Source organism: Vulpes vulpes, chromosome X (genome assembly GCF_048418805.1).
Source record: "Vulpes vulpes isolate BD-2025 chromosome X, VulVul3, whole genome shotgun sequence".
In the NCBI taxonomy this organism is placed as follows: Eukaryota; Metazoa; Chordata; class Mammalia; order Carnivora; family Canidae; genus Vulpes; species Vulpes vulpes.
This window is the reverse complement of record NC_132796.1, coordinates 68,113,354-68,185,442: the sequence shown is the minus strand read 5'-3', so window position 1 is coordinate 68,185,442 and position 72,089 is coordinate 68,113,354. Positions and strand designations below refer to the sequence as shown.

Below are 72,089 nucleotides of genomic sequence, written 5' to 3'. Positions count from 1 at the left end.
TTGCAGATGACATGATACTCTACCTAGAAAACCCAAAGGCCTCCACCCCAAGATTGGTAGTACTCATACAGCAATTTGTCAGTGTGGCAGGATACAAAATCAATGCCTAGAAATCAATGGCATTTCTATACACTAACAATGAGATGGAAAAAAGAGAATCTAAGAAGTCAATCCCATTGACTATTGCACCCAAAAGCAGAAGATACCTAGGAATAAACCTAACGAAAAGGTAAAGGTCTATACCCTTAAAACTACAGAACACTCCTGAAAGAAATTGAGGAGTACACAAATAGATGGAAAAATATTCCATGCTCATGAATTGGAAGAATGAATACTGCGAAAATGTCAATGCTACCTAGGGCAATTTATGCAATTAATGCAATCCCTATCAAAATACCATGGACTTTCTTCAGAGAGTTGGAACAAATCATCTTAAGATTTGTGTGGAATCAGAAAAGACCCTGAATAGCCAGGGGAATTTTAAAAAAGAAACCATAGCTGGGGGCATCACAATGCCAGATTTCAGGTTGTACTACAAAGCTGTGGTCATCAAGACAGTGTGGTACTGGCACAGAAACAGACGCCTAGATATATGGAACAGAATAGAGAAACCAGAAGTGGACTCTTAACTTTATTATAATCTAATATTCAACAAAGGAGGAAAGACTATCCACTGGAAGAAAGACAGTCTCTTCAATAAATGGTGCTGGGAAAATTGGACATTCACATGCAGAAGAATTGATCTAGAGCACTCTTTTCCACCATACACAAAGATAAACTCAAAATGGATGAAAGGGGATCCCTGAGTTGCGGAGCTGTTTGGCGCCTGCCTTTGGCCCAGGGTGCAATCCTGGAGACCTGGGATCGAATCCCACGTCAGACCCCTGGTGCCTGGAGCCTGCTTCTCCCTCTGCCTGTGTCTCTGCCTCTCTCTCTCACTGTGTGCCTATCATAAAGAATTAAAAAAAATGGATGAAATATCTAACTGTGAGACAAGATTCCATCAAAATCCTAGAGGAGAACACAGGCAACACCATTTTTGAACCAAGCCATAGTAACTTCTTGCAAGATGCATCCAAGAAGGCAAGAGACTCAAAAGCAAAAATGACCTATGGGGACTTCATCAAGATAAGAATCTTTTGCACACCAAAGGATACAGTCAACAAAACTAAAAGACAACCTACAGAATGGGAGAAGATATTTGCAAATGACGTATCAGATAAAGGGCTAGTTTCCAAGATCTATAAAGAACTTAATAAACTCAACACCAAAGAAACAAACAATCCAATCATGAAATGGGCAAAATACATGAACAGACATCTCCCAGAGGAAGACATAGACATGGCCAACATGCACATGAGAAAATGCTCTGCATCACTTGCCATCAGGGAAATACAAATCAAAACCACAATGAGATACCACCTCACACCAGTGAGAATGGGGAAAATTAACAAGGCAGGAAACAACAAATGTTGGAGAGGATGCAGAGAAAAGGGAACCCTCTTGCACTGTTGGTGGGAATGTGAACTGGTGCAGCCACTCTGGAAAACTGTGTGGCGGTTCCTCAAATAGTTAAAAATAGATCTGCCCTACGACCCAGCAATTGCACTGCTGGGGATTTACCCCAAAGATACAGATGCAGTGAAACGCTGGGACACCTGGACCCCAATGTTTATAGCAGCAATGTCCACAATATTCAAACTGTGGAAGTTGTCTCGGTGTCCTTCGAATGATGAAAGGATAAAAAAGATGTGGTATATATTTACAATGGAATATTACTCAGACATTAGGAAGAACAAATACCCACCATTTGCTTCAACGTGGATAGAACTGGAGGGTATTTTCCTGAGTGACGTAAGTCAGTTGGAGAATGACAAACAGTATATGGTCTCATTCATTTGGGGAACATAAAATATATTGAAAGGGACTAAAGGGGGAAAGGAGAGAAAATTAGTGGCAAATATCAGTGAGGATGACAGAACATGAGAGACACCTAATTCCGGGAAATGAACAAGGAGTAGTGGAAAGGGAGGTGGGTGAGGGGCTGGGGTGACTGGGTGATGGGTACTGAGGGGAGCACTTGATGGGATGAGCACTGAGTGTTATGCTATATGCTGGCAAATCTAACTCCAGTAATAAAATATGCAAAAAACAATAAATTCCTTTTGAAAATCAAAGTTAATTGGACAGCAATTTAGAAGCATAAAGAAACAAATTGCATATTTGCAATTTTACAATAATATGTTTAAACATATGCATAGGGGGTTAAGATTAACAAACTATAGAACAGAAAACATCTTCCAAAGCTTCAAATGAAGATAAATGAACTTAAAAATAATGGCATTATAATTTGTTGATTTCAGGGACTCTCCGGGAATCAGGACCAAGGGGAGTATCTCTTTAAAATATTGTCTGAAGGGATCCCTGGGTGGCGCAGCGGTTTAGCGTCTGCCTTTGGCCCAGGGCGCGATTCTGGAGACCCAGGATCGAATCCCATGTCGGACTCGCGGTGCATGGAGCCTGCTTCTCCCTCTGCCTATGTCTCTGCCTCTCTCTCTCTTTCTCTCTCTCTCTCTCTCTGTGACTATCATAAATAAATGAAAATTTAAAAAAATTAAAATATTGTCTGAAACATGAGAGACACCTAACTCTGGGAAATGAACAAGGGGCAGTGTAAGGGGAGGTGGGTGCGGGGTTGGGGTGACTGGGTGATGGGCACTGAGGGGGGCACTTGGTGGGATGAGTATTGGGTGTTATGCTATATGTTGGCAAACTGAACTCCAATAAAAAAAAATCTTAAGAAATATTGTCTGAAAAAGATCTTAGCGTTTTCCAAAAAGAGCTTTTCCAATAGCAACTTAGTGCAATTTCAAATTATACATATATATAGTTATCAGGAAAGATAACTATGTTTTTCATATTTTAAAGATTGAAGAATCAAAGCACTGTATTATTATGTAGCATTATGCATGTCACTCTTAACACAACTTGAAATAGAACTTGTTTCTTGATAATTAATCATGGAGGGCAGCCCGGGTGGCTCAGCAGTTTAGCGCTGCCTTCAGCCCAAGGCCTGATCCTGGAGACTCGGGATTGAGTCCCACATCGGGCTCCCTGCATGGAGCTTGCTTCTCCCCCTGCCTGTCTCTGCCTCTCTTTCTCTCTCCCTCTCTGTTATTCTCATAAATAAATAAAATCTTAAGAAAAAGATAATTAATCATGGAAAATTCCTTGAGGGCAGGGGTCCTATCCCATTGCAATTAGTACCGCAGACCTTGCCACAGAGTATCTGCTCAATAAATATTTGTTAAATGTCTGAGATAACCACTCTTTATCAGGCTCAAAAGAGCCATTTTCCTTTCACTCACTGCCTAGAGTTTTTTTCCAAATACCAATAGAGAGTAATATAGAACTTGTCAATATCAGTATCTTGGAAACTGAATATATAGCAGTTGGGTGGGTTGTATTGTCCCAGTTAAACTTTAGAAAATAAGTGTCGTTTTAGACATCTGTTTGCTCAAAATTCTTGGGTTTTGGGTTTTGTTAATGATCGTATTTAAAGATAGTTATTTTTAGTTGATATTTCCATTTTAACAAGGAATGAACAAAACATGTGTTGTTGCACTATGGTCTTTGCACTCATATAAAGAAGTTCCTGGGCTCTAGTGTCTGTCGGTGGAGTGTCTAGATTAATCTGATCTTGGCTGGTCATGCCCTTCCAAGTCTTTACATATTCTACCAGCCTTTCAAACAACAGTGTAAGAGTGGTTTCATTATATCCTGTGCTGGAAACTACCTTGTTTATTTTTAAGGAGTAGATTTCTCTGTTAAATGGTATATTCTAGCATATCTTCTAGTCTATTAATTCCCATATAAAATACAGATTATTGACCTATCATTCAGATGCAGTTTCAGTATATATTGATCTCCTATCAATGTGCTGAACTTGGCATCAGGTACTTTTTCCACACTTTGCCTTACATAATCCTCTCAACAACTTTGTGAAATAAGGGCTATTATTACATTTCACAGATGAGTTAACTGAGGCGCAAATGAAGTATGATACTTTCATATTGTCATACAAAGGGGCATTCCAAGCCTCTGGAATTATTGTTGCCATGACAACTACATTATTCTTCTAAAATGAAGTTTGTTGTATTAATTTTATATTATTACAGAAGCAATGCATTTTCATGACAGAAGTATCTTAACATAGGAACAAGTAAAAGGGAAAAGGGAAAAAAATAAATATCAATCATAATAAAAAACATTTAGAGATAATTACTGGTAATACCTTGCTATATGTCTTGCAGGATTTTCCTATCTGTATTTTAAGGATCATACTATGGTAGTTCTATAATTATTTTTTCAATTAATAACTATGACCAAATTTTAGCCAATAAAAAAATGACTAGGAAGACAGTGCAAGATGGTGGCATAGAAAGACTCTGATCTCACCAAATCCAGAGCTACATAGAGAATAATTCTCTCTTAAAAAGACTTGAAATCTAGCTGAACAACTCCTTCACAACAAAGGATTAAAAGGCCACATCAAGGCGAGTAGAGAGGCAGTAACGTGATCTCACCAAAAACTCCACTTCCAGTGTGGTGACCCATAACCAAGAGGGATATCATAAATATGGAGGGTATCCATGAGGAACAAGGAATTTGAATCCCATATCAAGCACTTCACCCTTTGGGAACTGCAGTGGAAAGAAGATTCCCCAAAATGTTTGGCTTTAGAAACCAATGGTGCTTACATCCAGGGGACTGAAAGGACTGTAGGAAACAGAGACTCTGCTTTTAAAGGGATCATGCACAGACTCACTTACCCAAGGACACAGAACAAAAGCAGCACGTTGAAAAGTACTTAAATCATATGTGAAGGAGATTTGTTGGCTAATCCTAAAGCATCTGTCAGAGGGGCAGAGTTCTGTTGGAGCTCTCTCTAGGAATAGAGGTGCCATTTTTGCACTCTTGTTTAATCTTGTTAACACTGGTGCTGGTGGGTGCCATTTTTGCACTGTCCCTCTATCCTATTAGCAGCACTTGCTGTGCCCTTGTGCTCCCCCTGGTTCTGCCCTGCTAAAACCAGCAGGCAGGTGTGTTTCCAGCCTGGTGCTCTCTCATGATTCTACCAAAGCTACCTGATGCACAGTTTAAACAAGGAATGCCCCTTCAGTGCCTGGTTCTGGTGGCCAGGGACACTAGTGTTTCTGGGACACAAGGAACTGAAGCAATCTGAGAGATAATTTTTGTCAGGCTACCACTCAGGGCACTGCACAGATAACAGACTGAAACTCCCCCAGTCTTCTATCAAGACTGGGAAAAAGAGATGCCTGGGTGGCTGAGCAGTTAAGTATCTGCCTTCTGGCTCAGGGAGGGATCCCGGAATCCCAGGATCAAATCCCACATCGGGTTTCCTGCGTGGAGCCTGCTTCTTCCTCTGCCTATGTCTCTGCCTCTCTCTCTGTGTGTCCCTCATGAATAAATCTTAAAAAAAAAAAAAAGACTGGGAAAAATAGCTGTTCAGCCCAGTATGTTGAAACAAACATAGACAATCCACAAAATGAGGAAACAAAGGAATATGTTCCAAAGGAAAGAACAAGATAACATCCCAACACACACACACACACACACACACACACACACATTTAATGAAATAGAGAAAACTGATTTATCTGATAGAATCCAAAGTAATGATCATAAAAACGTTTGCTGGAGAATGGATATACACAGAACGAACCTCAACAAAGAAATAGAAAATATTTAAAAATACCAGACAGCTGAATAAGACAATAACAAAACTGAAAAAAATATATACTAGAGGGATTCAACAGCAGCCTAGATGAAGCCGAGGAAAAGATCAGTGACCAAAAAGACAGGTAGTGGAACTCACACAAACAGAGCATCAAAAAGAAAGATGAATTTTAAAAAGCCAAGATAGCTTCACTATGGGACCTATGGGACCTATAGGACAACACCAAACAGAACAACATTCACAGTCTAGGAGTCCCAGAAGGAGAGAAGAGAGACAGAAAGAGACAGAAAACCTATTTGAAGAAAAATGGCTCAAAACTTTTCCAACCTGGGGAAGGGCATAGACATCCAGATATAGGAAGCTCAGAGAATTACAAATAAGATTAACCCAAAGAAATCCATACTAGGGCACATAAAGATAGTTTTCCAGATAACCAAAAAGTAAGAACTCACCACCACTAAACTTCTTACTTCTTGTAAGAAATGTTAAAAAGAATTCTTTAAGCTGAAAAAGGGGCATTAATTAGTAACAAGAAAACAAATGAAAGTAAAAATCTCACTAGTAAAGGTAAATATACAGTAAAAGTAGTAAACTAGACTCATAATTAACATGAAGTTAAAAGACAAAAGTGGTAATAATAACTACAGCTACAACAATTTGTTAAGGAATATACAAAATAAAAAGTGTAAAATGTGGCATCAAAAACATAAAACATAGGAGAGGGAAGCAAAAAATGTTAGAATATGTTCAAATTTTCTATAGAGTTAAATATATATAAATACTTATATATTTATATATATCAGTTTCTATCTTTCTATTGCTATCTATCTATGTGGAGAGAGAAAGAGAGACTGATATCTGTAAGCTTCATGGCAATTGGAAAGCAAAAACCTATAGTAGATATACAAAAGATAATGAGAATGGAATCTAAATGTAGCATTAAAGAAAGGCATCAAACCAAAAGAGAAATAAGCAAGAGAATAAGAAAAGAACAGCCAGAAAACAATTAATAAAATGACAATAAGTACATATCTATCTTATAATTACTTTAAATGTAAACAGACTAAATGCTTAAACCAAAAGACATAGAATGGCTGAATGGATTAAAAGACACATGTATATATTACCTATGAGAGACTAGTCTCATATGTAAGGCACACAAAGACTGAAAGTGTTGGAAAGGAAAATTATGTTTCATGGAAATCAAAACCAAAAAAGCAAGCTGAGGTAGCTATACTTAGAGAGAATAGGACTTTAAATAGGACTTAGAAAAATAGACTTTATTTATTTATTTATTTATTTATTAAATAGACTTAAAAAAAACTGTAATATAAGACAAAGATGGGCATTATATAATGATAAGCAGTCAATCTAGCAAGCAAATATAACATCTGCAAATATTTTTGCATCCAACATAGGAACACCTAAATATATAAAGAAAATATTAACAGACATAAAGAGGGGAAGTAACATCAATGCAATAATAGTAGTGGACTTTAATATTCTACTTACATTAATAGTTATATAGACAGAAAGTCAGTAAGTAAATATGGCCTTCAAAGATACATCAGACCAGATGGATTGAATAGATATACACAGAACTTTTTATCCTAAAACAGCAGAATTCATATTCTCCTTAAGTTCACATGGAACATTCTCCAGGATAGATTATATATTGGGTCACAAAACAAGCTTCAATAGATTCAAGAAAATTGAAATCACATCAGCCATCTTTTAAGACAACAGAGGTATGAAACTGGAAATCAAACACAAAAGAAAAAATGGAAAAATCATGAATAGGTGATTAAGCAACATGCAATATAGGAATCAAAGGAGAAATAAAGAAATACCCTGAGACAAAGGAAAATAAAACCACAACATATGAAAATCTATGAGATGCATCAAATGGCTTCTAAGAGGCAAGTTTATAGTGATACAGGCCTGTTTCAAGAAACAGAAAAACAAATAAACAATCTAACTTTATACCTAAAGGAACTAGAAGAGAAGCAAAGCCCAAAGTTAGAAGAAGAAAAGAAATAATAAAGATCATAGTGTAAATAAATGGAAGAGAAACTTAAAAGATGATAGAAAAGATCAACGGAACTAAAATATGGTTATTTATTTTTAATATTTTATTAATTTACTCTAAAAAGAGAAAGCACAAATGTTGTGAAGGGGCAGAGGGAGAGGGAGAAGCAGACCCCCCACTGAGCAGGGAGACCAACATGGGGCTGAGATCATGACCTGAGCTGAAAGCAGACACTTAACCAGCTGAACCACTCAGGCATGCTTTGGTTATTTATTTAAAAGATAAAATTGACAAACCTTTAGGTAGATTCACTAAGAAAAAAAGTGAAAATGGGAAATAAAAGCAGGGAAGTTACAACTGATACCAAAAAAAAAAAAAATACAAAGGATCATAAGAGACTTCTATGAACAATTATCAATTATACACCAGTTCTTCTAGGACAGCCTAGAAGAAATAGATAAACTTCTAGAAACATACAATCTTTTTAAACTGAATCATGAAGAAATAGAAAATCTGAATAGACTGATAACCAACAAGGAGATTGAATCAGTCATCCAAAACCTCTTAACAAACAAAAGTCCAGGACCAGATAGACGGCTTTACTGAATTCTAGCAAATATTCTAAGAAGATTTACCACCTATGCTTCTCAAAATTTTCCAAAAAAGTGAAGAAGAGGGAATTCTTCCAAAATCATTTTTTGAAGCTAGCATTACCCTGATACCAGAAACAAAAAAGGACACCAAACAGACACAACACACACACACACACACACACACACACACACACATTTATAGGCCAATATCTCTGATGAACATAGGTGAGAATATCCTCAACAACTAGCAAACAAGATTCAACAATATATTAAAAAGATCATACACCATGATTAAGTGGGATTTATTCCAGCAATGCAAGGACCGTTCAATATCAATATTTGACAAAATTCTACATTCATCTATGATAAAAACTCTCAACAGAGCAGTATAAAAGAAGTATGCCTCAACATAATAAAGGCCATATATGACAAGTCCACAGCTAATATCATACTCAATGGTTAAAAGCTGAAAACCTTTTCTCTAAGATTAGGAACAAGACAAGAATTCCCACTTTCACTACTTTCATTCAACATAGTAACAGAAGTCCTAGCCATAGTAATAAGCAAGAAAAAGATATAAAAGATATCCATATTGGAAAAGGAGAAGTAAAACTATCACTATTTGTAAACAAAATTATTTTATATATATATATAAATGCTAAAGAATCCATCAAAAATTGTTATAACCAATAAATGTAGTAGAGTTGCAGAATACAGAATCATTACACAAAAACCTGTTGTATTTTTATACACTAACCACAAACTATCAGAAGGAGAAATTAAGAAAACCATTTCATTCACAACTGCATCAAAATAATAAAATAGGGATGCCTGGGTGGCTCAGCAGTTGAGCGTTTGCCTTTGGCCAAGGGCCTGATCCTGGAGACCCAGGATCAAGTCACACGTCAGGCTCCCTCCTCCCTCCAAATATTCTCCCTCTGTTGGTGTCTCTGCCTCTCTCTCTCTCTCTCATGAATAAATAAATAAATAATTTTTAAAAGGAATAAACTATCTATCAACAAATTTAACCAAGGTGGTAAAAGAACTGTACAATGAAACCTACAAGGTGCTGATGAAAGAAACTGAAGACACAAATAAATGACAAAATATTCTGTGCTCATGGATGGGAGGAATTAATATTGTTAAAATGTCTATATTACCCAAAGCCATCTATAAATTGAATGCAATTGTTATCACAATTTCAATGGAATTTTTACAGAAATAGAACAGGCAATCCTAAAATTGGTATGGAACGACAAAGGATCATGAATAGCCAAAGCACCTTGAGAAAGGAGAACAAAGGTAAAAGCATCATGCTCCTCTGTTTCAAAGTACAAAGTTACACTCATCAAAACAATATAATATTGGCATAAAAACAAACATGTACATCAATAGAACAGAATACAGAACTCAGAAAAAAACCCATGCACATATGGTCAATTAGTGTATGACAAAAAAGGAAGGAATATACACAATAAGGAAAAGACAGTATGGTTTATAAATAGTGTTGAGAAAACTGACTAGCCTTATGTAAAAGAATGAAACTGAATCACTATATTACATTTACCATTATATTAAATCATACACAAAAATCAACTCAAAATTACTAAAGACTTGAATATAAGACCAGAAACCATAAAACTACTGGAAGAAAATATAGACAGTAAGTTCTTTGAGATCACTCTTGGTAATTTTTTTTAAAAATCTGACTCTAAAGGCAATGGCAATCAAAGCAAAAATGAATAAATCAGACTACATTAAACTAAAACGTTTCTGCACAACAACAGAAACCATCAATAAAATAAAGTGGCAACTGAACGGGAGAAGATATTTGCAAATCGTAAATCTAGAAAGTGGTTAGTATCCAAAATATATAGTGAACTCATAAAACATAATAACAGAAAAAAATATGATTATTAAATGGGCAGAGGATCTGCATTGATACTTCCAAAGACATACAGATGGCCAACAGGCACATGAACAGATTCTCAACATCACTAATCATCAAGGAAAGGCAAATCAAAATCCCAATGAAATATCTCCTTATACCTGTTGGAATGGCTATGACCAAAAAGACAAGAAATAAGTGTTGGTGAGGATGTAGAGAAAAGGGACCCCTATGACTTGTTGGTAGCAATGTAAATCAGGGATCCCTGGGTGGCTCAGTGGCTTAGCGCCTGCCTTTGGCCCAGGGTGTGATCCTGGGGACCCTGGATCAAGTCCCACATCGGGCTCCCTGCATGGAGCCCGCTTCTCCCTCTGCATGTGTCGCTGCCTCTCTCTCTCTCTCTCTCTCTCTCTCTCTCTCTCATTAATAAATAAAATCTTTAAAAAATAAAAGAAATGTAAATCATTGCATACACTATGGGAAACAGTATGGAGATTGTTCAGAAAACTAAAAAAAGAACTACTATATGACCAAGCAAATACACAACTAGGTATTTACCCCAAGAAAACAAAAACACTAATTAAAAAAATACATGCACTCCTATGTTCACTGAAGCATTATTCACAAACACTAAGTTGTGGAAACAACCAGAGACCATCAATGGATAAGTGGATAAAGAAGATGTCATATATATATAGAAAGGAATACTACTCAGCCATAAAAAATAATATCTTGCCATTTGTGACAAAGGAGATGGAACTTGAGGTTATTATGTTATGTGAAATAAGTCAGACAGAGAAAATCAAATACCATATGATTTCACTTCTATGTAGAATCTAAAAAACAAAACAAAATAATAGATACAGAGAACAGAATGGTGGTTGTCAGAGGGTTGGGGATTTGGGACATGGGCAAAATGGGAGAAGGGGTCAAGGGGTGCAATCTTCTAGTGATAAAATAAATATTTCATAGGGATGCAATGTACATCCTGGTAATCATAATCAATAATATATTGCATATTACATAAGTTTATATGGTGACAAGGGAAATTAGACTTATTGTGGTAATTATTTCACAGTGTATACAAATATCAAATCAATGTGTTGTACACCTGAAACTAATATAATGTTATATATCAATTATACTTCAATTTAAAAACACTAGCATAATCATTTTAGTGATTGCCTAATAAACCATTTTATGCCTATGCCATGTTACTTCATTGAAACTCTTTTCTTATACTTTTAAGCTATTTCCAATGTCTTTCTATAACAAATCATCCTGTGATAACTTGATCACAACTCTGTTTCTGCACACACTTTTATTAATATACTTGAGAAAAATTCCTAAAATGGAATTTCCAGATCAAAGAGCACAAACATTTTGACGTCATTTACAGACATATATACTGTGCCTCTTAATTTGAGCCTAGTGACAAGAGAAACAAAAGCAAAAATGAACTATTGGGATTTCATCAAGATAAAAAGCTTCTGCACAGCAAAAGAAACAGTCAACAAAACTAAAAGACCTACAGAATGGGAGAAGATATTTGCAAATGACGTATCAGATAGAGGGCTAGTTTCCAAGATCTATAAAGAACTTTTTAAACACAACACCAAAGAAACAAACAATCCAATCATGAAATGGGCAAAAGAAATGAACAGAAATCTCACAGAGGAAGACATGGACATGGTCAACAAGCACATGAGAAAATGCTCTGCATACCTGGTCATCAGGAAAATACAAATCAAACCCACAATGATATACCACCTCACACCAATGAGAATGGGGAAAATTAACAAGGCAGGAGACAACAAATGTTGGAGAGGATGCAGAGAAAGGTAAACCCTCTTGCAATATTGGTGGGAATGTGAACTGGTACAGCCACTCTGGAAAACTCTGTGGAGGTTCCTCAAAGAGTTAAAAATAGATCTGCCCTACAACCCAGCAATTGCAGTGCTGGGGATTTACCCCAAAGATACAGATGCAATGAAACGCCAGGACACCTGCACCCTGATGTTTATAGCAGCAATGTCAACAATAGCCAAACTGTGGAAGGAGCCTCGGTGTCCATGGAAAAATGAATGGATAAAGAAAATGTGGTTTATGTATACAATGGATTATTACTCAGCCATTGGAAACGACAAATACCCACCATTTGCTTCGACACGGATGGAACTGGAGGGTATTATGCAGAGTGAAATAAGTCAATTGGAGAAAGACAAACATTATATGGTCTCATTCATTTGGGGAATATAAAAAATGGTGAAAGAGAATAAAGGGGAAAGGAGAAAAAAACTGAGTGGGAAATATCAGAAAAGGAGACAGAACATGAGCGACTCCTAACTCTGGGAAATGAACTAGGGGTGATGGAAGGGGGAGTGGGCGGGTGTGGATGGGGTGACTGGGTGATGGGCACTGAGGGGGGCACTTGGGATGAGCACTGGGTTTTATTATATATGTTGGCAAATTGAACACTAATAAAAAATAAATTTATAAAAAAAAATAGAACTACCCTATGACCCAGGAATTGCACTGCAGGGGATTTACCCCAAAGATACAGATGCAGTGAAACGCCAGGACACCTGCACCCCAATGTTTATAGGAGCAATGTCCACAATAGCCAAACTGTGGAAGGAGCCTCGGTGCCCATCGAAAGATGAATGAATAAAGAAGATGTGGTTTATTTTTTTTTTAATTTTTAATTTTTATTTATTTATGATAGTCACAGAGAGAGAGAGAGAGAGGCAGAGACACAGGCGGAGGGAGAAGCAGGCTCCATGCACCGGGAGCCCGATGTGGGATTCGATCCCGGGTCTCCAGGATCGCGCCCTGGGCCAAAGGCAGGCGCCAAACCGCTGTGCCACCCAGGGATCCCAGAAGATGTGGTTTATGTATACAATGGAATATTTCTCAGCCGTTAGAAACAATGAATACCCACCATTTGCTTCAATATGGATGGAACTGGAGGGTATTATGCTGAGTGAAGCAAGTCAATCAGAGAAAGACAAACATTATATGGTTTCACTCATTTGGGGAATATAAAAAATAGTGAAAGGGAATAAAGGGGAAAGGAGAGAAAATGAGTGGGAAATATCAGAGAAGGGGACAGAACATGAGAGACTCCTAACTCTGGGAAATGAACAAGGGGTGGTGGAAAGGGAGATGGGCAGGGTGGATGGGGTGACTGGGTGATGGGCACTGAGAGGGGCACCTGATGGGATGAGCACTGGGTGTTATGATATATGTTGACAAATCAAACTCCAATAAAATATATACAATTAATTAATTAATTAATTAATTAACATTCTTAACAAAAAGAAGATGTGGTATGTATACAATGGAATATTACTCAGCCATTAGAAACAACATATACCCACCATTTGCTTCCACGTGGATGGATCTGGAGGGTAATTATCCTGAGTGAAATAAGTCAATTGGAGAAGGACAAACAGTATATGTTCTCATTCATTTGGGGAATATAAAAACTAGCGGAAGGGAATAAAGGGAAAGGAGTGAAAATATCAGTGAGGGTGACAAAACATGAGAGACACCCAGCTCTGGGAAACTATCAAGGTGTAGTGGAAGGGGAGGTGGGCAGGAGGTTGGGTTGACTGGGTGATGGGCTCTGAGGGGGGCACTTGCCTGGATGAGCACTGGGTGTTATGCTAAATGTTGGCAAATTGAACTCCAATAAAAAATTTTTTTTAAATAAAAAAATAAAACAAAATAAAAATAAAAATTGAGCCTAGTGATAAACTCTAATGAAGACATTTTTTAAAAGAAGAAATACTGCCATGTTTCTTCTTTCTTAATGAGTATCCTACCCCTATCTGACTTATCATTCCTCAGTCATCCCTTCTTCCAGTCATTTGCCACCTCAGCATTCATACTTTGCCAGTAAGTTTACTAAAGACTGCCAAGAGGGCAAAGCTAGAATCTTAACTTATATCTTTTTATGAATGATGACTGGCCAAAGGTAGTCACAGAACCATGAACAGGCAGATATATAATTATTAGCATTTGGTATTTGAGTGGATCTTTCTAAATTAGGGACTTCTGGTCCAATAATTCAGATATTTAATATTCAATTATATCTTTCCATTTCTTTAGATTGATCTTTCTGATTCTGATCTTGCTTTCAGTCTAGTTCCCAACACATTAAAAAAATATTAGACATATTTTTCATTCTACATTTTTAAGGAGGAAGTGTGTTTGTACATTGCCTACAAATAACAGTTCAGGTTAAAGATTTCATTCCAGTGTTTAAATGCAATTAGGGCTTAAAATGACCTGTAAGAAATACCATATTTCAGTAGCTGCGAATAGAGACAAGAAGCATGTATTTGAAAATGAGTTCATCTGTAACATATGAAAGGAGTTTATTTATGCTTTTACATCTCCATTAAAGGCATGATGGCTCAATGTCACAACTCTTCTTGATCATTTTCTTCTGTTAATGGCAAATACTTCCCTCTTTAGCACATTAATTAGTGAATGATCATAATGAAGGCATAGACTATAAGAAACAAACCTAGGAATGCCAGATATATTTTGACTGGCTCAGGGCAATTCTTGCTATAATTAATACTATTAAAATATTACTTCTATAGGGAGCCAGACACAAAGCCAGTCTGCAGCTGAGATCCCCTATCAAGCTGGATTCACTTACTGCTGGTGTCTAATACAACAGGATGCTTAGCATCATCTGTTGCAATAGGATTTTATGTGCATCCAGATTTTCTTCTCAGTGGTCTGAATAGCAATTCTTTCTCAATTAAGGTCATTTTAGTTTTAAACTGTGATAGCATATAAAAAAATAGTATAGAATACATGAGCAAGAATTCCAGAAAATGCTCTTTGCTGCTTTTTATCCCTTTTTTATCCTGTCCTTTTCCGGAATCAAATCTTTATTTTGAATTCTGGTCACCTCCCTCCTGGGTGACTACAATCATCTTGCAATCCTCCTTATATCCAAATGCATTCCACTACAATAAATCTTGTAGCTCAAGCCATGGCATAAATAATCTTTGGTATATTACTGACATACGAAAGTGAGAAATCATAAAGGAAAGTGGAAAATTAAAACAGTCAAGGAAGACGGGAATTGAATACGAAGGAGGAAGTGTAATTTCAGTGGGTAAGAGGGAATTATATTTGTGCCCACCCTCACACACAACAGCACCCCATCTACCTTGATTAGATGGCAGATGCTGGGAATATCAAAGAGATAGAGAATGAGAGACAGACAGAGACAGAGATAAAGGAAGACAGAGACAGAGAGAGAGAGAAGGAGACTGCATGTGACTACCGATTCCCTGCCAGGTTTCTTTCTCTCTCTCTTTTTTAAAGATTTATTTATTTATTCATGACAGACACACACAGAGAGAGGCAAAGACACAAGCAGAATGAGAAGCAGGCTCCCTATGGGGAGCCCGATGTGGGACTTGATCACAGGACCCCAGGATTATGACCTGAGCCAAAGGCAGACACTCTACCACTGAGCCACCCAGGCGCCCCACTGCCAGGTTTCTAAGCCAATACTTTTTAAAGAGCAGACAGAACACTCACTTTGAAGAAAGAGCTTAATACTCTGAACTTCCTCCTCATCCTTGCTTCTCTCATCTGTGTCTGGGGCTCAACCCCTTGGGGATTTAGACAAGCTCCCTCATCTCTATAGCCAGTGCTTCTCCTACATGCTTTGCCACAAGAGCCTACAGTTGATGTTACAAAATATATAAAAACACCTAAAAGGAAATAGCTCAGCAAAATTTCAGTGTCTCAAATGTTAGAAAAGAAACTACACCTTGACCATTCTAGTTTCTCTCTTTAGAGGTTTCTTTCATTCCAACTTAAAGGAAGGAGCAGGAAGGAGACTAGTGGAGAAAGTTAAACTATGGATTACCCTTACAGCATCATCAGCAGTGGTGTGTATCTAGGTCTAGGTGCCTATGTGTCTGCTTTTGTGCTTAAAGTTCAACACTTTTCTAGAAAATGTAGAGTAGCAACTAAGAACCTGGGATTGTGTATGTGTGCTGTGGTTTTTCTTGGTGTAAGCATAACTATTTTTTAACAGTGTTATTAGTCTCAAGTGTACAATATAGTGATTCAACAATTCCATGAATCACCCAGTGCTCATCACAAGTGCACTCCTTAATCCTCATCACCTATTTCACTCATCCCCCCAACTTCCCTCCTGAAAACCATCAGTTTATTCTAATTAAAAATCTGTTTTTGTCTTCTCTCTCTTGCTCTCTCTCAGTCTCTCTCTCCTTTTTTTCCTTTTCTCATTTTTTTTGTTTCTTAAATTCCATGTATGAGTGAAATCATATGGTATTTTTCTCTGATGGGCTTATTTCCCTTACCATTATACTCTCTAGATCCATCCAGGTTGTTGCAAATGGTAAGATTTCATTCTTTTTTATGACTGAAAAATACTCTATTAATATTCCGTATAAAAGAATGAAATTTTGTCATACACACACACAAACACATCTTCCTTATCCATTCAATTGATGAACACTTGGGCTGGTTTCATATCTTGGCTAGTATAAATAATGCAGCTATAAACACAGGATTGTGTGTATCTCTTTGAATTAGTGCTTTTTGTATTCGTTGGGTAAATACCCAGGAATTTAATTGCTGGATCATAGGGTAGTTCTATTTTTAACTTCTAGAGGAGCGTCCATACTATTTTCCAGAATGGCTATACCAGTTTGCATTCCCACCAAGAGTGTAAGAGGGTTCCCCGTTCTCCACATTCTCGCCAACACCTGTCTCTTGTGTTATTGATTTTAGCCATTCTGACAGACATAAGGTGATATTTCATTTTAGCTTTGAATTGCATTTCCCTCATGGTAAACGATGATTAACATATTTTATGTGTCTGTTGGCCATTTGGATGTCTTCTTTAGAGAAATGTCTGTTCATGTCTTATGCCCATTTTTTAATTGGATTATTTGTTTTTTGGGTATTGAGTTTTATCAGTTATTTAGATAGATTGGATACTAATACTTTAGCAAATATGTCATTTGCAAGTATCCTCTCCCATTCGTTATGTTCCCTGTTTTTTTTCTTTAAATTCATTAGCTGACATATAGTGTATCATTACTCCCAGATGTTCAACAATTTTTTAAAAGATTTTATTTATTCATTCATGAGAGACACAAACAGAGAGAGAGAGAGAGAGGCAGAGACACAGGCAGAGGGAGAACCAGGCTCCATGCAGGGAACCCGATGTGGGACTCGATCCTGGATCTCCAGGATCACGCCCTGGGATGAAGGCCACTCTAAACCATTCAGCCACCCGGGCTGCCCAGTGTTCAACAATTTATCAGTTGCATATAATATCCAGTACTCATCACATTATGTGCCCTCCTTAATGCCCATCATCCAATTACCCCATCCTCCTCCCATCCACCTCCTCTTCAGCAACCTTGTTTGTTTCTCTCATAGTTTATCTCCCTCTCTGATGACTTCCCATTCAGTTTTCCCTCCCTTCTCCTATGATCCTCCATGCTGTTTCCAATAGTCCACATATGTGTGGAACCATATGATAATTGGATTTCTCTGATTGACTTTATTCACTCAGCATAATGCCCTCCAGTTCCATTTATATTAATGCATATGGTTAGTATTCATTCTTTCTGATTACTACTAATAATTATATGTCATATATATATATGACATCTTTTTTATCCATTCACCTGCCAATGGTCATCTTGGCTCAATCCACAGTTTGACTATTGTGGACATTGCTGCTATAAACACTCAGGTATGGGTGCCCCTTCAAATCACTAAATTTGTATCATTCAGGTAAATACAGAGTAATGAAATTGCTGGGTCATAGGGTAGCTCTATTTTTAAATCCTTAAGGAACCTTCATAGTTTTTCCAGAATGGCTGTACCAGCTTGCATTCCCACCAACAGTGTAAGAGTATTCCCATTTCTCCACATCCTCACCAACATCTGTTGTTTCTAGTCTTGTTAATTTTAGTCATCATGACTGGTGTGAGGTAGTATCTCATGGTGGTTTTGATTGTATTTCCCTGATGCCAAGTGATGTGAAGCATTTTTTTTCATGTGTCTGTTGGTCATTTGGATGTCTTCTTTGAAGAAATGTCTGTGCATGTTTCCTGACTATTTCTTGCCTGGGTTATTTGGTTTTGTGTGTTGAGTTTGATAAGTTCTTTATAGATTTTGGATACCCTTTATCAGATAAGACATTTGCAAATAACTTCTCCCATTCCATAGGTTATCTTTTAGTATTGTTGACTATTTCCTTTGGTGTAGAGAAGACATTTATCTTGAAGTTTGTCTCAATAGATCATTTTTGCTTTTGTTCCCCTTGCCTTTGAAGACATGCTACACCGAGGTTAAAGAGGTTGCTGCCTGTGTTCTCCTCTAGGATTTTGATAGATTCCTGTTTCACATTTAGGTCTTTCATACTTTCTGATTTTATCTTTATGCATGGTGTAAGAAAATGGTCCAGATTCATTCTTCTGCATGTGGCTGTCCAATTTACCCATAAACATTTATTGAAGAGACTATCCTTTTTCCATTGGATATTCTTTCCTGCTTCGTCAAAGATTAGTTGACTATAGAGTTGAGGGTCCATTTCCAGGTTCTCTATTCTGTCCCATTGATCTATGTGTCTGATTTGTGCCACTACCATACTGTCTTGATGATTACAGTTTTGTAATATAGCTTGAAGTCAGGCATTCTGATGTCACTGGCTGTGAATTATTTTTCATCATTCCTCTGGTGATTCAGGGTCTTTAATGGTTCCATAAAATTTTAGGATATTTGTCCCAACTCTGTGAAAAATCTGGATGGTATTTTGATAAAGGTTACACTAAATGTGTAGATCACTCTGGGTAGCATAGAGATTTTAAACAATATTTAGTCTTCCAATCAATGAGTGTGGTATGTTTTTCCATTTCTTTGTGTCTTCCTCAATTTGTTTTGTAAGTGTTCTGTAGTTTTTAGAGTACAAATCCTTTAATTCTTTGTTTAGGTTTATTCCTAGGTATCTTATGATTTTTGGTGCAATTTTTACTGGGATTGATTCCTTAATTTATCTTTTCCAGTATCATTGTTAGTGTATAAAAGTGCAACTGATTTCTGTGCATTGATTTTATATCCTTCCATGTTGGTGAATTCCTGTATGAGTTCTAGAAATTGTAGGGTGGAGTCTTTTGGATTTTCCACAAAAAGTATCATGCCATCTGTGAAGAGTTAGAGTTTGAATTCTTTTACAATTTAATGCCCTTAATTTCTCTTTGTTGTTTGATTGCTGAGTCTTGGACTTCTATTACTATGTTGAACAACAGTGGTAAGAGTGGGCATCCCTGTCCTGTTCCTGACCTTAAGGAAAAGCTCTCCATTTTCCCCATTGAGAATGATATTCACTGTGGGCTTTTCATAGATGGCTTTTATGATATTGAGGAATGTTCACTCTATCACAACACTGTGTAAGGTTTTAATCAAGAAAAGGTTCTGTATTTTGTCAAATGCTTTTTCTGAATCAATTGAGAGGATTATATGGTTCCTATCCTTTATTTTATGCCACAGAGCCAGGATAGTCGGAGGTGACGATATGAAGAAAGACTCAAAGTCTCACTGAATTTTAATCTGGGGCACGTGAAGACCAAGATTCAGACTCAGACACAGATTCAGACTCAGACCCCAAGAATTTGTCTCCTCCAGCTTTTATTAAGAGGGCTAGCATATTGTCTATAGGAATGATCAACTTTGGGAAGCAGAGAAAAATGTTTACTTCAAAGAGTAAAGAATAGGCTATTGACTAAAGGAGAGTGAGTGGGGGAGCTCTGTCTGGAGAACAATGTGGTCAGGACTCAGTGTGCCAACTCAGGACCTCACCTATCGCCAGTGTGCTGAGGACTATGAGATTCAATTCTCAGTTAAGCTCTGCAGCTGGTTTCCCACACTTTCATTAATGTGATCTATCACATTGGTTGATTTGCAAATGTTGAACCACCCTTGCAGCCCAGGAATAAGTCCTAATTTGTCCTAGCGAATAATTCTTTTAATGTACTGTTGAATCCTATTGGCTATTATCTTGGTGGGAATTTTAGCATCCACATTCATCAGGAATATTGGTCTGTAATTCTTTTTTGGTGGTCTTTGTCTGGCTTTGGGATCAAGGTAATGCTGACCTCAAAGAATGAGTTTGGAAGTTTTCCTTCCATTTCCATTTTTTTAAACAGCTGCAGAAGAATAGGTATTAGTACTTCCTTAAGTGTTCAGAGGAATTCCCCTGGGAAGCCATCTGTCCCTAGACTCTTGTTTGTTGGGATATTTTTGATTCCTGATTCAATTAACTTGCTTGTTATGGGTCTGTTCAGGTTTTCTATTTCTTCCTGTTTTAGTTTTGGCAATTTATAAGTTTCTATAAATGCATCCACTTCTTCCAGATTGCTTGATCTGTTTCCATACAGTTGCTCATGGTATGTTCTTAAAATTGTTTGGATGTCTTTGGTGTTGGTCATGATTTCTCCTCTTTCATTCATGATTTTATTAATTTTGGTCCTTTCTGATTAGTCTGATTATGGGTTTATTGATCTTATTAATTCTTTCAAAGAATCAGCTTTAATTTCATTTATCTGTTCTACTGTTCTGGTTTCTATTTCATTGAGTTCTGCTCTAATCAGTATTATTTCTCATTTCCTACCTGGTTTATGCTTTATTTGCTTTTTTTTCTTTTTTTATCCAGCTCCTGTAGGTGTAACGTTAGCTTGTATATTTGAGAATTTTTTGAGAGATACTTGTGATGATATGCAGTTCCCTCTTAGGGCCAAGGGCCAACTTTGCTATATCCCAAATGTTTTGAACAGTGACATTATCATTTTCATTTGTTTACATGATTTTTTAAAATTCTTCTTTAATTTCCTAGTTGACACATACATTCTTTGGTAGGTTCTTCTTTAACTACCAAGTGTTTGAGTTTCTTCTAAATTTCCTCTTGTGATTGAATTCAAGTTTCAAAGCATTGTGGCCTGAAAATATGCATATTATAATCTCAATCTTTTGGTATTATTTGAGACCTGATTTGTGCCCCACATTTGTGTGATCTATTCTGAATGCAATCAAGAAGAATGTATATTATGTTGCTTTAAGATGGAATACTGTGTATTTATCTGTGAAGTCCATCTGGTCCATTGTGTCATTCAAAGCCCTTGTTTACTTGTTGATCTTCTGCTTAGATAATCTGTTCATTGCAGTGAAAGGAGTGTTGAAGTTCTCTACTATTTGTAGTATTATTAATGCGTTTCTTTAATTTCATTATTAACTCGTTTATATAATTGGCTGCTCCCAAGTTAGGAGCATAAATGTGTATAATTGTTAGATATTCTTGTTGGATAGACCCTCTAAGTATGATATGGTGTCCCTCTTCATCCCCTAGTACAGACTTTGATTTAAAATCTAATTTGTTTGATATGAGGATTGCTATCCCAGCTTTCTTTTGAGGTACATCAGCATGAAAAATGATTCTCCACATTTTCACTTTCAATCTGGAAGCATCTTTTGGTCTAAAATGAGACTTCTGTAGACAGTATATGGATGAGTCTTGCTTTTTTATCCAGTCTCATACCCTATGTCTTTTGATGGGAGCATTTAGTCCATTTACATTCAGAGAAACTATTGAAAGATAATAATTTAGTGCCACTTATTACCTGTAAAGTCCCTGTTTCTATATACTGTCTCTATTTCTTCCTGGTATATGCTACTTACTCTCTTTGCTTACATAATCCTCCTTAATAATTCTTGTAGGACTGGTTTAGTGGTCACTAATTCTTTCAGTGTCTGTGTGTCCTAGAATCTGTATCTCTCCTTCCATTACTAATGACAGAATAGTTGGATAAAGTATTTCTGGCAGCGTGTTTTTCTCATTGAGTACCCTGAATATACCACGTCAGACCTTTCTGGCCTGCCAGGTCCCTGAGTATAGGTCTGTCTCCAGTCTAATGTTTCTACCATTGTAGGTTAATAACCTCTTGTCTCAAGCTGTTTTCAGGATTTTATCTCTTTTTTTAAAGATTTTATTTATTTATTCATGAGAGAAAGAGAGAGAGAGAGGCAGAGACACTGGCAGAGGGAGAAATAGGCTCTGTTCCATGCAGGGAGTCTGACGTGGGACTTGATCCCAGGTCTCCAGGACCACACCCTGGGGTGAAGGTGGCGCTAAACCACTGAGCAACCCAGTCTTCCCAGGATTTTTCCTTTATCTCTGAAGTTTACAAGCTTCACTATTATACGTTGGGGTGATGATCTATTTTTATTGATTTTGGGAGGAGTCCTCTCTACCTCTTGGACTTGAATACCTGTTTCTTACTCCAGATTAGGGAAGTTTTCAGCTATTATTTTCTCAAATATACCTTCTGGCCCTCTCTCTTTCTTCTTCCTGAGGAACCCAGTAATTCTAATATTGTTCCATTTTATGGCATTGCTGATTTCTTGAAGCCTCTCCTAATGATCTGTTAGATGTTTTTCTCTCTTTTCTTCAGCTTCCTTCCTTTCCATCAACTTGTCTTCTATGTCAGTTTCTCATTTGCCTCATTTACTCTAGCTGTTAGAGCATACAATGTAGACTTCATCCCAGAGTATTTTTAACCTCAGCCTGATTCGATTTTTATTTCTGCAGTACGAGTTTCACTAGTGTTTTGTATGCTTTTTTCAAGCCCAACTAGTAACTTTATAATTATCCTCAATTCTAGCTCTGACATTTTACTTATATCCATACCAACTAGATCTATGGTGCAGAGTGTTACCTCTGGTTCTTTCTTTTGTTGTAAATTGCTCCTTATAATCAATGGACCCACAGAAAAAAATGGATGAATGAGTGAACAAATGAAAAAATATCAACCATGACCCAAGTGAAATATACACTAGACAAATCCGAAGAAGTCAGAAACCAAAAAAGAAAAGAAAAAGAAAGAAAGAGGGGGAAAGAGGGAAACCTGGGTGGCTCAGTGGTTTAGCGCTTGCCTTTGGCCCAGGGCACGGTCCTGGAGACCCAGGATCGAGTCCCACATCGGGCTCCCAGCATGGAGCCTGCTTCTCCCTCGGCCTGAGTCTCTGCCTCTCGCTGTCTATCATAAATAAATAAATAAATAAATAAATAAATAAATAAATAGATACAGAGAGAGAGAATATAATCTCCCAGGTGGACAAAATAGATTGATCCACTTGGTCCTGGGAATATTTTAGTCTGTTAGAAGACACTAAATTGCAAAATTGTAATAAAAGCAAAATGTATATACATACAAAAATAAAATTGAATACTGTGAAAGCAAGCCAAAAATGAAGAGTATATCTATAAAATGTAAATGTAAAAAAGATTTAAAAACAAAGAGTTGATAAAATAAGAAAATAGTTGGGAAGAAACAAAAGAAAATAGAAAAGGAAAGTTTTAAACTGAAAGATAAAGGAATCATGAGGGAAAAATTTCTAATTATATATATATTATTTTCCGCAAGCTGTGGAGTATTACAATCCTGTGTGCTCCATAAACTTGGTGTTCATCTATTATTTCAGCTGGTCTTCTGTGGGAGCAGCCTGCTGGGCTAATTCTCAGATTTCTCTGCCTGGTGGAGTTGCACTCCCCTTGTTAGGGAGCCAGAATGTTTGAGCTGGTAGTGGTTGCTCTATGTGGCATTTGTTCCCTGAAGAATTTCTGCTCCTCTTTAAAGGATGAAACTTAAATGGCCACTCCCTGATCCCCAGCCCCAGAGCTGAAAGATTGCAGTCCTTTCTCTTCAGGAAAGACTCAGGAATGGAGGAGGGGCAAGAAGGCGGAAGAGTAGGGTCCCCAAATCACCTGTCCCCACCAAATTACCTAGGTAACCTTCAAATCATCCTGAAAATCTATGAATTTGGCCTGAGATTTAAAGAGAGAACAGCTGAAACGCTACAGTGAGAAGAGTTCACGCTTCTATCAAGGTAGGAAGACAGGGAAAAAGAAATAAAGAAACAAAAGGCATCCAAGGGGGAGGGGCCATACGAGGGGGAGGGACCCCACGAGGAGCCTGGCTAAGGCCGGAGCGAGTGTCCACAAGACAGGAAAGCCCCTTCCAAGAGAAGCAGGAGCTGCAACAATCTTCCTGGTGGAAAGGCGCCCGCAGGGAGTTACAGCAGGACCCAGGAGGGCTGGGATGCCCTCAGGCTCCCAGGGGCCTAACAGAGCACCTGCGCCCCGGGGAGAGTGCCCCGAGCTCCCTAAGGGCTGCAGCGCGCACTGCGGGACCGGGGAGAAGCTCGGAGGGGCTCCGGCGGCGGCTCCGCAGAGGGGACTGTGCGGCGACCTGAGCAGCTCGGTGGCGGCAGCTCTGGCAGAGGAAGAGGCTCCGTGCGGAGGGGGCTGCGTGGCTCCCGGAGCAGATCGGAGGGGCTGGGGTGGCGGCTCCACAGAGAGGCGGCTGCACGGCCAGGAGCGCGAATCCAACAGCACTGGCCCCGGAGTACAGGGCGCCGGGACACAGCCCAAGATCCGGCCTCCCCCAGGGACAGGCAGAGGCCCGGAAGGCACAGGACAGCAAGGACACTCCTGCCTGGAGTTGAGCAGATCAGCGGCCCTGCAGACGGAGAGCCCCGGAGTTCCTGCGGGGGCTGAATCCAGGATTCCAGAGCTGACGTAGCCACTGGGGTTGTTCCTCCTGGGGTCTCACGGGGTAAACAACCCCCACTGAGCCCTGCACCAGGCAGGGGGCAGAGCAGCTCCCCCAAGTGCTAACACCTGAAAATCAGCACGGCAGGCCCCTCCTCCAGAAGACCAGCTAGAGGGACCAGTTCCAGGGGAAGTCAAGGGACTTAAAATATACAGAATCAGAAGATACTCCCCCATGGTTTTTGTTTTTGTTTTGTTTTTTTCTTTTTGATTTCTGATTGCTTCCCCCACCCCCTTTTTTTTTCACCTTTCTTTTTCTTTCTCTTTTTCTTCTCTTTTTTTCTTCCTTTTTTCTTTTTTTCTTTATTCTCTTTTCATTCCTTCTCTCTCTCCTCTCTTTTTTTCTCCTTTTCTCAATACAACTTGTTTTTGGCCACTCTGCACTGAGCAAAATGATTAGAAGGAAAACCTCACCTCAAAAGAAAGAATCAGAAACAGTCCTCTCTCCCACAGAGTTACAAAATCTGGATTACAATTCAATGTCAGAAAGCCAATTCAGAAGCACTATTATACAGCTACTGATAGCTCTAGAAAAAAGCATAAAGGACTCAAGAGACTTCATGACTGCAGAATTTAGATCCAATCAGGCAGAAAATAAAAATCTATTGAATGAGATGCAATCCAAACTAGAAGTCCTAATGACGAGGGTTGACGAGGTGGAAGAACGAGTGAGTGACATAGAAGACAAGTTGATGCAAAGAGGGAAACTGAGGAAAAAAGAGACAGACAATTAAAAGACCATGAAGACAGATTAAGGGAAATAAACGACAGCCTGAGGAAGAAAAACCTATGTTTAATCGGGGTTCCCAAGGGCTCAGAAAGGGACAGAGGGCCAGAATATGCATTTGAACAAATCCTAGCTGAAAACTTTCCTAATCTGGGAAGGGAAACAGGCATTCAGATCCAGGAAATAGAGAGATCCACCCCAAAAATCAATAAAACCGTTCAACAACTCGACATTTAATAGTTAAGCTTGCAAATTCCAAAGATAAAGAGAAGATCCTTAAAGCAGAAAGAGACAAGAAATCCCTGACTTTTATTGGGAGGAGTATTAGGGAAACAGCAGACCTCTCCACAGAGACCTGGCAGGCCAGAAGGGCTGGCAGGATATATTCAGGGTCCTAAATGAAAAGAACATGCAACCAAGAATACTTTATCCAGCAAGACTCTCATTCAAAATGGAAGGAGAGAAAAAGAGCTTTGAAGACAGGCAGTAAGTGAAAAAATATGTGACCTCCAAACCAGCTCTGCAAGAAATTTTAAGGGGGACTCTTAAAATTCCCCTTTAAGAAGAAATTCAGCGGAACAATCAACAAAAACAAGGACTGAATAGATATTATGATGACACTAAACTCATATCTGTCAATAGTAACTCTGAACATGAATGGGCTTAATGACCCCATCAAAAGGTGCAGGGTTTCAGACTGGATAAAAATCAAGATCCATCTATTTGCTGTGTACAAGAGACTCATTTGAGACCGAAGGACACCTACAACCTGAAAATAAAAGGTTGGAGAACCATTTACCATTCAAATGGTCCTCAAAAGAAAGCAGGGGTAGCCATCCTTATATCAGATAAACTAAAATTTACCCCTAAGGCTGTAGTGAGAGATGAAGAGAGCCACTATCTCACACTTAAAGGATCTATCCAAGGAGAGGACTTAACAATCCTCAATATATATGCCCCGAATGTGGGAGCTGCCAAATATTTAAACCAATTAATAACCAAAGTAAAGAAATACTTAGATCATAATACACTTATACTTGGTGACTTCAATCTAGCTCTTTCTACCCTCGATAGGTCTTCTAAGCACAACATCTCCAAAGAAACTAGAGCTTTAAATGATACACTGGACCAGATGGATTTCACAGATATCTACAGAACTTCACATCCAAACTCAACTGAATACATATACTTCTCAAGTGCACATGGAACTTTCTCCAGAATAGACGACATACTGGGTCACAAATCAGGTATGAACTGATACCAAAAGATTGGGATCATCCCCTGCATATTCTCAGACCATAATGCCTTGAAATTAGAATTAAATCACAACAAGAAGTTTGGAAGGACCTCAAACACGTGGAGGTTAAGGACCAGACTGCTAAAAGATGAATGGGTCAACCAGGAAATTAAGGAAGAATTAAAAAGATTCATGGAGGCTAATGAGAATGAAGATACAACCGTTCAAAATCTTTGGGATGCAGCAAAAGCAGTCCAGAGGGGGGAAAACATCACAGTACAAGCATCCATTCAAAACCTGGAAAGAACTCAAATACAAAAGCTCACCTTACACATAAAGGAGCTAGAGAAAAAAACAGCAGATGGACCCTATGCCCAGCAGAAGAAGAGAGTTAATTAAAATTCGAGCAGAACTCAACGAAATGGAGACCAGAAGAACTGTGGAAAAGATCAACAGAACCAGGAGTTGGTTCCTTGAAATATTTAATAAGATAGATAAACCATTAGCCAACTTATTAAAAAGAAGAGAGAGAAGACTCAAATTAATAAAATCATGAATGAGAAAGGAGAGATCACTACCAACACCAAGGAAATACAAACGATTTTAAAAACATATTATGAACAGATATATGCCAATAAATTAGGCAATCTAGAAGAAATGGACGTATTTCTGGAAAGCCTCAAACTATCAAACCTGGAACAGGAAGAAATAGAAAACCTGAACAGGCTAATAACCAGGGAGGAAATTGAAGCAGTCATCCAAAACCTCCCAAGACACAGGAGACCAGGGCCAGATGGCTTCCCAGGGGAATTCTATCAAACGTTTAAAGAAGAAACCATAGCTATTCTACTAAAGCTGTTTGGAAAGATGGAAAGAGATGGAATACTTCCAAATTCATTCTATGAGGCCAGCATCACCTTAATTCCAAAACCAGACAAAGACCCCACCAAAAAGGAGAATTACAGACCAATATCCCTGATGAACATGGATGCAAAAATTCTCAACAGGATACTAGCCAATAGGATCCAACAACACATTAAGAAAATTATTCACCATGACCAAGTGGGATTTATTCCCGGGACACAAGGCTGGTTCAACACTCGTAAAACAATCAATGTGATTCATCATATCAGCAAGAGAAAAACCAAGAACCATGTGATCCTCTCATTAGATGCAGAGAAAGCATTTGACAAAAGACAGCATCCATTCCTGATCAAAACTCTGCAGAGTGTAGGGATAGAGGGAACATTCCTCGACATCTTAAGTGTCATCTAAGAAAAGCCCATAGCAAATATCATTCTCAATGGGGAAGCACTGGGAGCCTTTCCCCTAAGATCAGGAACAAGACAGGGATGTCCACTCTCACCCCTGCTATTCAACAGAGTATTGGAAGTCCTAGCCTCAGGAATCAGACAACAAAATGACATTAAAGGCATTCAAATTGGCAAAGAAGTCAAACTCTCCCTCGTTGCCAATGACATGATACTCTACATAGAAATCCCGAAAGCGTCCACCCCAATATTGCTAGAACTCTTACAGCAATTTGGTAGCATGGCAGGAGATAAAATCAATGCCCAGAAATCAATGACATTTCTATACACTAGCAATGAGACTGAAGAAAGAGAAATTAAGGAGTCAATCCCATTTACAATTGTACCCAAAAGCAGAAGATACCTAGGAATAAACCTAAGTAAAGAGGTTAAGGATATATACCCTGAAAACTGGAGAACACTTCTGAAAGAAATTGAGGAAGACACAAAGAGATGGAAAAATATTCCATGCTCATGAATTGGAAGAATGAATACTGCGAAAATGTCAATGCTACCCAGGGCAATTTACACGTTTAATGCAATCCCTATCAAAATACCATGGACGTTCTTCAGAGAGTTAGAACAAATTATTTTAAGATTTGTATGGAATCAGAAAAGACCCCGAATAGCCAGGGGAATTTTTAAAAAGAAAACCATAGCTGGGGGCATCACAATGCCAGATTTCAGGTTGTACTACAAAGCTGTGGTCATCAAGACAGTCTGGTACTGGCATAAAAACAGACATCTAGTTATATGGAACAGAATAGAGAACCCAGACATGGACCCTCAACTTTATGGTCAACTAATATTCGATAAAGGAGGAAATACTATCCATTGGAAGAAAGACAGTCTCTTCCATAAATGGTGCTGGGAATATTGGACATCCAATGCAGCAGAATGAAACTAGACCACTCCCTTCATCATACACGAAGATAAACTCAAAATGGATGAAAGATCTAAATGTGAGAGAAGATCTAAATGTGAGACAAGATTCCAACCAAATCCTAGAGGAGAATACAGGCAACACCCTTTTGGAACTTGGCCACATAACTTCTTGCAAGATACATCCACGAAGGCTAAAGAAACAAAAGCAAAAATGAACTATTGGGACTTCATCAAGATAAGAAGCTTTTGCACAGCTAAGGATACAGTCAACAAAACGAAAAGACAACCTACAGAATGGGAGAAGATATTTGCAAATGACATATCAGATAAAGGGCTAGTTTCCAAGATCTATAAAGAACTTATTCAACTCATCACCAAAGAAACAAAAAATCCTTTCATGAAATGGGCAAAAGACATGAAGAGAAATCTCACAGAGGAAGACATAGACATGGCCAACAAGCACATGAGAAAATGCTCTGCATCACTTGCCATCAGAGAAATACAAATCTAAACCACAATGAGATACCACCTCACACCATTGAGAATGAGTTAAATTAACAAGGCAGGAAACCACAAATGTTGGAGAGGATGTGGAGAAAAGGGAACCCTCTTGCACTGTTGGTGGGAATGTGAACTGGTGCAGCCACTCTGGAAAACTATGTGGACGTTCGTCAAAGAGTTAAAATTAGATCTGCCCTATGACCCAGCAATTGCACTGTTCGGGATTTCCCTCAAAGATACAGATGCAGTGAAACGCCGGGACACCTCCACCCCGATGTTGATAGCAGCAATGTCCACAATAGCCACAAACTGTGGAAGGAGCCTTGGTGTCCAACGAAAGATGAATGGATAAAGAAGATGTGGTTTATGTATACAATGGAATATTACTCAGCCATTAGAAACGACAAATACCTATCATTTGCTTCAACCTGGGTGGTAACCCTGAGTGAAGTAAGTCAATCGGAGAAGGACAAACATTATATGTTCTCATTCATTAGAAACGACAAATACCCACCATTTGCTTCAACCTCAGTGGTTATGCTGAGTGAAGTAAGTCAATTGGAGAAGGACAAACATTATATGTTCTCATTCATTTGGGGAATGTAAATAATAGTGAAAGGGAATAGAAGGGAAGGGAGAAGAAATGTGTGGGAAATGTCAGAAAGGGAGACAGAACATAAAGACTCCTAACTCTGGGAAACGAACTAGGGGTTGTGGAAGGGGAGGAGGGCAGGGGGTGGGGGTGAATGGGTGACGGGCACTGAGGGGGGCACTTAATGGGATGAGCACTGGGTGTTATTCTATATGTTGGAAAATTGAACACCAATAAAAAATATATTTATTATGAAAAAAATGGACCAGACAGTTAAATAAACTCTGTGCGAGAAAAAAAAAATTATTCACCATCACTAACCAGCGCCAGCAACCGCCCCATGCAGAGGGAGCTGTGCGCCTAGGAGTGCGATTCCAGTAGCGCAGGCCCCAGAGCCCAGGGCTCCGGGGGACATTGCCGAGGATCTTGGGCTTCCCCTGGGATAGGCAGAGGCTGGGAGGACCCACGACAACCAGGAAGCTCCTTCCTCTGAGTGGCCCCAAGCTGTGCAGATCAGCAGCCCGCAGCCCGAGCATCCAGGCCCTTGCAGCCTGAGAGCTGCCATAGTTACTGCGGGAGCTGACTCTAGGGCTGGAGAGCTGGCCGCCACTGTTGTGGTTCCTTCTGGGGCCTCACAGGATAAACAAATCCCACTGAGCCGTGCACCAGGCAGGGGGATGAGCAGCTCTCCCAAGTGCTCACACCTGACAGTCAGAACAGCAGGCCCCTCCCCCAGAAGACCACCTAGACTGACAGGGAAAAAGCAAGTTATTGACCAAGCAACACTGGAAAGTTCCAGGGGAAGTCGAAGGATTTACAGTATATAAAATCCGAGCATACACCCCCTTGCTATTTGTTTACTAATTGCTTCCCTCCTCTTTTTTTTTCTTTTTTCTTCTTATTTTTTTCTTCTTTCTTTTCTCTCTTTTTCCCCTTTTCCCATTACAACTCGTTTTTGGCCACTCTGCACTGAGCAAAATGACTAGAAGGAGAAACTCACCTCAAAAGAAAGAATCAGAAACAGTAGTCTCTCCCACAGAGTTACAAAATTTGGATTACAATTCAATGTCAGAAAGGCAAATCAGAAGCACAACTATAAAGCTACTGGTGGCTCTAGAAAAAAGCATAAAGGATTCAAGAGACCTCATGACTGCGGAATTTAGATCCAATCAAGCAGAAATTAAAAACAATTGAATGAGATGCAATCCAAACTGGAGGTCTTAAGGACAAAGGTTAACAAGATAGAAGAACCAGTGAGTGACATAGATGACAAGTTGATGGCAAAGAGGGAAACTGAGGAGAAAAGAGAAAAACCAATAAAAGATCATGAGGATAGATTAAGGAAATAAATGACAGCCTAAGAAAGAAAAATCTACGTGTCATTGGGGTTCCCCAGGGCGCCAAAAGCCCCAGAGGGACAAAATATGTATTTTAACAAATCATAGCTGAAAACTTTCCTAATCTGGGCAAACAGGCATTCAGATCCAGGAAATAGAGCGACCCCCCCCTAAAATCATAAAAACTGCTCAACACCTTGACATTTAATAGTGAAACTTGCAAATTCCAAACATAAAGAGAAAATCCTTAAAGCAACAAGAGACAAGGGATCCCTAACCTTTATGGGTAGAAGTATTAGGGTAACAGCAGACCTCTCCACAGAGACCTGGCAGGCCAGAAAGGGCTGGCAGGATATATTCAGGTTCCTAAGGGAGAAGAACCTCCATCCAAGAATACTTTATCCAGCAAGGCTCTCATTCAGACTAGAAGGAGAGAGAAAAAAAGCTTCCAAGATAGGCATAAACTGAAAGAATATGTGACCACGAAGCCAGCTCTGCAAGAAATATTAAGGTGGATTCTGTAATAGAGTAAGTCCAAGGGAACAATCCACTAAAACAGGGACTGAGTAGGTATTATGATGACACTAAATTCATATCTCTCAATAGTAACTCTGAACGTGAATGGGCTTAATGACCCCATCAAAAGGCGCAGGGTTTCAGACTGGATAAAAAGCAGGACCCATCTATCTGCTGTTTACAAGAGACATAAGGACACCTACAGCCTGAAAATAAAAGGTTGGAGAACCATTTACCATTCAAATGGTCCTCAAATGAAAGCAGGGGTAGCCATCCTCATATCAGATAAACTAAAGTTTATCCCGAAGTCTGTAGTGAGAGATGAAGAGGGACACTATAGCATACTTAAAGGATCTATCCAAGAAGACGACTTAACAATCATCAATATTTATGCCCCGAATGTGGGAGCTGCCAAGTATATCAATTCATAACCAAAGTTAAGACATACTTAGATAATAATACACTTAAACTTGGTGACTTGAATGTAGAGCTTGCTACAATCAACAGATTTTCTAAGCACAATACCTCCAAAAAACAAGAGCTTTAAATGATACACTGGACCAGATGGATTTCACAGATATTTACAGAACTTTAGATCCAAATGCAACTGAATACACATTCTTCTCAAGTGCACATGGAACTTTCTCCAGAATAGACCACATACTGGGTCACAAATCAGGTTTCAACCGTTACCAAAAGATTGGGATCATCCCCTGTGTATTTTCAGACCATAATGCTTTGAAATTAGAACTAAATCACAAGAAGAAGTTTGATAGGATTTCAAACACGTGGAGGTTAAGGAGCATCCTGCTAAAAGATAAAAGGGTCAACCAGGAAATTAGAGAAGAATTAAAAGATTCATGGAAACTAATGCGAATGAAGATACAATAGTTCAAAATCTTTGGGATGCAGCAAAAGCAGTCCTGAGGGGGAAGTACATCGCAATACAAGCATCCATCCAAAAACTGGAAAGAACTGAAATATAACAGCTAACCTTGCACCTAAAGGAGCTGGAGAAGGAACAGCAGATAGATCCTACACCCAGAAGAAGAGAGTTAATAAAGATTTGAGCAGAACTCAATGAAATAGAGACCAGAAGAACTGTGGAACAGATCAACAAAACCAGGAGTTGGTTCTTTGAAAGAATTAATAAGATAGATAAACCACTAGCCAGCCTTATTAAAAGGAACAGGGAAAAGACTCAAATTAATAAAATCATGAGTGAGAAAGGAGTGGGAAATATCAGAAAGGAGGTGGGCGGGGGTGTCGTTGACTGGGTTTCGGGCACTGAGGGGGGCACTTGATGGGATGAGCACTGAGTGTTATGCTCTATTTTGCTGTATTTTGGCAAATTGAACTCCAATAAAAAAAAAATTTAAAAAATACCACCAAAAAAAGATACCACCAGCATTTTTCACAGAGCTAGAACAAACAATCCTAAAATTTTAGAGAACTACAAATTGCCCTGAATAGTCAGAGCAGTCCTGAAGAAACGAAAGTAAAGTTGGAGGCATTATAATTCCAGATTTCAAGTTATATGAGCAAGCTGTAGTGATCAAAACAGTATTGTACTGGCACCAAAATGTACACATAGATCAGTAGAACAGAGTAGAAAATCCAGAAATGATCCCACAACTATATGGTCAATTAATCTTTGACAGAGCCGGAGAAAAGAACTAATGGGAAAAAGGCAGTCTCTTCCACAAATGGTGTTGGGAAATATGGACAGCAGTATAAAACAAAGAAAGTGGACAACTCTTACCTCATATACTAAAATAAATTCAAAATGAATTAAAGACCTAAATTTGAGAAAGGATACCATTTAAATCTTTTAAAAAGAACAAAAGTAGTAATATCTTTGACATCAGCCATAGCAACTTTTTTTCTAGATTTGTCTCCTTAAGGCAAGGGATATAAAATATACTATTGGGACTTCATCAAAATGAAAAGCTTGTGCACAGGGAAGGAAACAATCAACAAAACTAAAAGGGAACATATATAACAGGAGAAGATTCTTCCAAATGGCATCTCTGGTAAAGGATTCGTATCCAAAATATCTAAGGAATTTATGCAATTCAATACCCCCCAAAAAATAATATAGTTAAAAAATGGGCAGAAGCCATGAATAGACATTTTTCCAAAGAAGACACACAGACGTCCAACAGACACATAAAAGATGCTCAAAATCACTCATATAAGGGAAATGCAAATCAAAACTATGAGATATCACTTCATACCTGTCAGAATGACTAAAATCAAAAACAGGAAACAGCAGGTGTCGGCAAGGATGTAGAAAAGGGAAACTCTCTTGTACTTTTGGTGGGAAAGTTAAACTGGTGCAGGCACTCTGGAAAACAGTATGGTTGTTCCTCAACAAATTAAAAATAGAATTACCTTAGGATCCAGCTTTGCACTACTAGGTATTTACCCAAAGAATACAAAAACACTAATTCAAAGGGATACATGCACCACAATGTTTATAGCAGCATTATCAACGGTAGCCAAATTATGGGAACAGCCCAAGTGTCCATTGACTGATGAATGGATAATGAAGAAGTCGCATATATATATATATATATATATATATATATATATATATATGATAATATATAGAATATAGAATATAGAATATATATATATATGATAGAATACTAATTTGCCATAAATATGAAATCTTGCCATTTGTAACGATATGGATGGAGCTGAAGAGTATGATGCTGAGTAGAATAAGTCAGAGAAAGATAAATACCATATAATTTGACCATTTGTGAAATTTAAGACACAAAACAAATAAGCAAAGGGAAAAAAGAGAAAGGCGAACCAAGAAACAGACTTTTAATTATAGAGAACAAATTGATGGTTACCCGAAGGGATGTAAGTTGGGGGATGGGTTAAACAGGTGATGGGGATTAAGGTGTACACTTGAGCACAGAGAGTTGTAGGAACATTTTTAATCACTATATTTTACACCTGAAACTAATATTATGCTGTATGTTAACTAATTGGAATTTAAATAAAACTTTAAAATAAAATAAAATAATAAAATAAAAAGCTAAAAACAAAACAAAACAAAACCCAAAGCTCATTCACCTCCTAATTTGAAAAAAGCTGGAGGGTGGTAATGGGAATTAGGTGGAGATGAGGGAATAAATACTTAGGTGGAACCATTTTGCTCTCTTTTACTCCTATAGCAGTACCAACCATAGGATAAATTGTGAACTATGCAGAATTTTCTTTTGATGTCCTCAAACTTCCCTCCTCCCTAGGCATTTAGCTTCCTCTTTCTGTTTTTTTCTCTTTTGACTTTTACAACATTCCTCATTTCCACTAATAGGTAAATGACTGATATAAACAGTGAATTACCTTTGTTAGTCATTAAAATTTTAACAGGTATCAATTCCATAAACCAAAAAACTAAAACTCTAATTTACCATTCATATCACTAATATCTGGTGATAGATTTCAAGCATCTGACAGCAGATGAAAGAGATCATGGAGAAGGAGATATAGATAATGATTCTGAGTTTTTCCAATACATCTGCTATCACTCACTTCTATGTAGGATGAGGCCTAACCTAGTCAACCAAAATGTCAAAAACACTTTCTACCCTAAACCAAGATCAAAATTCATGACAGGATTAGGTTACCCAAGTTTGCAGGCTAGGTTCTTAGCTCAAAACCACTTTGTGTAATAACTTTCAATCAACTTACATTTACATAATTTACATAGCACCCTCTATCTTAGGATGTCTGGTTTTTATTAAGCTCATTTTTAAAACATCCATGGGAAATTGAGGAACATGGTATTTTCTTTTCATAGACGAACAAAGAAATTCAAAGTAGAGTGCCATTGTTAGTTAGCAAACAAAAGCTAGCAACAGAATCACAATAAGTCTTCAGTCTTTGTTTTCTGTATCTGAAAAGAAACAGTTTGACAATTTGACTTAGATTTTTCCTGGTGCTGTGTCTTCTGTGGATCTGGTTTAAAAACAAAATATCCAGAACCTAGGTATCCACATTTTGTTTGATATGCCATTTTGTTTTATATCATCTGCCATAATCTCTTTCCCAATTGGCTTGATATTCTCTGTTATGGATGCTGTAGGGAAGATTGCAATGCTTATTGGGAGATTAGACCAGATGGCCTTAAAGGGCCCTTCCAAATACAAGATTCTCTAATTCTCTGATTTAATTGTGATGATTCAATTTTATGACTTTGGCTATCACCAGATGAAATTATGTAGTCTGCCTTCCATCTGCCCTCAGATATATTTTGACTTATCCCTTTCCAAATTCATCACATCAATGATTAAGCACACATTTACATACAAAATTCCTTCAAAGTGTATCCTAAGGGCTCTGACCCATAAATATAAGTAACAATTAGGAGCAGCAGATATAATAGTGGTGGATACATCACGTTATCAAAGCTCCAGGACAACAGGGAGTCTGATCAGCCAACTAACTCTCCACATTCTTGTTTTAAGTGACAAAGAAACCTTTCACTATAATTTAGGGTTCCTCATAGACTGGAAATAGAATGAAAATGGGCTGATCATCAAACAATAATAACTAACAATTATTAAGCTATTGATTGCTTACTATGTACAAGGCTAAGTACTTTATACACATTAACTAACTTTAATTCTCACAGCAATGCTATTAGATAGGGACTAACATTATTGCCCTTATTTTACAGATGAGGAAATCAAAGTATGCATAATTTAAGTAACTTTGCCAAGGTCAGATAAGTAATAAGTGGCAGCACTGGGACTTAAACCCAAGCAATCTGGCTCTAGGCTTGTAAAGTCTATATGCTATACTGCCACTGCAAGTACACAGGTCACTTGATAGTTATATTGCTTTCTGTAAAGCAATCAATCACCCAGCTGCTTCTAAAACTAAAGCCAAAAAACAATGTCTCTTCTAATAACTTACATAGTAAAACATCTTTAATGGGGTTTGAGCAGTTTTTATATATCTCTCTGGTCAACTAATTCTCTGCTTACAACTGCAATCCCAGACCTTCTTCATTCTCCTCCAACCTCCAACACATCCTCCTCTCCCCTCATTCACAGAGGAAAATGTCATCTCCTGGTTTTCAGAGAAAGAAAAAGCTATATATGCCAACACTCACTTGTTCCCAACATCAAATATACCACCCTGCCTCTGTGTATATCCTGTCATCTTTCAGAGGTAACCCTTCTCCTGAACTTTGTATCTCATCTCTCTCCATCTTCACAGGAATCTTATACCATCAACTACACATTTTCTATTCATACATTTAACCTCATCTTTTCAACCAAATCCCTCCTATTAACTTTCATATATCCTCAATCTGTCCTATTGAACAACTAAAACTTTTACTTGACCCTACATCCTCCCCCAGGTATCAATCTCTCTTTTCTTCTCCTCCTCCTCTTCCTCCTCCTCCTCCTCACCTCCTCCTCTTCCTCCTCCTTCTTCTCCTTCTCCTTCTTCTTCTCTACAGTTTCTTAACAGTTATCTATCCTCCCTGTTTCTATTTCCTTTATCTCACCATTTACTGAACTACAATTTGACTCATACTCATCTCACTCTACCAAATCATCTTTTATTACTACTGATTACCTCCATGTAGCCAAACCTAGCACAGTTTTTATTCTTTTTATTTTTAAGAACACTTTTGATCACTCCTTCTTGAAACATTCTCTTCCCCTAAGTTCCTTTAGACCACACCCTCCTGGTTTTCTCCTATACTTACAGCTGCTTTTTCTATCTCTTCTGCCAGCTCCTGCTCCTCTTATATGTTTCTTAAGGCTGATATATACCCAGGTAAATATAGAGGACCATATTTTTCTCGTTTAAAATACATGTGACTACTTAAAACAAAAATTATAGCATTATCTTGTGGGGCTTATAATGTATATAAATGTAACATTAATGACAACTATCACACAACGGATGGAAGAGAGGACGTTAATGGACCTATGTGGTTTCAAGGCACTACATTTTTCATGAAGCAGTACAATACTAATTCTAATTAGACCGAGAAGTTAAGGATGTATATTATATCCTCTGGGATAACCATTAACAAAATATGAAGAGATATGGCTTAAAGAAATAATAACTAAATCAGAATGGAGTTTGAAAATATTCAAATAATATTCAAATAATCCAAAAGAAGGCAGGCAAGAGGAATAAAGACACCAATAACAGAGAAGATGAATATAAAATAATAAAACAGTAAACTTAATGTAATAATATCATAATTATATGAAATATTTATTTTAAAAAATCTGATTTCTCATCATTTGCCTTTATGGCTTTCTTTATATTTTGTACTTCTAGTATAGTTAAGACATATTCAGTACTAACTCCAAAACCCATTTTTACAGCTAATCCATTGTGCTGCCTCTCGGTATTTGTGTTCCAGAAGATCTATGCTCTCACTCTTGGGCAGAGAAAACTCCACAGGAATTCTGGAAAAGAAAAAAAGTCCCAGGGTTCTGCATAATAAATGAAATCTCAAGAGACCTGAAAGACCTTAAAAAATCTAATAATGCAGGCAGCCTGGGTGGCTCAGCAGTTTAGTGCTGCCTTCAGCCCAGGCCTGATCCTGGAGACCCGGGATCAAGTCCCACATCAGGTTCCTTGCATGGAACCTACTTCTCCCTCTGTCTGTGTATCTGCCTCTATCTCTCTGTATCTCTTATGAGTAAATAAATAAAATCTTTTTTAAAAATCTAATAATGCAAGAAACTGCTCCTTTTCTTGGGGATGATTTAGCCATAGCCCAAAGAGTGATACAAAATTCTGTAACCAGGACATAGGCATTGATGATGTGGATTTTCCACTAAGATTCAGGAAAACAAGAGCAAGCCATCATTTGGCCCTATGACAACACCAACTACACCAACTTGCCTCTGATGATACCCTGGTAGTTTAGCTCAAGTTAAATTAGAACAGCAAGATTCAGAGCATTGAGTATCCACTGAATTCAATTTAATTAATGTATCACATGTATATTGAGATTCTCTGAAACTTCTTGGCCTTCTTCTCTATCCTCATACTACCTCTTGCTACATCTTTATGCCATCTACTCCTAAATTTAATCTATTTGACTAATTAACAATTATCCTAGGACTTCTGATTTCTCTTTTCACCCCAAATGTCCCAGTGTTCCTGTTTCCATGGTAACAACTAGCATTTCTTTCTGTGACTTTCATTTGATTTCTTTACCTGTAACTTACCCATTAACACACTGAAATACAACTTTTTCATCTCTCCTAACCCCATACACCCCTTCACAGTGGAATGGATCTTCCCAAAGTTGTAAAAACGCTCCATGTTATTAAACACAGTGGAAGAATTTGGTCCCTATGTCTCAGCCATATTTGACACTGTTGACTATTTCCTTATTCTTGAGAAATTCTTTTCTCTCAGCTTCCTTAACTCTTTCTGAGTTTTCTCTTACTCCTCTGTCTATATTTCCCAAAACTTCTTTACAGATTTTTTTCCTCTACATGTCAGTAAGATGTTGGTAGTTATTTAGGTTCTGTCTTAGATTTTCTGATTTTGTCAGTGTACATAATTTTCCAACATGGTTACAATTGCCCCTTTTAGCTGCAAATGCCAGCTATATGTTGGTATCTCTTACATCTCTGTCTCCATCCTTGATTTCTTCTCTAAACGTGAGGGAAGTTTATTGAAATGATCATTGGACATGTCTACTTGAATACCCCTCCTTCAAAAAGCTCAGAGAGCTTACACTTATCATGATAAAATTAAGGGCCATCTTCTCACATGTCACCTCAAACCCACTTCTCCTACTCTTGTTCTCTGTCTCCATTAATTGCACCACCAAATGCCCAATTGTAACTATGCAATGCTCTGAAGCCCAACAGTCTCCCTTGATTCCTTTGTCATCCTCATTGACACCTCCATTCAATCAACCACCAAGTCCTATTAATTAAAACTCTCCAAACCATAAATCTCTGAAATCTGGCTATTTCTTTCCATCAGTACTTCTACTATCACCACTATCACCAGTTGCACAGACTATCACAATACCTTCATAACTTATCTCCTTACTTCTAGTACTGCTCCCCCTTATATTCATTCTTCACATTGCTGCCAGGGTCATCTTGGTAAAATTCAAAGCGTTAAACCTGTTAGTGGTTTCACATTTTATTAGGGAAAATTAAAAACTCATCAATGCTGAGTTTAGACACTTATAATCAGGAGAGTCTGAAATTGCTTGAGTTTAAACTTTGGATCTACCTATCACTAGCTAAGTGATCTTAGGCTATTTGGGTTAACTTAATTGAGCTTCTGTTGCCTTATCTGTAAAATGAGCAGAATAACAATAATATAATAAATCCATTGTGTTGTGAGGATTTAATAAAATTGCATATGAATAAAGCACTTTAGAATGCTTTCTGTCTTATAATTAAATGACTGATATCTTTGTTATTATTATTATTAGTATTCAACAAATATGTTTTGAATTTTTACTATGTGACAGGAACTGTGGTAGATAATGGAAATTCTATTTTGATCAAAATAGACAAGTTTACTGCCCACAGGGGAGTGTAACTACTATCTAGCCACATTTCTCATCTCTCACAAACTTACACTCTAAATGGTACTATTGTAGTCCCATTACATACTGTTACATACTGTTTTTTTCTGTATTCTGGGCATTTTCTTAGTCTTCCTATTTCAAATCTTAATCTTCAGATCTCAGTTTAAATATTACTTCCAAGATTAAGCCCCCTTTATTTCTTAAGTCTCCCTTATCTTAGCCCATTTGTATATTATATATTTACAGATATATACCCCAATATACTCGAAACACCAAAAGTTGAAGGAATCTGCAGGTTTACCCCTGTCTTCCCTATGCCAACATCGTACCTGATATATGTATACATTAAGTAAATATTTATGGAAGGAACTAAGGGAACTATAAAGGCCACAAGGATCCTTTTGCCACTGTAGCATATATTTTTGGAGGGTGGAGGTATACTTACCAGTAAACTGATGGTCACTTTTGTCTGATCTTACATTGTATATGCTACTATGTCTCAAGCCATCACCTGGAACATTTGTACACTAGAAAGGCAGACAGGGGGTAATATGTGCAGAAGACATCCTACCAGCTATTACCTGAACACATAATTGTGCACACTTACTATCACTCAGTTTTGTAATAATGGAAAGATTATTTCAATTAAAGATTCACAAGAGTAATTAATACTAACTTAATTTTTGAAAAATGGCTATCATGCAGTCTGAGAGTTGGCATCATACCCTAAAGTAGACCCCTACCTATACTCCAACTTGTAAAAGAAGTGCTTACATGGCTCTCTCTTAAGAACAATTCATTTCACAGCCTTACACATCATTGTAAGAGATAGTAATAAACTGTAATGCTCAGAATTTCAGAAATTATTAGAAACATTAGTGGGCTGTCTGACTACAGTTGGTTCACCATAGATAGAAGCATACTGAGGACAACAGTGACAAGACTGCCAAAAGATGACAAGCATTCTCAGTAAAGTTCTGGTGCTTACCAAGTTCTTTAGCTGCAAAACATTTCAATATTTTAAAAGATGTACTCACATATGAAATGCATTTATGACTAAAATGTAGTTCTAGACAGCATTGCAACTGAGTCATGTTATAGTTCTTAAACTTCTTTCTTTCAGAAAAACTTTTCCTGAAAAATCAATAAATAAGATAGCAAAAAGTAGAGCTGTTCTACCTGGTTCCCTTCCTATTCCCTCAATCTCGTGACTTCTAAGGGTAGGATAGAAAGAACATTAAACTAGTAGTCAGAAAAAAGACTCATAGAATTCCAAGGTAGAAATGGAACATACAGTAATTCAAACCACTCTCCACTTATACTTTAATTCCTTTCTATAACAAGAGCCATCTGGCTCCCTCTTCCACAGCCTTTCTATTCTTGAAAAAGTCATTTGCTGTCTGTGGATTTTAGTTCCTCCAAGGTCATTCACATTATAAAAACAGGATTCAATAGTACTAGGAACATACAAGAACCCTGACCTAGAAAGCAGGTCATGAAACCTGTTAATTTCTGTATTCCATACAACCAGTAGTCCAAAGAAATACGATCTCAGGCATTCTATTGGACTATTTGGGTAGTTTCAGGGGTTCTAAAACCCCTCTGAATTTTCATGCAAAACTAGAATATTCTTCTGGTAGTGGAGCCGGTAGATCTTGTTTTCTTGTTTGTTTTGTTTTGTTTTTGCTTTTATCTGTATTCATTTATTGAAATATTTTGCACTTAAATGGGAAAGCCCAGAGGTGGCTTTTTTTGCTTTTTTTTTTCATTTTTTACAAAATTGATTTTTTGGAGGAGTGACATTCTCATTCCAACATTGGGTAACTGAATTTGAATTTGGAAGAGATTTCCTTTGTTTTTGTTTTGTTTTGTTTTGTTTCATTTTCCAAACCTTAATCTTCTCTAAATCTTCCTAAGCTATGGATATTTAATACATAAACATCCAGAAGGTGCTTAAAAAGGACAATATTTCCCAAAGCTTCTTTGTAATATAAGAATGGCTTTTAACTCTTATTTTATTGTAGTAAGAACACTTAATGTAATATTCCACAGGTAAAAACAATAGATATTTCTTAAAGATTTTATTTATTCCTGAGAGACACAGAGGGATGGAGAGAGAGAAAAAGGCAAAGACACAGGCAGAGGGAGAAGCAGGCTCCATGCAGGGAGCCTGACATGGGACTCGATCTCAGGTCTCCAGGATCCCACCCCAGGTTGAAGGCGGTGCTAAACCACCGGGCTGCCCGCCCTTTTGGGGGGTTTTAATTCTCTTGTGAAGACTCACATATACATGTAAAATTCAATAAAATTTGTATGCTTTTCTCCTGTTGATCACTTTTATGTCAGTTTAAGCTTAGTCCCAGTCAGAGGCCAAAGAGGATAGACAATTTTTCCTCCATTACATTGGCCAAAAGTGATTGTATGTATATTCATGGTAGGTGTCATGAAGGTATGGCATGTGAAGGGGAGTTAAAGAGGCTAATGAATATAAACCATCTGTTTCTTTGATTACTTGAGTTATTCCACATGAACAAATGATTGTGATGGATAAATCCAAGGTCCTCCATCACATCAGAGGAATAGCTTCCAAATATTTGTCTACAGTTGGATGACACAGATTTACCAGATAGAACATAATCAGAAAATACCAACATTTTCACCTTCTTCTGTATGTTACCTAAAGTACCTCATACATCCTTTGTGGTTTTCTGTGGCCCCTCTCCCAGATGTTGGAAATCTTTGTTTAATTAAAAGATATAGGCAAAACTAACATTGACTTTTCAGAGGATTTTGAAGGTTTAAAAAACTTCCAACAACTTATAATTTTTCTAGATGAGGAAATTGAAGCCCAGACTTTTCTTTTCCCTATCCTCTTCATCTATTGGGATATAGTGGTTTATAGCAAGGAATGTATATTTCATCTTCATGCCCATTTCTGTCACAGAGCTTCTAAAATGCCTGCATGTCATCACCTAGGAAATTAAAGTTGTCTCTTATTATGTTAATGAGGTGACTTTTGTAAAGCATATAAGGGAGGAGTTAAGATGGTACAGGAGTAGGTGGACCCTAAGCTTGCCTCATCCCTGAAACATAGCTTGATAAATATCAAATCATTCTGAACACCCAAGAAACCAATCTAAGTACTGAGTACAAACTACACATCTACAGGTAGAAAAATGTCCACCTCATGGAAGAAACCAGTTTCTTTTAACAAGCAGACCAAAACACACGGTGGGCAAAGTCCAAATACCACCCCCCCCCCCCCACACACACACACACAAACACTGCAGGTAAGGAGAAACTCTGCAGAGGAGTGAGCTGAGGGAAGTAATAGCCAAAGCACAATAGCAGAGTGCACACTCAAGCACATCATGAAACACCAGGTCCAAGACAGTAATAGGACCTCTTCTTAATATAGCTGTTACACTGAGGAGCAGGAAATATAACAGGTTTCCTAATAATCACACCCACATAAAAACGGTGACCTAGACAAAATTAAATGACAAAGGAATTCACCCCAAAAGGAAAAAAAAAAAAACAGGAAAAAGTAACAGCTAGGGATTTAATCAATACAGAAAAAAAAAAAAAATACAGATATAAGTAAGATGCCTGAATCAAAATTTCAAACACCTATTATAAGGATACTAGCCAGGCTTGAGAAAAGCTAGAAGACACTAGAGAATCTCTTATTGCAGACATAAGAAAACTAAAAACTAGTTTTTACTTTTATTCAAGCTGAAATGAAAGATGCTATAACTGAGATGCAAAACTGACCAGATATAATGACAACAAGCATGGATGAAGCAAAGGAATAGATCAGTGATACACATGATAGAATTATGGAAATTAATGAATCTGAAAAGAGGAGATAAAGGAAGGCATTGGATCATGAGTGTAGATGAAGGGAACTCAGCAACTCTATATGGCAAAATAACATTTGTACCATAGGATTCACAGAAGAAGAAGAGAAAAAGGGACAGAATGTTTATTTGAGCAAATGATAGCTGAAAACTTCACTAATCTGGGAAAGGAAGCATACATCAAAATCCAAGAAACAGAGAGAATTCCCATTAACTTCAACAAAAGCCAGCCATCACCAATACATGTCATAGTCACATTCACAAAATACATAGACAAGGAAAGAATTCTGAAAGTAAAATGGAAAAATGTCTTAAACTGGGATGCCTGGGTGGCTCAGTGGTTGAACGTCTACCTTTGGCTCAGGGCATGATCCTGGAGTCCCAGGATCAAGTCCCACATGGGGCTTCCTGCAGGGAGCCTACTTCTCCCTCTGCCTGTGTCTCTGCCTCTTTCTCTGTGTCTCTCATGAATAAATAAATAAAATCTTTCTTAAGAAGTCTTTAAGTAAGAAGACCAATCAGGTTCACAGAGATCTGTCCACAGCAATTTGACAGGGCAGAAGAGAATGGTATGATATACTTAATATGCTGAATTGGTAAAAATATGCAGCGAAGAATTCTTTATCCAGCAAGGCTGTCATACAGAATACAGGTAGAGATAGAATTTCCCAAAGAAAAACTAAAGGAACTTGTGACCACTAAAGCAATCCTGCAGGAAATATTAAAGAGGATTCTTTGGGGGAGAAAAAGATCAAAAGTAACAAAGACTACAAAGGAACAAGGAACATCACCAGAAACAACAACATTACCCATAGGACAATGGCACTAAGTTTCGATCTAGTATCAATAATCATTTTGAGATGAGGAGACAGGGCAAGATGGCAGAAGAGTAGGGTCCCCAAGTCACCTGTCCCCACCAAATTACCTAGATAACCTTCAAATCATCCTGAAAACCTACGAATTCAGCCTGAGATTTAAAGAGAGAACAGCTGGAATGCTACAGCGAGAAGAGTTCGCACTTCTATCAAGGTAGAAAGATGGGGAAAAAAGAATTAAAGAAACAAAAGGCCTCCAAGGGGGAGGGGCCCCTCGAGGAGGCGGGTTGAGGCCGGGGCGAGTGCCCCCAGGGCAGAAAAGCCCCCTCGCGGAGAAGCAAGAGCTTCACCAAAATTCCCGGGAGGAAAGGAGCCTGCAGGGAGTTAGAGCAGGAACCTCAGGAGGAGCCGGGATGCTATCAGGCTCCCAGGGACACTAACAGAGCACCTGCGCCCGGGGGAGAGTGCGCCACACCCTGCGGCTGAGTTCCCTAAAGGGCTGCAACGCGCCCACGGCTGGACCCGGGAGCAGCTCGGAGGGGGTCAGGCGGCAGCTCCGCGCAGATGGGGTGACACGGCTGGGAGCGCGAATCCAACAGCGCAGGCCCGGGAGCACAGGGCGCCGGGGACACAGCTCAGGATCCGGCCTCCCCCCGGGAGAGGCAGAGGCCAGGAAGGCCCAGGACAGCAAGGACACTCCTGCCCCGAGCTGAGCAGATCAGCGGCCCCGCCCCGGAGCCTCCAGGCCCTGCAGACTGAGAGCTCTTTAGTCACTGCGGGAGCTGAATTCAGGGCTCCAGAGCTGGCCGCCGCCACTGTGGTTGTTCCTCCTGGGGACTCACAGGATAAACAACCCCCACTGAGCCTCAGAGTGGCCTCACTGGATAAGCAGCTTAAACATCACTCACTGAGCCCTGCCCCAGGCAGGGGGCTGAGCAGCTCCACCAAGTGCTAACACCTAAAAATCAGCAAACAGGCCCCTCCCCAGAAGACCAGCGAGACAGACAGGGGAAAAACAAATTATTGACCAAGGAGCACTAGAAACTTCCAGGGGAAGTAAAGGGACTTACAGTATACAGAATCAGAGGATACACCCCCTCGTTTTGTTTTTTTGTTTCGTTTTCTTAGTTTTTTTTTTTTTTTTTGCTTTTTGATTTCTGTTTGCTTCCCCCACCATTTTCTTTTCTCTTTTCTTCTCTTTTCTTTTTTTCTCTACTTTTCTTCCTTTTTCTTTTTCTCTTTTCTTTCCATCTTTGTCTCCTCTCTTTTTCTCCTTTTCCCAATACAACTTGTTTTTGCCCACTCTGCACTGAATAAAATGACTAGAAGGAAAACCTCACCTCAAAAGAATCACTAACAGTACTATCTCCCACAGAGTTACAAAATTTGGATTACAATTCAATGCCAGAAAGCCAATTCAGAGGCACTATTATACAGCTACTGGTGGCTCTTAAAAAAAGCATAAAGGACTCAAGAGACTTCATGACTGCAGAAATTAGATCCAATCAGGCAGAAATTAAAAATCAATTGAATGAGATGCAATCCGAACTAGAAGTCCTAACTACAAGGGTTAATGAGGTGGAAGAACCAGTGAGTGACATAGAAGACAAGTTGATGGCAAAGAGGGAAACTGAGGAAAAAAGAGACAAACAATTAAAAGATCATGAGGATAGATTAAGAGAAATAAGTGACAGTCTGAGGAAGAAAAATCTACGTTGAATTGGGGTTCCCGAGGGCGCCAAAAGGCACAGAGGTCGAGAATATGCATTTGAACAAATCATAGCTGAAAACTTTCTTAATCTGGGAAGGGAAAAATCCAGGAAATAGAAGAATCCCCCCACCCAATATCAATAAAAACCGTTCAACACCTTGACATTTAATAGTGAAGCTTGCACATTCCAAAGCTAAAGAGAAGACCTTTAAAGCAGCAAGAGATAAGAAATCCCTGACTTTTATGGGGAGAAGTATTAGAGTAACAGCAGACCTCTCCACAGAGACCTGGCAGGCCAGAAAGGGCTGGCAGGATATATTCAGGGTCCTAAATGAGAAAAACATGCAACCAAGAACACTTTATCCAGCAAGGCTCGCATTCAGTGGAAGGGGAGATAAAGAGCTTCCAAGACAGGCAGAAACATAGAATATGTGACCTACAAACCAGCTCTGCAAGAAATTTTAAGGGGGACTCTAAAAATTCCCATTTGAGAAGAAGTCCAATGGAACAATCCACAAAAACAAGGACTGAATAGGTATCATGATGACACTAAACTCATATCTGTCAATAGTAACTCTGAATGTGAATGGGATTAATGACCCCATCAAAAGGTGCAGGGTTTCAGACTGGATAAAAAAGCAGGACCCATCTATTTGCTTTCTATAAGAGACTCATTTTAGACAGAAGGACACCTACAGCCGGAAAGTAAGAGGTTGGAGAACCATTTACCATTCAAATGGTCCACAAAAGAAAGCAAGGGTAGCCATCCTTATATCAGATGAACTAAAATTTACCCCAAAGACTGAAGTGAGAGATGAAGAGGGACACTATATCATACTTAAAGGATCTATCCAAGAAGAGGACTTAACAATCATCAATATATATGCCCCGAATGTGGGAGCTGCCAAATATATCAATCAATTAACAACCAAAGTTAAGACACACTTAGATAATAATACACTTATACCTGGTGACTTCAATCTGGGGCTTTCTACATTCGATAGGTCTTCTAAGCACAACATCCCCCAAGAAACAAGAGCTTTATGATACACTGGACCAGATGGATTTCACAGATATCTACAGAACTTTACATCCAATGGCAACTGAATACACATTCTTCTCAAGTGCACATGCAACTTTCTCCAGAATAGACCACAGACTGGGTCACAAATCAGGTCTGAACCGATACCAAAAGATTGGGATCGTCCCCTGCATATTCTCAGACCATAGTGCCTTGAAATTAGAACTAAATCAGAACAAGAAGTTTGGAAGGACTTAAAACACGTGGAGGTTAAGGACCATCTTGCTAAAAGATGAAAGGGTCAACCAGGAAATTAAGGAAGAATTAAAAAGATTCATGGAAACTAATGAGAATGAAGATACAACCATTCAAAATCTTTGGGATGCAGCAAAAGCAGTCCTGAGGGGGGAAAACATCGCAGTACAAGCATCCATTCAAAAACTATAAAGAACTCAAATACAAAAGCTAACCTTGCACCTAAAGGAGCTAGAGAAAAAACAGCAAATAGATCCGACACCCAGCAGAAGAAGAAAGTTAATAAAGATTTGAGCAGAACTCAATGAAATAGAGACCAGAAGAACTGTGGCACAGATCAACCAAACCAGGACTTGGTTCTTTGAAAGAATTAATAAGATAGATAAAACATTAGCCAGCCTTATTAAAAAGAAGAGAGAGAAGACTCAAATTAATAAAATCATGAATGAGAAAGGAGAGATCACTACCAACACCAAGGAAATACAAATGATTTTAAACTGTTTTAATTGATTTTAAAAACATATTATGAACAGCGATACGGCAATAAATTAGGCAATCTAGAAGAAATGGACGCATTTCTGGAAAGCCACAAACTACCAAAACTGGAACAGGAAGAAATAGAAAACCTGAACAGGTCAATAAGCAGGGAGGAAATTGAAGCAGTCATCCAAAACCTCCCAAGACACAAAAGTCCCGGGCCAGATGGCTTCCCTGGGGAATTCTATCAAACGTTTAAAGAAGAAATCATACCTATTCTACTAAAGCTGTTTGGAAAGATAGAAAGAGATGGAGTACCTCCAAATTCGTTCTATGAGGCCAGCATCACCTTAATTCCAAAATCTGACAAAGACCCCACTAAAAAGGAGAATTATAGACCAATATAGAGCAATATCCCTGATGAACATGGATGCAAAAATTCTCAACAACATACTAGCCAATAGGATCTAACAACACATTAAGAAAATTATTCACCATGACCAAGTAGGATTTATTCCAGGACACAAGCCTGGTTCAAAACTCATAAAACAATCAATGTGATTCATCATATCAGTAAGAGAAAAACCAAGAACCATATGATCCTCTCAATAGATGCAGAGAAAGCATTTGACAAAGTATAGCATCCATTCTTGATCAAAACTCTTCAGAGTGTAGGGATAGAGGGAACATTCCTCAACATCTTAAAAGCCATCTATGGAAATCCCACAGCAAATATAATTCTCAATGGGGAAGCACTGGGATCCTTTCCCCTAAGATCAGGAACAAGACAGGGATGTCCATTCTCACCACTGCTATTCAACATAGTACTGGAAGTCCTAGCCTCAGCAATCAGACAACAAAAAGACATAAAAGGCATTCATTTGGCAAAGAAGTCAAACTCTCCCTCTTCACCGATGACATGATACTCTACATGGTAAGCAATTCTTTACTACTCCCTGGCATAAATGGAACAATTTTCTCACCTCTAGTGCCAAAGCTGATTCAGTGTCTAGTTCCTAAGACCACTTGTCAAGGTCCTAAGACCACTTGTCAAGAACAGTTTAACAATGCTTTAGGGCACCCCGGGTGGCCCAGTTGTTTAGCGCTGCCTTCAGCCCAGGGCCTGATCTTGGAGACCCAGGATCCTGTCCTACATCAGGCTCTCTGAATGGATCCTGCTTCTCCCTCTGCCTGTGTCTCTGCCTCTGTGTGTGTATGTGTGTCTCTCATGAATAAATAAATAAAAATCTTTTTAAAAATGAAATAAAAATAAAAAAATAAACAATACTTTAAGGGGAAGTATAAGAACTGAGTGGCCAGCCCAGCCACATGGGTGGTTCAGGGAGAAGAACTAAGTTGTTTGCTTTTTCCTTTTCCTCATGTACTCATTTAGTGATAGTCTCTGGTCTGAATCTATCATTCTTATTTACAAGATTAAAAGGGTATACAAACTCTAAGTATATCCCTGATCTCATATTGGGTGGGTAAAGCATTAATATGTGTGCGCATCCCATAAATCCTTCCTACAGACTATAAAATTACAATTATGGATGTGTATATTTCTTTTATAGAGCTTTTTCTCTATGTGTGGCTGCAGTATTTTTTCTAAACCATTCTGACCTCAACGTTCAGTCAAACTGATTGGCTATTGTTCTGCCCAGTGATTGGAACAGATTTTTCCATGTCTCTGCTGCTGTGGGATAGGAACTCAGTTAATTAGTTCTGCCTAAATTTACAATTGATGTAGTTCTATAATGATTTTGTCTTTATGTGTATAGAAATAATTGATATCTAGTTTCCTTGTGTCGTTTATTAGATCCCAAACTTCTAGGCTTTAAGACATTTGCCTTTTATTTGAATCATGAAATGTATCTGTTATATGATTATAACTCTGCCTGTTATTGGTTGTATATTACAACAAATATAATTTTAGCAGTGGTCTCACCTGAGTCTGACATTTAGACATAACTGAATGAATATAATTAGTTGGTGGAAATAAGCCACAGGGTTCATTTATGTGGGCTTAGTCACTTGGAGAGGATGCCTAAGAGAAGGCAAAGAGGAGTTGTGAAAAAGAGATGAGAAGAAGGAGATGAAGAAAAGGCAGGAAGAGTCTTATAAGTGGGTGCTTGATTGGCAAAAGATGAAATGAGGGGAACTAATGTTAGAAACACAACTCAAATTAAAGAGAGAAAATGCTTCATGAGTAGGAACATCAATTTGAATGTCAAAACCCCCACAAAAGTGTTATTAAAAAGTGGAATAAATATATCATTGATAATAAAACATTATTTTGACTTTTTTCCAGCACTCAGAAAATGAACCATTAGTATATAAAAGCTCCAAGAAAATATGCAAACATCTTATTGAGTCTCTACAACCTTTCCTTCAATTATGTCATTAACACTGAATGTAGATTTATGAAAACAGATAAATTAAACTGAGAAAAACTACAGTGAATGAATTTGTTGGGAAGCCCTATACTAAATAATTAAGGTAGAGTTGAGGGGGAATTTGTGGTGTATTTCCTAAAGGAAAGTAGAAGTTAGCCACGTAGAATTTTCTATAAGTTGCCTTCATTTTGTGGCAATAACTCTTCTCTGTTATGAATACACAATATTTTTGAATGAGTGGCAGCCTTAGAAACTGAACAGACTATTACCCCAAGGTTTTTTAAAGGAGAATGATAAATCTCCATCATATTCTAAAAACAAATACATTTTAGTCAATCATAAAAACCATACAATACTCATGAAATTGCAAGAAAAACAATGATTCTGTCAAGAACAAACAGATAGAATGTTAAGCCTCTCTGCAATTCTTGTTTTTTTTTTTTTCCCAAGTGCTGGAAGTGTTGGCAGACATGTGTATGTGGGGCCCTGATAATAAGCAAAAGAACACATTTAACCTCTGGACCAGATAAACTGTATAGAGGATTCAGGTCTGATTGTGTAATGTCCAGGGGAAGCCACATAAGATGTCAGTAAAAACTAGGCTGGTATCAATCAAATATTAGATTCACCAGCTTCTAGGAAATGCATTACCATCTAATTAAGTGACTATCTAAATGGAAAAAGAATAAGATAATTTTGTTTTAATAAGCTACTGCTTTTGGAAAGAGTAGTTTATAGAAAACAAAATTATCAAGTTAGGAGGTATTTATAGAGATAATTTAGATGCAACTTTTCAATTTCCAAATAGGTAAACTCAGATCCAGTAAAGGGAAGTAATTTCCTCCAAGAAGGTGTGTAAAAAAGCAAAGACCTAACTCGCTACTGCTGAATCTACATATGCTTGGGTAGAGCTGTTTGCAAAATGTTACAACCAACCTTCTTGAATACTATTCCAGATTTTTCTCCACTAGAGGTTCCAAAATTCTTATTCACAATATAAAATATTCCCTAACATTTGCACTCAGGGCATTCTATGAGAAAAGGAAAGTAGATATTGCAGGTAATAATGACAGATACAAAAGAGGCTAAGGTCGAAAATAACTCAAATACAAAAGCTAAACTTGCACCTAAAGTTGCTGGAGGAAAAAACAGCAAATAGATTCTACACCGAGCAGAAGAAGAGAGTTAATAAAGATTCAAGCAGAACTCAATGAAGTAGACACCAGAAGCATTGTGGAACAGATTAACAAAAACAGGAGTTGGTTCTTTGAAAGAATTAATAAGATAGATAAACCATTAGCCAGACTTATTAAAAAGAAGAGAGAAAAGAATCAATAAAATCATGAATGAGAAAGGAGAGATCAACACCAATACCAAGGAAATACAAACTATTATAAAAACTTAATATGAGCAGCTATACACCAATAAATTAGGCAATCTAGAAGAAATGGACACATTCTGGAAAAACACAAACTACCAAAACTAGACAGGAAGAAATAGAATCTGAACAAGCTGATCACCACAGAGGAAATTGAAGCAGTCATCAAAAACCTCCCAAGACACAAAAGTCCAAGGCCAGATGGCTTCCCAGGGGATTTCTATCAAACATTAAAGAAGAAACCATACCTATTCTACTAAAGCAGTCCGGAAAGATAGAAAGAGACGGAATATGTCCAGACTCATTCTATGAGGCCAGCATCACCTTAATTCCAAAACTAGACAAAGACCCCACCAAAGAAGAATTATAGACCAAAATCCCTGATGAAAATGGATGCAAAAATTCTCAACAAGATATTAGCCAATAGGATCCAACAGTACATTAAGAAGAGTATTCAACATGACCAAGTGGGATTTATCCCCGGGATGCAAGGCTGGTTCAACACTTGTAAAGAAATCAATGTGATTGGTCATATCAAAAAGAGAAAAAAGAAGAACCATATGATCCTCTCAATAAATGCAGAGAATGCATTTGACAAAATACAGCATCTATTCCTGATCAAAACTCTTTGGAGTGTAGGGATAGAGGGAACATTCCTCAACATCTTAAAAGCCATCTACGAAAAGGTCACAGCAAATATCATTCCCAATGAGGAATCACTGGGAGACTTTCCCCTAAGTTCAGGAACAAGACAGGGATGTCCAATCTCACCACTGCTATTCAACATAGTACTAGAAGTCCGAGCCTCAGCAATCAGGCAACAAAAAGAAATAAAAGACATGCAAATTGGCAAAGAAGAAGTCAAACTCTCCCTCTTTGCAGATGACATGATACTGACCATAGAAAACCCAAAAGACTACATCCCAAGATTGCTAGAACTCATATAGCAATTGGGCAGTGTGGCAGAATACGAAATCAGTGCCCAGAAATCAGTGGCATTTCTATACACTAACAATGAGAATTTAAGGAGTCAAGCCCATTGACAATTGCACCCAAAAGCATAAGATACCTAGGAATAAACCTAACCAAAGAGGTAAAGGATCTATACCCTAAAAACTACAAAACACTCCTGAAGGAAATTGAGGAAGACACCAAGAGATGGGAAAATATTTCATGCTCATGGACTGGAAGAATTAATATTGTGAAAATGTCAATGTTACCCAGGACAATGTACACATTTAATGCAATCCCTATCAAATACTATGGACTTTCTTCAGAGAGTTGGAACAAATCATCTTAACATTTGTGTGGAGTCAGAAAAGACCCCGAATACCCAGGGGAATTTTAAAAAACAAAACCATAGCTGGGGGCATCACAATGCCAGATTTCAGGTTGTAGTACAAAGCTGTGGTCATCAAGACAATGTGGTAGTGGCACAAAAACAGACACATAGATCAATGGAACAGAATGGAGAATCTAGATATGGCCCCTCAACTTTATGGTCAACTAATATTCGACAAAGCAGGAAAGAATATCCACTGGAAAAAGGACAGTTTCTTCAATAAATGGTGCTGGGAAAACTGGACAGCCATGTGCAGGAGAATGAAACTGGACCATTATCTTATACCATAACCAAAGGTAAACTCAAAATGGATGAAAGATCTAAATGTGAGACAAGATTCCATCAAAATCCTCGAGTAGAACACAGGCAACACCTTTTCTTGAACTTGGCCACAGCAACTTCTTGCAAGATACACCTATGAATGCAAGGGAAACAAAAGCAAAAATGAACTATTGGGACTTCACCAAGATCAAAAGCTTCTGCACAGCAAAAGAAACAGTCCACAAAACTAAAACACAACCTACAGAATGGAACAAGATATTTGCAAATGACATATCAGATAAAGGGCTAGTATCCAAGGTCTATAAAGAACGTATGAAGCTCAACAGCAAAGAAACACACAATCCAATTATGAAATGGGCAAAAGACATGAACAGAAATCTCACAGAGAAAGACATAGACATGGCCAACAAGCACATGAGAAAATGCTCCACATCACTGGCCTTCAGGGAAATACAAATCAAAACCACAATGAGATACCACCTCACACCAGTGAAAATGGTGAAAATTCACAAGACAGGAAACAACAAATGTTGGAGAGGCTGTGGAGAAAGGGGAACCCTCTTGCACTGTTGGTGGGAGTGTGAACTGGTGCAGCCACTCTGGAAACTGTGTGGAGGCTCCTCCAAGAGTTAAAAATAGAGCTACCCTACGACCCAGCAATTGTACTGCTGGGGATTTACCCCAAAGATTCAGATGCAGCAAAACGCCGGAACACCTGCACCCCGATATTTATAGCGGCAATGTCCACAATAGCCAAACTGTGAAAGGAGCCTCGGTGTCCATCGAAAGATGAATGGATAAAGAAGATGTGGTATATGTATACAATGGAATATTACTCAGCCATTAGGAACGACAAACACCTACTATTTGCTTCAACGTGGAGGGACCTGGAGGGTATTATGCTGAGTGAAATAAGTCAATCGGTAAAGGACAACATTATATGGTCTCATTCATTTGGGGAATATAAAAATTAGTGAAAGGGAATAAAGGGAAAGGAGAGAAAATGAGTGAAAATATCAGTGAGGGTGACAAAACTTTAGAGACACCTAACTCTGGGAAAGGATCAAGGGGTAGTGGAAAGGGAGGTGGGCGGGGGGTTGGCGTGATTGGGTGATGGGCACTGGGGTGTCACTTGGCAGAATGAGCACTGGGTGTTATGCTATATGTTGGCAAATTGAACTCCAATAAAAAAATTTTTAATAAAATAAAAACAAAAAATTAAATATTAAAAAAATAAATAAAGAGGCTAAGGTCAAATCAGAAATGATTCTAATTTACCTGTGAACATAAATCCAAGTTAAACCCAGTTGAATCAAAGTGTGTTCCTACAATTTGAGCATAGGGCTATGATCATCCTCATTTTGTCTTACATAAAGCATATTTGCTCAGTCGCAATATTCCTAATAGCCAAAAATAGCAAAGAATGCCTCTCTTAGTCTTTTTTTAAGTTATGTTAAAAAAACTTAAGTTTTTTTTAATGTTAACCTAAAACTTAAAAACTTAATTTTTTTTATGTTAACTTAAAACTTAAAAACTTAAGTTTTTTTTTAAGTTAAAAAAAGTTTAAGTTAACTTATGTATTCCATTCTTCTCTCACACTCAATGTTATACCTTTTATTGCAACAGAAAGTATTATGCCACTCATTGGCCATACAACTTTGGGCAAGACATTTAATTTCTCTAAGGTCTGATTTCCTCATGTGTAAAGGACAGTTTCCAGAAAGAGTTAAGTAAAGTCAGTATGCAAAAGTGCTTGACGAATAGTATGTATTGCATATACACAGTAGTTGAATATGAATGTTTGGGAAAACATTATTTTCTGGTACTAACCTGGAATAGGTTCATGGAAAATAAAATAGAATTAAAACATAAAATGATCATTTGTAGGCTCTTTTTGATATATAAATTTATTTTTTGTGTTCAATTTGCCAACATATAGAATAACATCCAGTGCTCATCCCATCAAGTGCCCACCTCAGTGCCCGTCACCCAGTCACCCCCACCCCTGGCCCACCTCCCCTTCCACCACCCCTAGTTCGTTTCCCAGAGTTAGGAGTCTTTCAGTCTTTCATGTTCTGTCTCCCTTTCTGATATTTCTCACTCAGTTTTTCTCCTTTCCCCTTTGTTCCCTTTCACTATTTTTTATATTCCCCAAATTAATGAGGCCATATAATGTTTGTCCTTCTCCGATTGACTTATTTCACTCAGCATAATACCCTCCAGTTCCATCCATGTCGAAGCAAATGGTGGGTATTTGTCTTTTTTAATGTCTGAGTAATATTCCATTGTATGCATAGACCACATCTTCTTTATCCATTCATCTTTCGATGGACACCGAGGCTCCTTCCACAGGTTGGCTATTGTGGACATTGCTGCTATAAACATCGGGGTTCAGGTTTTCTGGCGTTTTGCTGCATCTGAATCTTTGGAGGTAAATCCCCAGCAGTATAATTGCTGGGTCGTAGGGTTTTTGAGAACAGACTAATTAGTGGATAGCCTCTCCCTTCTAAAGTCTAATATAAGGATTCCATGGTATTTTTTTCTGTCCTCCAGCTTTTTCCTTAGATATGAATTGACTTTTGGAGTTTTATACTTTCTTGCTTGCACAAGCCACATCCATAATAATCTCCAGTTTGGGTTTCTTTAAAGTGAAATAAAAATTTAAGAAGACCTATGAGAAGATGTGACAAAATATGAGATTTGTTTCAAAATAATTACAATGGAAGAGTGAGTGAGGTATAGCTGAAACAAAATTGAACATGTATAGGTTGCTGTTGAAGCTGGGTGATGAGAATATCATTTTAATTATATTTGACTCTAATTCTAGATATATTTTAAATTTTCTATAAAATAAAAAGCATGAAGCAATCTGAATGTAGAATCACTTAATGATTATAATTTCTGCCATCTTTTCTTTTCTCTCACCTATATCTAATTTGACAGATTTTGTTTTAGCACTCTACCTTTTCTATGTCTTACAAGGGCATTCAATCTAGATTTCATTGAAGCAACAGATCAGTTTTCATTCATGTTTCATCAGCTTACATAATATTTAATTAAATCACATAATCACATCATTATGTACAACTGGCATAAGTAGATTTGGAACAAACTCAACTAATTTTCAGTAAGTGTACAGCACAAAATATTGAAGTATCTGGGCAAACTTAGCACTTCTAACCACATCACTAGCCACAAGCAGTTAGTGTCCTATGGCCATTGGTCACTGGGTCTTACTGGGCATCAATTAATCCAGAAAGCTGCTTAAGTAAAAGTTCACTGAGAGGGAATCTATTGTGTAGTTACTGTCATTATTATTATTATGTTTTCCTACTTTTTCAAACTGGCATTCTAAGTTAATCTTTCATGATCTCAAACTTGGGAAAGTTGAAAATTTATGCTTGCCTCAAATGAGCTTCTATAGTGTAATGGAGGCAATGGATGCATCTATTTCATCTGCTTATATCTGGCAAGCACAGGGGTTAGGGAGTGTTTCTATTCCATATTCTTATTGTGTTTTTCTACTTTCTCACAACTCTCTGATTTAGCTTGCTCATTTAAAAAAGTAGAAGTTAGGTTGTTTTACAGACATTGGCTTTGGCAAGAAGCCTGATTACATTTGCTAAGACTTCTAGTAGCAATATCAAGGAATTAATTAAAATGCTGAGACCAGAGTACCTACCCAGAGAGATAAAGAATGAATGTTTTGTAGTCCCCAGCTCTAAGTTTCTGCATTTGTTGAAATACCTTCAGGAAGTAATTCAGTTATTTCACTCTGCTTGGTGACAAAAGGTGATATGACACACCATTTTTTTTTCCTAGTGATAAAACTATAGGAATCAAAATTCCCTCCCGATCATCCTCCCTCCATGACACTTCATAAAGCTGCTTCCAGAATGAGCTAGTCAAAATTCTGAGTTATTTTTATCAAACATAAAGCTGCAGATGTTTGAAAGGACTGCTTTCCCTTTGTTTAACCACTTTAGTATGACTACCTCATGAACACAAAGGAGCAATTTTCCATCTCGGATATGCAACAGCAGCATGCATTCTGAGTCATGTACAGTCCACTCTTCAGAATGTGTGCTGTTAGCTCAGAGGGGCTAATAATCAAATTAGGCTGCTAACAAATGACAATTTATAATGCCGAAACTAATGAGAGGTCAAATAATTAACTCTGCAAGGAGTTTTAATTATCCTGTTCTTTGTGACTCCACAAGAACATTTTTAAAGGAAAACTGCCACTGGTACTTTTAGTTTCATTAAGAAGATTTACATAACCTATTACATAAATGGAAAATATGCACTTTCTTTCCAAGTAAAACAGGGATCTAAAACGTTCTTTTCAGGGTTGAAAAGCAGGCACTGTCTTGACTTAATGTTCAATTAGAATACCGTTCATGGAATCCTTTGCTACCCATAGCACTGATGAATGGAGAAACACAGAACATCTATACAAGGGAAATCTCTAGATTGGACAGAATATAGATAGAGAAAACCTGTAACAAACAAAGCAACCATAATATTTTTTTTCTGTCCTTGTTTCCTGTGCCATTTCACTTGTTTTTTATTTCTTTTTTTTTTTTCCAGTTTCTTTGTGCTTATTGATGCCATGATGCTTAGGCCTTGACTAAAAAGTTCTGCAGTGGGTACAACTGTTACTTCTGCTGCTGCTTCTTGGTCTTCAGCTTCTCCCATGCTTGCTAAGCTGGTGGTGCATGGCATGTGTTTTCTTGGTCTGAAGATCCAGAAGCCTATATTTCTTGCCCTTGTAGAATTTTCTGAGGTTCTTTCTGAGTCTGTTTAACAATGATGAGAATGCAGGCAATGGATTTGCAAACAACTCAGATCTTAGAGAGCCTGGGTGTCATAATGCCTGTCACTTTGGTGACATGCAGCTGGTACAACTCCAACTTTGGGTCATCCAGCTGTTTCAACAGCTCCTTTTTCTTGTAGGAAAGATCTCAAATTCTAACCTTGTCAAAGGCTACACAAGCCACTACCACATAGTCTGAGGAAAAGAGCTTTTTTACTCTTATTTGCACTTCACTCTCACATATACATCTATGCACACCACCACAACCACCATAAGCCACCCTTTCTGCAGGACAAAATGCATGTAATCTTTCATGGCCTAACTTATTTTGGATGAGCACTGGGTGTTATGCTATATGTTGGCAAATCAAACTCCAATAAAAAAATGTACAAAAAAAACCCAAACCCAGAACTGTATATACTCACAAGCCATAAAAAGATAAGATTTATTAAAATAGATGGTACAGGTCAATAACATTTTGGCAATTTGTAAATATCATCAAGAGAATGTTTGGTATTCAATTTCTTAATTGTGTAGGGGAGGAAAAATAATTCTCTTTCTATACTCCTAGGTTCCTGGCTGCACACTAAAATTTGATGACTAGGGCTATAGTATAGCAATTGAAGAAAGTGGAACCCATTTCTATAAGAGCTGTGTAGATATAGAAAAGCAGAAAGAAAAAGTGAAAGAAGAATTTAGCTAAAGGAGCTAATCTACCCCAGACCCAAAGAGTGATGCTGCAGCCTGCGAAGTAAGCACTGCATTTAATTGGAGCATTAAAAAATAAAGTTTGTTTACCTATTTATTTACTTGAGAGAGAGAGAGCAACTGCAAGGAGGGGGAGAGGGGAAAAGAGAGGTAGAGAGAGAATCACAAGCAGACTCCACACTGAACACAGAGCTTGACTCAGGGCTCAAGCTCACAACTCTGATATTGTAACCCAAGTTGAAACCAAGAGCCAGACACCTGCTCAACCAAGCCACCAATTAAAAGATTGGAACAATTTAATAATAGAATGAGGTAAAAAAGAAAAATGAAAGAAGAAAGAAAGAGAGAGAGAGAGAAAAGAAAAGAAAAATGTGAAAGGAAAAGGAAGCATTCAGCAATGAAAGAACAAAAAGATTTGAGGAAGAAAGAGACTGATTTACAAGAAAAGGTGAAAGGGATTTAAAATGTAGCCTTACTAAGTGATCACTAAGCTGAGGTGTGATAACAGTTTACAAATGTTTGTATTGTATCCCAAAAAGAGGAAGATAAATTTGTTAAGTAAGAACAAGAAAGGATAACTAGATATTAAGAGAATGTAATTGACCATATTCTCATTCCATATAACTCAACTTAAGTATTTTTGCCCTGCATATTGTATGCACCTTTTGCCCTAAAGCACTCATTTTCCTCTCCCCAAAAGAGACCTGAGCATCACTCTAATGTTTATGTCTGTTCACACACACTCTTCTGAAGGGGAACAGAATATACCACCTGAAAAATGTGCCTCTTTAACACAAAGAGTATTTTGAGCTGATTATTTTTGAGGCTGCAAACACAAAGGAATCTCTATAAACAGAGTAGCAGTTGCCCTTTTGATAAGAAAATTTACATTTATAAGGGAAATTTCCATTTGTAAGGATATCTTCCTCCCTCTACCAGGAAGATAAGGATGACTATTTTTATCAAAGGAGAAGGCACAACTTAAATCTGCATATCAAACCTTACTGTTGTTTACTGTGCTTTTCCTGGTAACCTCCCACTCCCATTGCATCTCCACTCACCCTGACATTTTTTCTTTAGATAAAGATGGTATTTAAAGTGGTAGTTTGGGCCATTTGGGGGAATTTTACTCTCTGTTCCTGGGTTTCTCTCCATGTATACAGGAGGTATACATGTTATCTATCAAACATCTGTTGTTTCACTCTTATTAATCTGTGTTTATTACAGATGGGTCTCAGCCAAGAACCTAGAAAGGTAGAGGAAAAATTTTTTCCTCCTTCTACCTCATGGGAGTTACCCAGGCCAGCATGCCTGTCATGACTTCTACATCTTTTCCAAAATTAGAGCCTAGATTCTCACTCCCCAAAGGCAAAGTCCATAGGTCCAGTGGCCTCAATACTTTAGGTGCATTATAGAAGAACCTGCATTGGAGCTGAAAAGTCCTCCATTTTGAGGAGCTGAGAAACTAATTGGCAGCAGGGCAACATTCTGGCAAAACTGAGAGTAGTAATAATAAAGGATAGTAGGAAGAAAGGTAGACCAGGGGAAAGGGGCCCCATACTATGACAAAATGAGCCTGAAAAGGATTTTACACCACCCTGGAAGGAGCCCTCCACCCTTTACCACAGGAACAACTACCTCAAAGGTAGATGAGCACGTGGACAAAAATATGATTGTGTGACAGATGTATGGAGGGTTAATCAGATTAAAACAGCCCACCATAAGCCCATAAGAACCACTAGACTTAGAAGCTCCAGTGGCAACCATCTCAGGTCCACTCTCGTCTTCATTGCTTTGTACTGTCACTCAATAAACTTTGCTTTACAATCATTCAATAAATTTTTCTTTGCCCCCCACCACTCTTTGTCTGGTCTACTTCTTCACTCTTTGAAGTGATATTACCAAGAACAATGACACTAAAGAAAAAAAAAAACTGCAACAGTAAAACTTTTCTTCAGCAGTCTTTTTGCTCCACCCCAGCTCCAGATTCCCAGACATCTCAGAACATAGAAATAAACCCTTCCTGTAAGAGGCAAAGGGGGTCAAATAAACAGCATCATATAGGGAATGTCTTAATATGTTAGATCTGAGAGCAGAGATGATCACTTTAAAAGAGTACTATGCAGAAAAAAATACTTAAATGAAATACAAGAGTTATAAAGTTAGAATTTTAGACACTGGGGGATCTGAGTGCTGAGCTTTATAAGGGAAGAGGAATACCATCAGTAAACCAGCTTATTGCCTTAGTCACTCAATAGAGGAGGACAAATAATTTTCCCTCTCCCCTTTTAAGTTCTTGGTAGAGCCCCCCGCAACAAAAGACAAATTAACAAACAAAAAACAAAAAGAAATCTGATAACATGTATACCTCTTGTAAAAATGGTTAAAGACCCAGGAAAACTGACTAACTCCCCCAAATGGTCCAAGCCACCACTTTAAATACCATCTCCACATAAACACACACAAAAAAAATGTTGGGATAGGAGAGGCCAGTTATGAGAGATTACAAGGAAAAACACAGTAGACGAGTGTAAAGCAACTATGCAGAATAAAATCAGTGCCTTTTCCACTGATACAATTCTTTTTTGATTTATAGACATCTTTCTCTTCCTGGAAGAAAGAGGAAAACACTCTTACAGATAGAGATTTGACTTATAAATGTAAATTTCCCTAACAAAAAAGCAACTTCTATGCTGTTTTCAGAGATTCTTCTATGTCTGCACTCTCTCAAAACTAATCAGCCCAAAATAATACTCATGCAAAAGGCATATTTTGAGGTGGCATATTCTGCTTCCCTTAACCACATTAGTGACTCTAAACTACTGCACCAAATCCCACAGATCAATGACACCTAAGAATACTAGCATATTGGATCAATAGTAACCTCTTATACCCCCTAAAAATTCAGAAACACGAACTTGTGAGCGATTTACAGAGCACAAGTACTAAAAGTCTCATGCATTGCAGGATAGCAGTTTGCAACTTTAGATGCTCAATATTTTATTCAGATTTAAATAAGGATTCATATATACCACTTGTGCTTTCCCTCCTAGTCCTGTTAGGTTTTCTGATAGCCCACTTTACTATGGACTCACATGAACTTAGAATGCTGTTTAATCAGCCAAAAATTTCCTGCTTGAGAGAATTATCAAGTTAAAAAATGAGGCATAAGTGGCATAATTTAAGACTCAACCTATCCTGGACTAAGAAAAAGAAATGCAGAGTAAGTGCTTAAAATATACCACTTGATGGATGGCCTGCATCATTGCTGTGTCCATTCCATCTATATGTTTTATATACTAAAGTAGCACTACACTTTCTGAGGAATTTTACAATCTCATAGAAGATTCCCTTTTGGAGGGAGAAGCAAGATGGCAGAAGAGTATGGGTCCTCAACTCATCTGGCCCCACAAAATTACCTAGATAACTTCTAAAATATCCTGAACACCTATGAATTTGACCTGAGATTTAAAGAGAGAAGAGCTGGAATGCTCTTTAGAGAAAACTTTTCACTTCTAACAAGGTAGGAAGGTGAAAAAAATAAAAAAGAATAAAGTGGGGAGGGGAACCACAAGTAGCCAGGTTAAAGCAGAGGGGTGAAAGCCTCTGGGGCAGGATAGCCCAGCCCTGGAGAAATGGGAACTTTAAAAATCCGAGCCAGAGTTTTCCCTGATGGAATAGTGCTTAACAGAGAAATCAAGCAGAATCACAGGAGGGGCAATGAAACCTCAAGATTCTCTGAGTCACTAAAAAAGGAGGGGCAACCAGGGGAAAGCTCACTGCAAAATGTGGTTCGATATTGGTAAAAGACTGGAGGAGCCCTGCAGCCTCGGGGGCATTTGGGAAAAGCCAGTCTGTTAGGCGGGCTGGCTCCGATAGAGGTGGCTATACCACATTCTCTTTGGGAGAGGCAGTCCCCAGGAGTACGGGTCCAGCAGCACAGGTCTCTGGACCCCAGGGCACACAAGCAATCAAAGCCAGTGATCCTTCCTTCCCCGTGGGACAGGTGGAAGTGGAGAGGGCACAGGAAAGCAAGAATTCTCCTGCCACTGGGCACCCAGCGAGCTGTGCAGATCAGGGCACCTGCACCTGCTCCCTGGGAGCATCTGGGCCAGTGTGAACTGGGAGACTGTGGTTACTTACTCGCAGGGAGCTCAATTCCAGAGCTGGAAATCTGGCCACCATCATTGTTGTTTTTCCTCTTTGTTTCATCTTGTGCCTGGAGAGGCAGGGCCTCTAGGGAACAAAGGCCTCACAGGATAAACAGCTCACACTGAGCCCAGCACCTGGCAAGGAACAAGGCATCTCCGTCCAGGCACAGACACCTGGAATCAGAATGCAGACTCCTCCCCCAGGAGAACTGATGGAAGAAAAACGGAAGAGCAAGTTTATTGACCAAGCAGCACTGGAAAGCTCCAAAACTTAGGGAAAAAAGCATATAGAACTAAAGGGTCCTATTTTCTTTTCCCATTATGGCTTATATTTTTAACAGAGTAAAAACGTCCAATATTTTTTCTCTTTTCCTACTTTAACTACAATATTTTACAGATTCTTCATTTTTAAGTTTTTTTTTCCTTTTTGACTCTCATATTTATATACTGACATGTTTTAGATATATTTTTCACTTCTGGATTCCCTTCAATGTATTCAATTTAATTTTTATAGATATACAAGATATGGGTATCTGTTTTTTGGTTTTTATTTTTTCTGCCTTGTTTTATTTTACAATGGTGGAAGTTAGTACCTTCTAAAACACAACCAACAAACACCCAGAACCAAGTGGAACACCATGTTTGTTCATTCTGTACGATTATATCCTTTCTTCCTTCCAATTCTTCCCCTTCCTTTCATCTTCCTTATATTTTTGTGGTCAATGTTGGGGCATTCTATATGTATTGCTGGTTTATATAAATTATGAATTGAGCATCTTCTAATGTACAGAACAAAATACACTCAGAACCAAGAGGATCACCCTCTAAGACCCCTCAATTAGACTACATTCTCTCCACTACCACTTCTTCACCACCATCACCCCCCTTTTTTTTTCTTTTTCCTTTTTCCTTTTTTTCTTTTTCTTCTTTTGTCTTCTTTGTTTTTGGTTTTAGGCTTTTTAATTTTTCTATTTTGTTTTAAAATTTGTTTTTCACTTAGTGGTCCTTTTGTTTTATTTTGTTCTGTTCTTTTTCTTTTATTTTCTGGTCTCTGACCTCTTTGGAATCATCTAGGGTGTATTTTGCTTTGGTTGTGCTTGATATTTTTGACTCAGCTTGCTCATACAGCCACTCTGCTCTGGACAAAATTACTCGAAGGAAGAATTCACCACAAAAGAAAGAACCAGAAACAATACTTTGTGCACAGAGTTACAGAATTTGGATTTAAATATGTTGTCAGAAATTCAATCCAGAAGTACAATTATAAAGCTGCAGGTAGCTCTGGATAAAAACATAAAGGACTCTAGACACTTCCTTACTGCAGAATTGAGATCTAATCATGCCCAAATTAAAAATAGGTTAAATGAGATATAATCCAAACTTGATATTCTAACCACTAGGGTTGATGAGGTATAAGAGAGAGTGAGTGACATAGAAGACAAGTTGATGGTAAGGAAGGAAGCAGAAGAAAAAAGAGAAAAACAATTAAGAGCCCATGAGGAAACGCTTAGGAAAATAAATATCTTGAGAAGGAAGAATTAGAATACATCTAATTGGGATTCCAGAAGAGACTGAGAGAGTGAGAGAGAGGACCACAAAGTATATTTGAACAAATTATAGCTGAGAACTTCCCTAATATGGTGAAGGAAACAGGCATTCAGATCCAAGAGATAGAGAGAACCCCCCCAAAAAAATCAGTAAAACCCGTTTAACACCTCGACATTTAATAGTGAAACTTGCAAATTTCAATGATAAAGGGAAAATTCTTAAAGAAGCTCGAGACAAGAGATTCTTAACTTATATGAGGAGAAATATCAGATTAACAGCAGAACTCTCCACAGCGACCTGGCAGGCCAGACAATGCTGGCATGATATATTCAGGGTACTCAATGAGAAGAACATGCAGCTAACAATAGTTTATCCAGCAAGGCAATCATTCAGAATGGAAGGAGACATAAAGAGTTTCCAGGATAGACATAAACTGAAAGGATATGTGACCACCAAAGCAGCTGTGCAAGAAATATTAATGGGGACCCTTTAAAAGAAAGAGGGAACTGAAAGACATAATCCAACAAAACAGGGACTGAATAGGTAATACGATGACACTAAATTCATATATTTCAATAGTTACTCTAAAGGTGAATGGGCTAAATGATCCCATAAAAAGAGCCTTTCCCCTAAGATCAGGAACGTGACAGAGATGTCCACTCTCACCACCATTATTCAACATAGTACTAGAAGTCCTAGCCTCAGCAATCAGACAACAAAAAGAAAAAAAAAGGTGGCCAAATTGGCAAAAAAAAAAAAAGTCAAACTCTCCCTCTTCACAGATGAAATGATACTGAAATGATACCTCAAAGACTCCACCCCAAGATTGCTAAAGCTCATACAGCAATTCAGCAATGTGACAGGATACAAAATCAATGCACAGAAAGTCGTGGCATTTCTCTACACTAAGACTGAAGAAGGAGAAATTAAACAATAAATTGCATATTCAATTGCACGCAAAAGCATAAGATAACGGGGAATAAACCTAAACAAAGAGGTAAAGGAGCTATACCCTAAAAACTATAGAACATTTCTTTAAAAAATTGAGGAAGACACAAAGTGATGGGAAAATATTCCATGCTCATGGATTGGGAGAATTAATGTTGCGAAAAGGTCTATGCTACCCAGGGCAATTTACACGTTTAATGCAATCCTTATCAAAATATCATGAACTTTCTTCAGAGAGTTGGAACAAATAATCTTAACATTTGTGTGAAATCAGAAAAGACCCCAAATAGCCAGGGGAATATTGAAAAAGAAAACCAATGCTAGGGACATCACAAAGCCAGATTTCAAGCTGTATTACAAAGCTGTGATCATCAAGACACTAGGTAGTATCAGAAAAAAACAGTCACATAGATCAATGGAACAAAATAGAGAACCCTGAAATCAGTCTCAACTCTATAGTCAACTAATACTCAATAAAGCAGGAAAGAATATCCACTGGAAAAAGGACAGTCTCTTCAATAATTGGTGCTTGAAAAATTGGACAGCCACATACAGAAGAGTGAAACTAGACCATTATATTATACCATACACAAAGATAAACTCAACATTGTTGAAAGATTGAAATATAGACAAGAATCCATCAAAATCCTAGAGGAGAACACAGGTAACACCCTTTTTGAACTTGGCCACAGCAACTTCTTGCAAGATACATCTATGAAGGCAAAGGAAACAAAAGCAAAAATGAACTCTTGAGACTTAACCAGGAGAAAAAGCTTCTGCACAGCAAAAGTAACAGTCCACAAAACTAAAAGACAACCTACAGAATGGGAGAAGATATTTGCAAATGACATATCAGATAAAGAGCTAGAATCCAAAATCTATAAAGAACGTATTAAACTCAACATCCACGAAACAAACAATCCAATCATGAAATGGTCAGAAGACATGAATAGACATTTCTCCAAAGAAGACCTATATATGGCCAACAAGCACATGAGAAAATGTTCCACATCACTTGCCATCAGGGAAATACAAATCAAAACCACAATGAGATAGCCCCTCACACCAGTGAGAATGGGGAAAATTAACAAGACAGGAAACAACAAATTTTGGAGAGGATGTGGAGAAAGGGGAACCCTCTTGTACTGTTGGTGGGAAAGTGAACTAGTACAGCAACTCTGGAAAACAGTGTGGAGGTTTCTCAAAAGATTAAAATATATCTACCCTCCAACCCATCTACCCTCCAACCCAGCAATTGCACTGCTGAGGATTCACCCCAAAGATACAGGTGCAGTGAAATCCCAGGACACCTACATCCCAATGATCATAGCCACAATATCCACAATAGCCAAACTGTGGAAAGAGCCACAATGCCCTTCGACAGATGAATGGATAAAGAAGGTGTGTTCTATATATCCAGTGGAATATTACTCAGCAATTAGAAAGGACAAATACCCACCATTTGCCTCAACATGGATGGAACTAGAGGGTGTTATGCTGACTGAAGTAAGTCAATCAGAGAACAAAAATCATCATATCCTTTCACTCATGCAAGGAATATAAGAAATAGTGAAAGGGTTTATAAGGGAAAGGAGGGAAAATGCTTGGGAAAAATTATAGACATTGACAAACCATGAGAGACTCCTGACTCTGGGAAACAAACAAAGGGTAGTGGAAGTGGGTGGTGGGATGGGGTAACTGGGTGATGGACACTGAGGAGGGCACTTGACGGGATGAGCACTGGGTGTTATACTATATGTTTGGAAATCAAACTTCAATAAAAACAAATGAAAAAAAAAAGAAGATTCCTTTTCATTGAGTTTTAATTTGTGTTTAATATAGAACATATTTGAATGTCTCTTTATCAGCCAAATAGTATTTCTATCAGAATTAGATAAAGGCTTAATTCCTAAGGCTATGAATTGCTATGGTGAATCTCTGTTGCTTTTGTCTTTCCAGTATCTTTTGCAACCTTTAGTTAGGGATAAAATCTTTCTTTCCTATGAGAAGACACAATCCTTATGGTTTTAATCTTGCCCTGGGCATAGGGGTGGTCTTTTGACACACAAGTGGTCTTATGTCCTAAGTCTGTCCAATCACAGTACCATTTCCCTGGTCCCAATGACTGGTCCAGGGATGAGCACATGATTCACATCAGGTTAGCCAAGTTGCTTAGTTGAAGTAGCTGCATGCAAGTCTAGGGTAGATAATGGTCATCCTGTCATACCTGTGGAAGGGAGCTGTATGACAATGAAAGTAAGCAGAAGTGATGCATGGAAAGAGTCAAGTTAGATCTAGTTGTGCCTGGAGCTAATTGAAATACTTTTTTGACTTCACAGGTACATAATTAACTCCCCCCCCCCTTTTGCTTAGGTTAGTTTGTATTGGGTTTCTGATACTTATAACCAAGGTATTCCCAAATAACACATTTCCATAATTTACAATGGAAAAAGAATTAAATATAGAGGAATACCTTATTTTATGTAATTGGTATCTTTTTCAGAAGTTGGAAATAAATATATTTTCAGAATCAAATTATAGGTGAAGGGTACGAGAAAATGCCAACCCAAATTATGCCTCTTTGGCATAAGGATTATTTTGTTCTGATTATTTTGAGAAACTGAAGACACAAGAGAAACTCTGAAAACAGAGTCCCTTTTGTAAGGGACATTTACATTAGAGAAGGGACTTGTGGGAGAAAGACATTGATTATTAGAGATCACTTTTGGGACCCCTGGGTGGCTCAGCAGTTGAGTGTCTGCCTTTGGCTTGGGGCATGATCCCAGATCCTGGGATCCAGTCCCACACTGGGTTCCCTGCAGGGAGCCTGCTTCTCTCTCAGCCTATGTCTATGCCTCTCTCTGTGTGTCTCCCATGAATAAATAAACAGCATCTTCTTAAAAAAAATAGAAAGAAAACTAAACATGAAGCCAATAAGCTCATTCCTTCCCCTCAGACACACAAATTGGTTCAACAGTGAAAATGGAGGTGAAACCAATATAATCAGAATGAATCTCAGAAGTTTTGAGTGCAAAAATTGAGATAATTTATATAGTTTTTCTGGGAATAATGAGGTAAAGATCCTGTTTTTTTCTGGTGAATATGACAAAAGAGGCATGTATGTCTTGGTGCTGTTTACAGCCATTCTGGGAATATCTAGAAAGCAAGACTTATGATGGCAAAACTACACAAAAGGATGCAGCAGAGATACCAAAAGAACTAAAGTCCTTTGAGACTTGATACAGCTGCAAGATCAAGCCTTAACTAAAACTACACTGGAATTTACAGGTACATAGGCATTGTTATTTAAACCAGTTTGATTTGGTTATAAAGGGAGCACAATATGCTATCCCAAAATATGCTTTTTGGGCATAAATATTATTTTGGTTTGATTATGTTTGAGAGATTGCAGACACAGGAGAACCTCAGGAAACAGAATAGAAGCTGCCCTTTGTCAGGGAAATTTATGTTTATAGGGGAAATCTCCACTTGTAAGGGTGTCTCCCTCTCTGTACCAGACTATTTAGGTGACTAAATCTCTAGAAACTTATGAATGGAGAAGTGAGCCACTTAAATCTACATAACAACATACACTTGTCTACAATGCATTCTGTGATATTCTCCCATAAATAGATCCCCCAATTCTCAATATCTTTTGTCTCTATCTAGAAATGGTATTTAAGGTGGTGGCTTGGGCCATTTGGGGGCATTACTTAGTTTTCCTGGGTCTCTTCAATTTTTATAGGAATTATACATGGTATTTATCTTTTGTTTGTTTTTCTCCTGTTAATTTGTCTTATATTACAGGGGTCTTAGCCAAGAACTTAGAAGTAAAGGAAAAATTATTTTTCCTCCTTTGTAGACAATTTGCCACAGAAAGTATTCATTCTAGTATATGAAAGATCCTTTTTTCCCCAATAGGGTATCTAGCAAAATCATTGTTATTCATGAGAATGTGACAAATCCTTTAGAAATCCTAAGGAGGAAAAAGATTAAGAATTACTACTGTAAACTACAATATATAATAATATTAGAGTTTACTTACTGGTACTGAATCTTAGTTTTAGTCTCACCTTTATGAGATTGTACCTAGTTCACCTGGTTTAGACTTTTGGATCTTCCCAAACTCTTTAACCTTCACAGTCAACTTCCTGCTTTGTCCACACATGACTAATCACATCTCCTTATAAAGACTTAACTTTTGAGTTCAATCATATTAATCCAATCTCCAAAGTTTGTGTGAGATAATTTATAGGCTTATTCCTTCACTGTGAATAAGAGGAATATATATGACTGTATTGGTCTGTAATCTACTTACACAGGATGTTTTTAAATCCAGGAATACATCTGTTATGTAAAGAATTACTTTTTGACAGCTCTAAGAATCTGAAATATAGAAAAATATCAAGAAAATACAAAAAAGATCTTTCTATGAAGCCCAATTATGTGTAATAAAGTTCTTGCAAAAATGTACATTGCTTCTGTTAGAGGGCCCACCCTCAGGTCCTTAGAGCTGTTTACTTTTATTTTTAACAGAATTTAAAGAAAATTGATTTATTAGGCCATTAAAATTAGAAGTAATAAATCAGAAGTCTGTGTGTAGGAGAGAGAACTAAGCACTGGAAGAAAGGGAGGGAGAGAGGAAAGGAGAAAGAGAGACTGAGAAACAAAAGAGAGACTCAAAAACCACATTATCATGGAGCCAAAAAAGCTCATATACAAGAACTGATTTTGAAAACAATATGATATCATGCATAGGGTGGTATAATCATTGGTATTCAATTTGATAAACCTGATAAACCTGAAAGTTAAATTACATTCAGTAACATTTATTTAAGAAGGCATAGAAATATGCTATAGATTTTAGAAGTACTTCTCAAAGAATTAAGCTGTGGTTTTCAAAGAAATATACTTCAATTATAAGAAATAACATAGTTTGGGCATATATTAGGAGCTAAATGTATAAGATCTTTGTAAATTCACTTTACTTTCCTGTGGATACCATGTTTACTAAATGACAATTTAAATGTATGCATATGTGTATATCTGTTGAAAATAAATTCTTTAAGTAGAACATTATTTACCTGCAAAAATGTTGTTGAGATGGACCTTATTTTCAACTACAAATAAGGACATAAAATCTGACAGAATTTTCTCTAATTTACAAGTGTATTTATGTGAATAGCCTTGCAGATGCATAAAAACAAAATAATTACCCTTTATTTAGAATAATAAAATGAGATGATATTAAGGCTGCTCAAAAAAAAAAAAAAAACTCGGAGGAGGGGCAAGAAGGTGGAAGAGTAGGGTTCCCAAGTCACCTTTCCCAACCAAATTACCTAGATAACCTTCAAATCATCCTGAAAATCTACGAATTCGGCCTGAGATTTAAAGAAAGAACAGCTGGAATGCTACAGTGAGAAGAGTTCACGCTTCTATCAAGGTAGGAAGAAGGGGAAAAAAGAAATAAAGAAACCCAAGGGGGAGGCGCCCCACAATGAGCCGGGCTAAGGCCAGGGCCAGTACCCCCAGGACAGGAAAGCACCCTCCAGGAGAAGCAGTAGCTGCACCAATCTCCCCAGGCGGGAAGGCACTCACAGGGAGTTAGAGCAGGACTCTAGGAGGGGCGGGGATGCCCTCAGGCTCCCAGGGACAATAACAGACACCTGTGCCCCAGGGAGAGCATGCCACACCCCGCGGCCAAGCTCCCTAAAGGGTTGCAGCGCGCCCACCGCTGGACCTGGGAGTCCAGCTCC

General features: G+C 38.1%; 1 pseudogene; it reads right to left on the bottom strand.

Moving 5' to 3' along the window:
• Positions 1-58,781: 58,781 nt before the first annotated feature.
• On the bottom strand, positions 58,782-70,501 carry LOC112911658 (large ribosomal subunit protein uL29 pseudogene; annotated as a pseudogene).
• Between the last annotated feature and the right edge of the window lie 1,588 nt (positions 70,502-72,089).